This window comes from Porites lutea, chromosome 10 (genome assembly GCF_958299795.1).
Source record: "Porites lutea chromosome 10, jaPorLute2.1, whole genome shotgun sequence".
Lineage (NCBI taxonomy): Eukaryota > Metazoa > Cnidaria > Anthozoa > Scleractinia > Poritidae > Porites > Porites lutea.
Genome location: NC_133210.1, coordinates 30,237,189 through 30,306,348, shown reverse-complemented (window position 1 = coordinate 30,306,348; position 69,160 = coordinate 30,237,189). Strand labels below are relative to the sequence as shown.

At 40.0% G+C, this 69,160-nt stretch overlaps 8 protein-coding genes across 9 annotated transcripts in view; 4 read left to right on the top strand and 4 right to left on the bottom strand.

Moving 5' to 3' along the window:
* Positions 1-3,704, top strand: part of LOC140949939 (hypoxia up-regulated protein 1-like) — a 15,499-nt gene extending 11,795 nt beyond the window's left edge. Inside the window, exons 24-27 of the mRNA XM_073399091.1 lie at positions 1-211; positions 1,026-1,244; positions 1,602-1,770; positions 2,477-3,704. Of these exons, the coding sequence (XP_073255192.1) occupies positions 1-211; positions 1,026-1,244; positions 1,602-1,770; positions 2,477-2,853 (976 nt within the window). The 3' untranslated portion in view covers positions 2,854-3,704. The remainder of the gene's footprint in view (positions 212-1,025; positions 1,245-1,601; positions 1,771-2,476) is intronic.
* Positions 3,705-5,710: 2,006 nt separating this feature from the next.
* Positions 5,711-14,478, top strand: LOC140949940 (uncharacterized). Its single transcript, XM_073399092.1, has 7 exons — positions 5,711-5,756; positions 5,933-6,191; positions 8,196-8,343; positions 9,070-9,116; positions 9,792-9,874; positions 11,086-11,185; positions 11,812-14,478. The coding sequence occupies exons 2-7, from the start codon at positions 5,999-6,001 to the stop codon at positions 14,400-14,402; spliced, it is 3,162 nt and encodes a 1,053-aa protein (XP_073255193.1). The 5' UTR covers positions 5,711-5,756; positions 5,933-5,998; the 3' UTR covers positions 14,403-14,478.
* Positions 14,479-17,694: 3,216 nt separating this feature from the next.
* Positions 17,695-22,392, bottom strand: LOC140949957 (upstream stimulatory factor 1-like). Of its 2 annotated transcripts, none has more exons than XM_073399109.1 (5): positions 21,437-22,392; positions 21,251-21,341; positions 20,473-20,531; positions 19,833-19,927; positions 17,695-19,186 (listed from the first exon to the last, which is right to left on the bottom strand). In XM_073399109.1, exons 1-5 carry the CDS (start codon positions 22,107-22,109, stop codon positions 18,968-18,970), a joined length of 1,137 nt encoding a protein of 378 aa, XP_073255210.1. In that variant the 5' UTR covers positions 22,110-22,392; the 3' UTR covers positions 17,695-18,967. The 2 variants fall into 2 exon arrangements, with proteins under 2 accessions (XP_073255210.1, XP_073255209.1); XM_073399108.1 differs by having other exon boundaries at positions 19,812-19,927; positions 21,437-22,384.
* Positions 22,393-24,585: 2,193 nt separating this feature from the next.
* LOC140949958 (centrosomal AT-AC splicing factor-like) lies at positions 24,586-33,084 on the bottom strand. Its single transcript, XM_073399111.1, has 14 exons — positions 32,827-33,084; positions 32,142-32,305; positions 31,151-31,249; positions 30,564-30,630; positions 30,323-30,376; positions 29,324-29,406; positions 28,568-28,612; positions 27,618-27,679; positions 27,036-27,121; positions 26,891-26,924; positions 26,217-26,318; positions 25,637-25,721; positions 24,993-25,043; positions 24,586-24,675 (listed from the first exon to the last, which is right to left on the bottom strand). The coding sequence occupies exons 1-14, from the start codon at positions 32,995-32,997 to the stop codon at positions 24,630-24,632; spliced, it is 1,149 nt and encodes a 382-aa protein (XP_073255212.1). The 5' UTR covers positions 32,998-33,084; the 3' UTR covers positions 24,586-24,629.
* A 264-nt stretch (positions 33,085-33,348) lies between these two features.
* Positions 33,349-44,461, top strand: LOC140949945 (signal-induced proliferation-associated 1-like protein 1). Its single transcript, XM_073399096.1, has 11 exons — positions 33,349-34,326; positions 35,643-35,823; positions 37,074-37,358; positions 37,480-37,635; positions 38,328-38,399; positions 39,375-39,461; positions 40,232-40,430; positions 40,645-40,693; positions 41,506-41,809; positions 42,504-42,698; positions 43,167-44,461. Exons 1-10 carry the CDS (start codon positions 33,632-33,634, stop codon positions 42,675-42,677), a joined length of 2,202 nt encoding a protein of 733 aa, XP_073255197.1. The 5' UTR covers positions 33,349-33,631; the 3' UTR covers positions 42,678-42,698; positions 43,167-44,461.
* Positions 44,462-45,932: 1,471 nt separating this feature from the next.
* Positions 45,933-60,122, top strand: LOC140949949 (signal recognition particle receptor subunit alpha-like). Its single transcript, XM_073399101.1, has 13 exons — positions 45,933-46,088; positions 46,201-46,284; positions 47,422-47,758; positions 49,975-50,113; positions 50,337-50,487; positions 51,561-51,673; positions 52,075-52,196; positions 53,136-53,222; positions 54,639-54,811; positions 55,378-55,591; positions 56,397-56,482; positions 57,835-58,011; positions 59,369-60,122. The coding sequence occupies exons 1-13, from the start codon at positions 45,972-45,974 to the stop codon at positions 59,495-59,497; spliced, it is 1,929 nt and encodes a 642-aa protein (XP_073255202.1). The 5' UTR covers positions 45,933-45,971; the 3' UTR covers positions 59,498-60,122.
* Positions 60,123-60,567: 445 nt separating this feature from the next.
* LOC140949962 (uncharacterized) lies at positions 60,568-61,761 on the bottom strand. Its single transcript, XM_073399115.1, has one exon. It carries the CDS (start codon positions 61,721-61,723, stop codon positions 60,740-60,742), a length of 984 nt encoding a protein of 327 aa, XP_073255216.1. The 5' UTR covers positions 61,724-61,761; the 3' UTR covers positions 60,568-60,739.
* A 2,551-nt stretch (positions 61,762-64,312) lies between these two features.
* On the bottom strand, positions 64,313-66,250 carry LOC140949969 (ras-related protein Rab-38-like). The gene has a single exon (XM_073399122.1). The coding sequence runs from the start codon at positions 65,984-65,986 to the stop codon at positions 65,285-65,287; it is 702 nt and encodes a 233-aa protein (XP_073255223.1). The 5' UTR covers positions 65,987-66,250; the 3' UTR covers positions 64,313-65,284.
* Positions 66,251-69,160: the final 2,910 nt, after the last annotated feature.

Sequence of the window (69,160 nt, the reverse complement as noted above, 5' to 3'; positions counted from 1 at the left end):
ACTCAAGGACTTACAAGCACGTGACGATGCTAAATATGCAAACGAACACGCGAAGAATCTGTTGGAGTCGCACATCTTTAACATGCGCGATAAACTTTCGGGTGATGAAGGACAGTTACTTTCTACAGAGGAGGAGAGAGAAAAGATTGAACAAGCTCTTAGCGAAGCCTCAGAGTGGCTGGACGACGAGGGCTGGGACTCGACTGCTGACGTAAGCTTATAACCCTAAAAAATTGCCATGGTAACCGTAAATTTGCGAAATTGAGGACTTTCCTCTGCCATGATGGCAGCAGTAATGAAAACAGCACTTATTCTTTCTCCCTCTTTTCACTTGTTGTTTTGTCTTTGCCCTCGCCCTCGTGGTTTCTTAAAAATTCATTATTGTCTCATTTCTTTTTTTTTCCCGAGTATTTAAGGCTAAAACAAAAGCCTTTCAATCATACGCAGCCGATACCAGGCGGAGAAGCTGTGTAACTTGGTTCAAGCGCGGGAAAATCTGTAACCCTGTAGCCAGTACAAAGGGCGGGAAAATCTGTTACCATAGAGTTTTTGCTGCCTCTGACGTGCACCATGCGGGAAAACGAACCCGGCCACCTAAATTGTTGATTAAATAACTAAGCTTGGAAACTGTGTTTCCACAGGGGCCAATAAACCTGGTTTCCCTTTTGTGTGGCATGACTGGGAAGACGTTTGGTGGGTATCTTCTCCCTGGAAAGTTTAACTAAAGAAAATATTACACACGTATATCTTACTCGTCCTGTCGCACAAGTGCTTGTGGAGGTTTTGTACTCTAGTCGCATTTTTTTTACTCGCGGCTTCACAAGGGCCTGGACAGTTTGGAACCGAAAGCGCGGGAAATCGTTTTGTCATTTGTTCCCCCAAAAAGATTTCAAGTCAGTATTGACTGTCTAACCTATGTCTAGGCGCAATAAGCAGCTCGCCTTACCTTTTACCCTTGCCTTTTAGGTATTTTTTTTCATTTAGAATAGTCCGATAGAATGATAAATTCACTTTCGCATTTTCAGGTATACAATGACAAGCTTCAGACGCTAAAAAAACAGTCAGTGGACTTCAGATATCGTTTGAAGGAGAACAAGGCCAGGCCTAAAGCGATAGAATTACTAAGAAACAGTTTAAACTTGTCTAGAACCTTCTTTGTCCAGATTAACAACATTACCGACAAGGACGAGATTTACACAAGCAGAGACTTGGAAGAACTCCAAACAATTATCAACGAGACAACGGTAAATAAATTCCGAGGAAGTACGTCTCCACTGAAATTAACCCCTCCCCCCGCCTCCCCGCCAACCAAATGTTTAAAATCCCTTCCCTACCCGTCCAAAGTAATAGACGTTCCGTTAACTGAAAAGCCTCCCCCACCCCACCCTTACTTCCTCCCCCGCCCACACCACCCCGTCTCACATAAAATAGAAACTTTTATCACCGTCAAGGCCTCTCGTAAGAGAGAAAAACTTCTTCTGCTATCATTAAGAATTTTGCTAACAGACTTGAAAAGTAGATCACAGCCGGAACAATCATCTGGAACTTTGAAAAGGAAACAGAAGAGTCATGAAGTTTTTTTGTTGTTCCTTTGTTTGCAGGAATGGCTGGATGCGAACGTGAAAAAGCAGAGCGAAGCAAAATCTTCAGATAATCCCGTGTTGGTTGTCAAGGATATCGAAGCTAAACAAGGCAAATTGGATCGTGAACTGCTCTACCTGTTGAATAAGGCCAAGTATTACGTACCAAAGCCAAAGGTCAATGAAACAGGTACGAATCACGTGTTCTTTACGTCTACAGTCACGTGATTTGCATGTGCTGCTCGACCAATATAGGGCGTACCCAACCAGTCTGGTAAAAAGGAGATGTATCCACGCTGCCAATAGGGTATCAAGTGATTTTCAAAATTTCATAGTAGGTCGGTTGTTTCATTTAAATGGTGTAACTGTACTTTCATTAGTTTACAAACGCGAAAGTTAGAACCACCTTGTACATCATAATAAACAGTACCACAAGAAAGTACTGCTCAGTAGCTGTCATTTGAATGGTTACACTTCGGGATTTCTTCCACAGACTCATAAGTTAGAACCACCTTGTACTGTATAATAAACAGTGCCACAAAAAAGCACTGCTCAGTAGCTTTCTTTTGAACCGGGTCACACTTCAGGATTTCATCCAGAGACTTAAAAGAGTTAGATCTACTTTGTATACAGTATAATAAACATTTCCACAGGAAAATACAGCTCAGTAGCTTTCATTTGAATTTTCTTCCCTTCCTGCAATATACTGAGTGTGTGATTGAGAGACTAACAGACAGACAGACTGACTGTCTGCCAATCGAGCTTGACGAGTGTCCGAATGATGAGCTGACCAATTTTCTAATAGACTCACTTATTGAACGGCTTTTTACGTGTCCAGTTTGATGGTGCTTATTTAAGCGAATTAATTTGTTATTGTTGTTTTTGTTCCATTAAAGCCTCAAATACAACAAAACCAGGAGCTGATGCAAAGAAAGAAAGCAAAGAAAAGGAAAGCAAAAAAGAAGACAAAAGCGCTGATCAACAACAACAGACGAACGACAAAGAAGCGGAGAAACCTAACGATAAAACGAAGAAAGAAGACGAAAAGAAGACAAACGAAAAGGTGGAAAATCAGGAACAAACAACAGAAAAGAAAGAGAAAAGTGAAAGCAAAGACTCTGAGAAAGAAGAGCCATTACCTTTACCAAGTCCAGACGACTCCTCGTCTAGTGAGCCCGCGGGGAGAACTACTTCCTCAGAGGATAGCTCAAAAACACAAGAACAGTCTTCTCAAGATAGTAAAACGAAAAAGCAAGCCAATGATGAATTATGATAGGTTCTTTATTAACTCTGTCTAGTTTGTAAAATATTTTGCAAGTTTTAAAAATTTGATGAAATAACTTATTGAAAATTTCTTGCGATATCCACGTTTGCAGTTGATTTGTAATCATCAGTCAGCTGAGACTGCATGAATGCAGCTTATCAAGCGTTGTGTTGCGTTACGTAAGCTGACAGCTCCGATAGGTTTTTCACTGCCTCTACTACACTGTTGCTCAATGGACTGTCTTTTTTAAGGTTCGAGAAGGCTCTTCCCCTGATATCAGAGGGTTTTTGTGTTTGTATCCTAGAAGGAGGACGAAGAGAGGCCAAAGAATAATCGTATAAATAGTCAGAAAACGACTGCCTCCCTTGCCGTTAGCGTCCCGAGCCTTTTTGCTCGGTTTTCGGTTTCGGCATATTTCTCCGATTGACGGCCGATTCTGACACGATCAATCCCGACAACACGGCGAGCAACGATTCTTTGTGAATGAAATTGTTACGCAATTATGCCTACCCAGTAGCTACAAAGACCTTTACAGAACACGTACTGTTCGTGTTCTTTGGTAACGTAATAGGCGGACGTTATTGGCTTTTATGTTTTAAACATGGTTCTCTTAGAATAAAGAGTACATGATCGCCAAGCGCCATGGCAAAGCGTAAGCACTGGGAGGGTCGAGAATGGTGTGGAATTATGAATGAATCTAACCCCATAACTGACCCATTTGGTGTTAAGAAATATACAGGCAAATTAAGTCTAGTAAGAGTTTCTTCATTTAATACGAAATAAAAAACGTTCGTTATGAGCAAGTTTCTCCCCTTGTAAGGTAGAAAAAATATCCAAAAAATAAATTACTTATTTCAATATTTCTCTTTATTAGCTTGACCATATTCAGTGAGTTTGTTTAAGTAAACTTTACGATGCACCCGAAAATATTCTGTTCCGTTTAGCTGCGCTTGCCGGGACTCTGAGGAGAATTTCTTGTCCATCGCTGTTAGACGACGCGGGGAAGTATCTCTTTTTCACGTGAGGTGGAATTAAATTCGCATAAGTGGATCTTGAAAAGGTATGCAGAAACTAATATCCGATGTGAATGAAGTTAATGCCCGTGGCTCCAATAGCCTGCGCTGCAAGCGGAAAAGGGTAGGCAGAGACGAGCGAAAAAGAGTTCCCCTCTCCTGTTTTTGCTCCTGGGGGTTTTCGACACCCTCATCCTTTCCATTTACTCATGCGATAACTTCCATTATTGGGGACTTCCTTGGATCCACGAGTTAGTGTCTTTTATAGCAAGAGTCCGTAACAGCGGGAGTACTTTTCAGTCAATTCACAGTAATTTAATTTAAGTTCCGGGATTTAGCTGATTTCCGTATTACGACGAAGCAAGGGTGGCGCAGTGGTGAGAGCACTCTCCTCCCATCAATATAGCCATTGTCAAATCCCGGCGTGGACGCCATATGTGGGTTGAGTTTGTTGTTGGTTCTCTCGCTTGCTCCGAGAGGCTTTTCTCCGTGTACTCCATTTTTTTTACCTCTTCTTAAGAAGCAACATTTTCAAATTTCAATTCGACCAGGAATCAGCTAAAGAACCACTTCGTGGATGTGCTACATCTAAATCATTATTTATTTATCATAGGCGTATCTGATAATGCAAGGCAGAGGGTTAAGTTTACATCCTTTTTCTCTTCTAGTTTCTTTGTTCATTTATAATTCTCCTAACGAAATGACTCCGACAAGACTGTACTTACTGGTACTTTTAGAGATCTTTAGAGCGAAGAAATTTAGAAAAGGATTTCTGTGGCATGATCATCAATGAAACCTTTAATTTGGAAAACCGTCTTGCAATAATTTTGTTCCCAGTCCATACTCCTCTTGTTTAAAGTGATAACACCTGGGAATAGTATTTTAAAGTTTCTACAACAATGCGATGCGCTCTCATCAAATTTGTCCAAGAAGTGGCTGGGAATGAGGGAGGGTTTGTTAAGTCAGGGAATTTATATAGGGTTCGATAAGACAGTTAAAAAGCACAAAAACAGCCATTGAAGTGAACAAAATTATTAAATCATTTCTTAAAAACAACCGGAGAGACTGAAACGGAAGTCATCAGAAGTCATCAGAAGAACTCAGAAACCGCATAGATCTTCCCCCGTCTTCGATTATGTGCCATCATAGCTATATGGACTCGATAGTACGCTTTGCAAAATAAAAATCTGCCCTGAGTTTGGAGTCTTTATTCTAGTACTTATAGATTATTAAAACCACATTTTTTTGTGTTTGCCCTCCCAACGACTTTTCCGAAAACTAACTCCTTTATTCATTACAGATGTTACTGAATTTATGATAGGAATTACAATATTATACCATTTTGTGCAGAAAAAGTGCCCCTTTCGTATACGTTCAATTGAAAAATGGTTCCCCTTCCACACACCTAGTTTATAACTTTGCATGCATCCCTTTTCACTGCTGTAAATGCACTGTCCTTTTTAAAAATATGAATAAATCAAGGAGCCTATGGAAAAAAAAACCAGAACGTTTTCTCGACTTTTTCCTGTTTGCCTTTCTTGGCCTTTTTAACGACCGGAAATGACAGATTTCCCTCTCCCCGCTATACTTGGTACCCCGGGGCTCATGCACTGTTTTAGAATACTTTTTCCGCGAAAAATCTGCTTCTTCGAAGCTAATATGTATCATCTAAATAATCAATATAATCAATATGTATCATCCAAATAATCAATGAAGAACAAATATCTTAAACAAAGTACTCAATTTTTGAGCTCTCTGTTGCTGAGGTTGACTTGGATCTCTTCCAAGCGAGCTAGACCAATCAAATTGCAGAATCGAGGATTTCTTTGAGGCTTATAGAATTCATAGGAGAATTTATCTCTAGGAATCATTCGTCGTGCTCTTGTTCGGCTATTGTGGGTGAGTTTCCGGATATTTTACGTTTTTTGTAATCTCAGTAAATAAATATTTGAGATAATAGCTGTTGGTCTTATCAGAAAACATTAATTAAGACGTAGGAGTTTTATTCATGGTCTCGAGTGTTGATCACATTATCAACTCTCCAAACTGAAAATGTTTTATTTTCTTTCTCGTAGATTTCATGGCTGGCGAGAATTATTGGAAAGGATGGATATTGCAACAAGTTATTTAATTCTTTTAGTATGGCCACCGTCGATGGTTCATCGTCTGTAGAAAAACCATCTAATGTCTCAAAAGAATTGAACAACGGAGGTCGCGAAACTTCAGCGGACATCAACAATATCCAAGATGGCGGACATGTCTCTTCAGGACCCTCTTTGCTTCAGCAAAATGCTTTAGGAATCTTCGTTCCAGCGCCATCACTTCCTCCAGTAGGTAGGTTGAATACTTTTCCTTTTATTAATGTTGCAGAAGCTAAAGGAGTATAACTAGTCTTATAGCCTGCAATTTGTCGTTAATATGGGGAGCGAATGATGGAATAAGCTTATACTGTAGTCTTTACGTTGTCTCTACGTTCACCCAGTGCTCATCTGCCTCAGTGGTGGTTAATGGTTATTTCAATGCAGAAGCAGCTAATTTTATTGTGATATGTGATTATCAATACCTATATCTAGGTTTCTAGCTAGGTTTGTATATCTTTTTGATATGCAAGCTATGAAAACAAAACAAACAACTTCGAATTAGCTAGATTTGAATATACCTGAGATAAGTTTAACTCTAAATAATTCATCCGTTTCATCTAAAATGAAAACCTCTTACTTTCTAACGAGAAACTCGGTGGGCCATATATTGTGCGTGAAATGGATGTATAAGATTTAAGATGTGTCTTCACAGGGTAAAATCTTTCACCATTATTTACTTTAATAGAAGCTTCACGATCACGTTTTTAATAGACTGATTCACTTGTAGATAATTTATAATCGATTACTCAGATTATTCATATTTGTTTAGCCAGTGAATTAGAAGTGTGTCCTACTAGTCCTGCTAAGCAGTGCTGGATCTAGCACAGCTGTTCGGGGCACTAAACAGCTGTTTTCTGTAATTATACACCAGTCAGGGCTGTGTCTAAGATTTCACGTTACTGGGTGAATGCAGCAAGTAGGCGGAGAATCAAACAGCGATGGATTTCTCTTGGTTCTATAAATTTCTTCTATTTTCCTGATAATGAAAGGAGCCGGGGGTCACATTCATTGGAGCCTGCACTACAGACGGAACTTAACTTCTGGTTAAGTCTGTCTGCAAAACAGCGCTGAAATCCTTGTTCTGGTTCCCCACATGAGTACCAGGATTTGAGTATGCGCCATGATTAGCCTGTTAAAAATGCCATCGTTGATTTGCCAATCAGGTTGAAGGGAAATGTGAAACATATTTCCAGTAATTTCTTAAGTCCATTGGTGGCCCATAGCAAGAATATTGGGGCTGTTTCGCAGACTTCACTACGTGTTCATAGAAGCTGGAAGAAATCCCTGACCCCTGGTCCTTAATGACTCACACCCATGCCAATAATAGGCTGACTTAGCAACAGAACGGGAATGTCAGTTGACGACGGGAAAGTACACGGAAAAAAGCAAAACACGACTTCTGGTTAATTTGCTGCTCTGGTTAAGCCAGTTGTTTGATTTGAGCATGCCATCATCAACTGACATTCCCGTTCTGTTGCTACCGGTAAATCAGCCTAATGACAATATATGGCAACAGGATTAGATAGATAGACTTTCTGACAATTTATTTCTTGCATGTGATTAAGAAACCTCTCCTCGAATCAACATTAAAAACAGCCATTTTTCAGCGTAATAAAAGAACAAATAAACAGAAAGGCAACAACGTATTTCTCAATGTTAGATTCCATGTTGCTGTCCTTCTGTTCAGTAGTAGATAACAGATGACGTCAAAATGTGGTAAGGACGAAAAAGTGGCACTGATGTTCTTTCATTAAAAAGCAATGACTTCCTTACAGGTTTTCAAAACTTTTGTCACAGTGTCACTCTAATGCAGTTTTAGTTTCTTCACAATAACAACAAACTTGTTGTTAGTTCAAATCAAAATGATTTTAATTTAGTTTGATTCTCACGGTTATCTTTGTCTTCTAACCCTAATCATAAGTCAGAAACAAAAAAATTTAATTACTCTTTTTTTTAAAGCTTTTTTTCTGCATAATGATAAGGGACAGGAGACAAAGGGAAATGAGAATCAAACCTATGATAAATGAGGTGTGTGAGACAAGTCAAATACGAAATCACCTTCATCAAAATTAGTATATCACAAACCAAGTGATTTTGTTCAGCCTGATAATAACATACAAAGCATATTATTTAATTCACTTGTTTTTGATGTGATAAAAATTCCATACACATAATCCTTTCCTTTTGATAATTTTAGTGTCCACTACTAATGGTGTGGTCCAGAAAGAATTTCCTGCACTTCAAAATACCACCAAGCCAATCCCTCCAAGTGTGTTCTCCTACAGGTTTGCATCGCCTACAAGCAATCAAACTCCTTATTATGTCTCGTCAGATATAGTACTCAGGTAAGATAGTGTTAATGTTTTGTCTATGTTCGTGCTGCAAGATATGACATGCTGTAACCTAGACAAACTGTTGCTTTTGAAGTCAAGAGATGACATCCTGGCTTATCTTTTAGCAAGCTGAGAAAAAAAACATTGTACTTTGTGAAATTAACAGTTGGCTTTGATAAACTCCTTCCAACCGATGATACTTTTGACCCACCTTATGTTAAAAAAAAAATCAGTAACGCCCTACTCTACCATTGAAAAGCAGAAAGGTTTCTTTTTTAGTTCTCATACAAATCAAAAATCTTGTGCCTTTGAATTAAGGAAAGTTGGCAAGTATGTGCTATAAATTTCTATTAATTTACCAAATCTTTGGTCTGGATAGCAATTTTTGCACATTTTGATTGGCTCCCTTTGTAAGATAAACACAACAGTCAAGATGGCTAACAAGCTAAAAGCTCTATATTCTTTGTCTACATCACTCGATACATAATGACAAGGGTGGCCTCACCTCACCTAGCCTCACCAACAGACGTTTTTAGGGGAGCTTGTATTTCATCTCTCCCCACAACGGGAAGGCTACAATATTTTTATTGAACTGACCTGTTTGTGTTTTCTGTAAGGTAGAACATATTTTTTGTTAAAATCATGAAAATTCAGTCAAAAAATTCCCAAACCACTGCCAATTTAAATGTAAACAAAGCTCTTACTAAGTGACAACTTTTATTTTCAATTTTTGTATAGTGGGGGAATTGCACAGCAAACAAGAAGGAGGATTGTACATAATGAAGGTTGGGTAATTAAGACAACACACTAACTTGTATAAGTTAATTTAAAAAAATGTAAGAGAAAAGACAATACAGCCACAGAAAAGTGGAAAATTAGTTCAGTAATGAAAGAAAAAAAAGAACTTGTACATATAAAGCTTGTGTAAAAATGGTCGTGTTTTAAAAAGATTTAAGCTGCCACATACATATGTCGTAGATAACATACCATAACATCGGTGATACTTCATAAAAGCCGCCAAGAACATCAAGAACATTTTCCTGCTCAATTATTTATGGTTGTCCAAAATTTGTAAATTTTGAGTCAGCTTGTGAGTCTGTGGCTGAAATTCTAAAGTATGACATTAACCTATGATCAGTAACTCCACTGAGCAGTACTTTCCGGTGGTGCTGTTTATTATCCTGTACAAGGTGGTTGTAACTTTTGAGTCTGTGGAAGAAATCCTAAAGTATGACCATTCAAAGGAAAGCTACTGAGCAGTACTTTCCTGTGGTACTGTTTATTATACTGTATAAGGTGGTTCTGAGTATTTTTGTTGGTGTGGAAAAAATAGTGAATACTTTGTGATGATAAGTGTCAGTTCAAACAAATAACGGAAAAAATATTCCGATAAGAGGGAATGTTCAACAGAAAATAATGAACAAAAGTGCCTTATGCATACTGTAATTTATCTTTTGTAGTGGAAAGAAGGAGAAAGGACAAAATAAACAGCTGGATATTTAAGCTGGCCGATGTTGTCCCACAGTGCAAATGGGGAAAGCAGGTATAGTACTAGCCTGTGGGGAGCAGACGCATTTTTTGGCTCTTGTTTCACCCGCTGATAAAATTATTTTTCGGAGGGAGAGAAGCGACGACTGGAAATACGTCTGCTCTTTGCAGGCTAGTAGAGTGCTTCATATTATAGTCAACCCTCTCTAAGATGGAAACCTTTGGCACTGACACTTAGTGTCCATCTAGCAGTGATGTCTGTCTGATAAAGAGACAAATAAAGGAAGTAAAGAAAGGCAGTGACCAACTCTAAGTGTCCGTTTTTCTGAGGTGTCTGTGTTATAGATTACAGAGGTGTCCGTTGAGAGAGTCGACTGTATATATGTAATCCACAGTTATCAGTCACTCACTTTGAAGTCCAGTGGGTAGTCTTGTTTACAGCTAATACTATGTAATGAAGTGTCTTATTTTCCTTTTCTTTTTTTCCTTTTTTGTATAATAAAAATGAGCTGGTAAAGTAGGAGTCAGAAGGATGGGGTAGGGATTGTCATCAACTAGTGAGTGGTGTCCATGCCACCTAAAGAGGAAAGTTCTGCAGGATTGTCCAGATTCAAGAAATTCATTATAGTTTGTCTTAAGGGGCTTTAAAAATTTTAGAACCCTCATCACTGAGTTTGATTTTTAGCAGTGGCAAAGATGTTTGTGAAGTCATGCACCAGCTAGCCCTCTCTGATTTTTATTTGTCACTGCAAAAAGTTACTTTAAATAGACACCTCCACCTCTTTCTTCAGCAACCATTGTGTGATTTGTAGGATCTGTGTTTCACATATGCAAACTCTCCTGAATTATCTGGGAGTCTTCCGAATAGGGCACTGTTCTCCCACCCTCTCGTACAGGTCACCAAATCTTCCTGATAAAATCAACTTTTGAGCTTTTCTGATTTTAGTTTGAAATTTAGCTCACCAAAATTTGAATTTTTTCTATTCATAGTAAGGTTTCTGGGCATTTTTGGTCATATTTTGTCACTGAAAAGATTATTTTGTCATAATAGATTTTCATACTATTTACTTCATGTAAGACTTGATATATTGTCCTAATCCATTCCCATGTCATTATTTGAGGGCTGGGTCAATTTGTTGGGCGGGGGGGTGTCAACTGATATTCTGGGGTGGGGGGGGGGTGGGTAGAAGAGAGAGAGTCTCCAGATTTTAGATCTCCAGAGGTTGCCATCTCTGCTGATTGTTGAATTTTTGTTTTTGTGTTCAGAGTAAAAACATTGTTCTGGAAAAGACTGTAGAGTATGTAACACAAGTAAATGAGCAACTGAAGGCATTTGGGGATCTGCAGCAAAGAGAACAAAAACTGGGTAAGAAATTTACTGAAAAACCTGTATTAATTTGTTTGTTCCTATAAATGGCTACATCAAAACTCAAAGAGAACCACAAGTTCCAGCAGTACAGAACAGTACTCACAAGTTCACATTCAGATTCAAAAGATAGGACCACCTTGTAAATCACAGTAAACAGTGCCACAGGAAAGTACCGCTCAGTAGCTTTCATTTAAATGGTCACACCATAGGATTTCATCCACAGACTCAAAAGTTACAACCACCTTGTACATCATAACAAACAGTACCACAGGCAAGTACCGCTCAGTAGCTTTCATTTGAATGGTCACACTTTAGGATTTCATCCACAGACTCAAAAGTTAGAACCACCTTGTACAGCATAATAAACAGTACCACAGGAAAGTACGGCTCAGTAGCTTTCCTTTGAATGGTCACACTTTAGGATTTCATCCACAGACTCAAAAGTTAGAGCAACCTTGTACAGCATAATAAACAGTACTAAAGGAAAGTACTGCTCAGTAGCTTTCCTTTGAATGGCTACAATTTAGGATTTCATTGATAGTTAGAAACACCTTATATGCATGTAGCATAATAAAGAGTACTACAGGAAAGTAATGACAACTAAAACATGCATTATTTTACAGCCCAAGAGGTTCAGCAACTAAAGAATCAACTTGGGAATATCACAAAAGAAAACAAGCTCTTGAAAGATTTACTTAAAAAGCACAGTATAGCCATTCCAAGAAAAATCCTCACAGTGCAGGATTCTTCTTCATCTGCATCTAATAACTCTGGAACAACAAACAACTCTTTGACCATGGCCGGCCCTAAAATTGTGGCAGTATCAGCTCCAGTATCCATGACAATGCCTACAACTTTATGTGCACCTGTCCAAGTACCAGTCAATGCTCCTGTTGTCACTATGGTAACACAGGTGCCAATCACTTCTGCTTCTGTCACAAGTTCTACTAACGATATGTCAAAGAAAGATTCAATTGCTTACGTTACTCCATTTATCATTGGGACAAATCCAATCTCCATGACAACAAGCACCGTAGCTACAGCTTCTCCAGTGGTTCAGGTTGCTACCCCACTTGTTACACAGAATGTAGCTAACAACCCTGGACAACTGCAGCTTAACCAACTGAAACAAAATCCAAACAGTTCTTCAAACTTTTTATCCAATTCTCATCAGAGTGTTAATCCTCAGATTACAAGTGATTTAGCAAGCTCCTCAACCCCACAACCCTTACAAACTGTTAACATACCAATCAGCTCATCACAAGCTTTGCAACCTTCTCATGCAGGATTCTCTCAACACAGTGTTGCCGCAATAATGAAGGTTACACTGCAACCAGGAATGTCAAACTCTGGGGTAAATCTGGTGAACGCTGTTCCGCTGGCAAACCCTTCAATCGGAAATAACAGTACTGCTGTTTTAAATGTCCAACCCACAGTGATAAATACACCTAGTATTGTTCAAAACTCAAGCACCATGTTGCCCTTACCACCTTCCGTTTTGCCGGCATCAAGCAGCATTTTAACTCAACAAGCAAACTCTGCTCAAATTGCAGCTTCCCAAATTGGTAGCTTTCAAGTCACTAGTTCTCCCATTCAAAATGGCGTATCTCTTTTAAAAGAATCGCAAAGTGAAGGAGCGATTGAACAAGAGAAGTCCTCAAATGTAACCTCAAAAAACGTCGCAAGTGGTAAAGCAAAAAAAAGTACTCCTGCGAACAAAGCGTCTTCAAAAACTAGCTCTAAATCTCAAAACACAAGGAGCAACTCACAAAGCAGAGCTTCTTTTGAAGGAAAAACAAACTCATCTTCAAATAAACGCAGAGTGGAACACTTAATAGGTCCAAGTGACAATGGCTTGGTGAAGAGATCTAACGCGCTCAGCTCCCAGGAGTCACAAGGAAATATGAATGTGTGTCAGTCACAAGAGGAGATAATTACGGTACAGAATTTCAATGTCAGTGCTTTAATTTCTGGTATTTCACCTCAGGGGGCATCTGTTGCCAATATTGTTCCTACTGGGAATGATTATGGTAAACAAACATTGCCTGTTTCTACTGTGGCTTTGAGTCAGCCAGCGCATGGGCCACGCCTGTCACATAGTATTGCGTCATTAGCGGGATTACCTCAGAGTATAGGACAGCAACAAACTTCAACAGACCTTCATCAACATCAACAAGTGTCAACATCTGCTCCAGGGAATCTTAGTTTTTCAGCCGAGTCTTTGCTTGCTTCAAGCGAAGTCATTTTGCCTAACATTCCACTCATAACAACTACCTCAGTTTCCGAAAACAGCTCAAATCAGCCAAATAGTTTCACATTAGCCATTGTTCCCTCAGCCCAGAATACCAGAGGAGTACTTTCTCCCAGTACATCCAATGAACAGTCAGTGCACAATATACCCAATGAACAGTCTGCGCATAATACAGCTACTCAACACAGCCATACACAGAGCTTTTCAAACTATTCTGCCGAGGCGCTTATTGGAGGAAGTGAACTCATAGGGGATATTGCACAGGAATCCCAAATTCAATCAAGGCCATCGAGGACAACATACTCTGATTTTAGTGCAGAGTCTCTTATTGGTTCCAGTGATTTAAATTCAAGTTTATCGTACGCTATTGACAATTTGATCTCATCGCGGTCTGATGCAAACTTCAACAGCACCGCAATGGTGTCTGTGAATCCAAATTTACTCCACTCTGTTAAACCCAACATGGCACACGATGTAGGATCAAACTCTATACTCGCAACTGTTTCAGACCTAGCAGAACCGAAATCTGCAGCTACCAGTACTCAGCCAACAGGAACTTTTAATTCTAATATATCAAACAGTGCGTATGGAGTTTCTGTTGCAAATTCTGCGCCAGTACAGTTTACAATTACAAGTAGCAGCGATAGCAGACGAACAAGAGAAGGGTCTTCAAATCAGCAAGGAATAATCCCAGCTGTGAACAGCATTTCTGCTACATCTACCAGCTTTTTAAAACACTCCGTTGATAGTATCACCTCATCGTTTTATGCAGCCAGTAATGCAAGTTCTGGTTTCTCGCTGGGTCCCATTACTACTACGGTCAATTCTTTTCAGCCCCAATCTTCATTTGGCATGGACACACTACCAGCTAGCCAGCTGTCTTTTGGCACCATGGCAAATCCATTTTCACAAACGAGACCTTTTTTCACTCACACTTCATCAATGGGAAGTTTTCCGGTATGACCACCAAGATAGGCTTGGGTAGATAATTCATATATGATTCCTATAGTGTACCGATATATAGATTGCTACAGTACAGTTGTACCGACATTCCGACATATAGATTCTTATAATGGTCTTTCTTCCAGTGTACCAAGGTACTTGGCTTACAAGTAGGCCAAGACACTCAAGCAATCCAAGACACATAAGTAGGCCAAGACACTGAAGCAGGCCAAGTGCCTAAGTAAGCCAAGTACCTCGGTACACTAGAAGAAAGACTGCACTGTAAAAATCTATATATCAGTACATCATAGGAATCAAATATGAAGTACCTACCCAGGCTTGATTACCAACCGCTGTTTGAAAAATGAGCCCGCGCTCTTTCCGTGATCAGGTAGGACCGAGATAGCTGCGGAAATCGAGTCTACTACCAAAATCATTCTATTAATTGTGAAGAGCTTTTGATATATGTATTTCGTGAATAGCTGCCTACCCTTAAGTCTTCGCTAAAACCCTGTACTTCATTGCCTTGATGTTTCAAAAACGAGGTTGTCAAGGTTTTAAACTGACTTTACGGAATGTGGAAATTTGACCAAACATAGTTTCCAGTGGAACTCAAATTATTAATATTTTTGTAAAAATTCAAAGCTAAAGTTCGCAAAATTTTAGAGTATTTAAGATCATCCGATTTCCAAACCTTCTAGGTAGTGATTTCCTTCATATTCTCCGCGTGATGATTCATGAATTATTTAGGCGTATTTAACAGAGACAACGGAAAATCAAATGAGCAAGCAAAAACATCACAAAGTGCTGAACACAAGTTCCAGTGTTCAATTTCCCATTCTGCCATTAACCTCGTTCCCAGGGCTCTCTCCTACCTGTCCCTAGGGAGCGAGAGAGAGAGAGAGAGACCCTGGTTATGTCTGGTCACATGTCTCCAGAACAAAATTAATTCTGAGGGAGGAGTCCTTTTTCTTTTAATTTTTCGTCTGATCTAGAGAACCTGGGAACAAGATTATTCTTCCATTAATTCAGGGATATTTCGATTAAATCACGCCCTACAAGGCTGATCACGCGCTGGAGGATTGGTGTCTGATGACGTCACCTGAAGAAGAACGCCAGTTATATTGGTAGAAAAATGACCCCCAGGGGGTAGTCAACAATGTTTTCTACAGGGAGGCTCCGCCTTGTGTTCCAACCTCTTACCTTTTATATACCATTTTTGATAGAAAAGGCACCCCTTTCTTACACCTTCTAATGACATGTGTTACCTCTTTTGGATACCAAGTTTAGAACTTTGCAACCCTTCTACGTTATATAAATTCACTTTGATTAAATCACACTACCAGATTTTTTAAATGCATCTGTTAGCCATTTTGGGCCTTTTTACATACCAGAATGAGGAATTTCCCTTTTGTATACTTCATCAAGTGAAAATCCTACCTTTCATGAGGGAGATACCCCTTTCGGGCGGAGCCTCCCCTCACAGGCAATGATAGGGAGTATCCCCCTGAGCATTGACCTCGAGTCTGTGAACTTCTTTATTTGTAAACACGCGGAGACAAGTATCTGAAATAACACTTGCTGCAGCCAGAAGCTCTAAGAAACGTCTGTTTTCGATCGGGGGAGTGTCACAGTCTTTTGTTTCGTTAGCAAAGTAAACAACTAGCTGTGAGGACGTCGTGGTAACCCTAAATGTGACTATCCCTGAGGGGCGTGGCTTTTGTGGGAATCTTGAAGCTAATTTAAATAGAGGGGAGAAGTATGCCGTGATGTAACCATGGTAACAAAATGTCTGGATCTCAACAGTCTTCCTTGGCGGAAACAGCAACTTACATTGTCGAACGATGGAAGAGAGATATGGGCAATCATGCACAGGAAAGTTGCACGAGTCATATTTTTAATTTCCTGCCACATTTGCATGAACACGGTTCGTTGAGTTCCGAGACGTAACGACTTCTCCTCTCAGTAACTGGGAGATAAAAAATCCAAGCCGTACCAATGCAAAACCAAGGCTTTACGATCCACTTGCTATCACAATGATATCAGAATGTCATAAAAGATATTTAAATTTCTCGTATTTTTTAACTTATTGATTCTAATTATATTTCTGAACACACTTGACTGATTCTAGGAGGACCAAGAAGGATGTATAGAGCAAGTCAGATCATAATGTAGTTACTTCGTATGTTTAAAAATAAATGACTAAAAATAACACTTGAAAAATTCTGTTAATTTATCCCTTATCCAGTGAGTCTGACGAGACTGGATACGAAATTGAAGGGAAGTCAAAACCCAGAGTGAACAACTTCTAGGTAATCGTGTCACGTCAAACTCACCGTCCAGTCTATTTTTGGAACAATTTTGGCTTGAATTTACAATATCTTTTAAGTTGCGCAAACCAGTCAGCAAAACCAACAGCCCTGAAAATGGTATTTTTGACGTTTTAAGGATGGGAAATTTCTTTTTCATATCAACCATCGAATCTCCTCACAGACGTAGCAGAGCTTCAAATTGTGCAGGAAAAAGTTCTGTAAAGTGATGCGTAAAAATAAACCAGTCTATGAAACACTGTAACATAAATGTGAGTTGCTCATTCCGGGTTATAAGCTCCTGGGGTAGGGCAATCCAAACCCCAGTTTCCGGGGTTCCTCTCTGGAGATGAGAGGGCCCTGGGAAAGGGGTTGAGTTATCTTCTCTTCTGGTCTGAGGTCAATAGGCCCTTTGCAGCTAGCAAACAACATGGCACAAAGCTGCAATGCTGGAGAGCAAAAGTCCTACTGGGAAAAGACGAACAAACTTATGTATGCCTTTCGTTGTTCTTGTCGCAGTGCACCTTTTGCTCTCTAGCATAGCGGTTTTGTAGCATGTGAACTGGCTAGCTGCAACAAGTGTAGCCATTGTTTTAGGACCCAGAAACATTTGCTACGCTTGTTAAAGTTTTATCAACATGAACCCTGCAGAATCCAGTTGATTTAACCTACAGTGAATTCTGCACAAAGTGAACACCCATGGGAAAAATAGGAAGGGTGCAGACTTGTCTTGTCATACAGGGTCTTAGTTTATAGACACCTGCCAAATATTGGTGAATCAATCATTGATGAGGGAACTGTCGGAACTACTGTTGTAGCCTCCTATGAAGATATTTTCAGGGTTTCTTCATAAGGGTAAGAAGGTGTATTAAAACCCTGAGAAAGACTGTGTGTGACTAGAGGGAAACTTGCCAAACATTTAAGAAGAAAAGGTGCAACAAACACCGATGATATCTGGGTGGGAGATTAGAAAAAGGAAAGGATAAAATATGGGAATAAAAAAGTACCTTTAAATATCTTTTAATGGCATTTGCATCTGACAGAAGAGTAAAAAAGTAAAATTTATGGGCTGTTAATTCTATTCTGTTACGTCTACTTCAAATCTATACGTATGCAAAAGAACCTATCAACATGACTGATTAATCACCTTCAACCATGATTTAAGCTTATGCGTCAAAATAAATATTATAACAACATAACCATGAAAAGCAAGAAATCCTTATCAAGTAAAAGCTACTAAGCAGTACCTTCCTGTGGTGTCATTTGTCAGTACTGTTAAGCCCCAATCTTCAATATTATTGTAACACCTGCATTTTCATATCTGTTTGAACACTGTATGACTTTTAACAACCATCACCGATTAAACTAGAATATATCAAAGGCCAAAGATACAAATTTAAGATGACAAACATAACTAATTTATTTTGTATGAACTAAATAACATAACTCTCTGTACAACTTAATTTTCTGCTGAACAACAGAAACACAGTCTCGAGTTTGACCCACTGAGCCTTTATATCAACGTACATTTTCTTAAAACTGTTTTTCATGCAATGCTTATAGTCATGATACCAAGAATTTCTATCTCAATATCTGATTATTTCCCATATTCTCACGACCTCATATTCCATACATCAGTCATAATGAAAAACTTTTAATAAGGAGGAAGTTTAGTGCTCTCCACTATATAGGGCTCAAACGGTCTTGAATTATTAGTTTGAATATTCTTAAAAGGGTAACACTCTCACAATTTATTAAGTACAAAGAATGTATGTAAGTTTAATGTAGGGCATGCCAATGCGTATGAAAAAAAAAAGCTGAAAAAGGCATCTGTCCACACTGGTTATGCTTATATTAATGCAAAAGAGTCCATGTCCAATTCAATGTCAATAACTTCAGTCTACAGTTAACCACCTCGTAAGTGGCTAAACAACTTGCCAATGTTTGGTTTTCGGCCGTTTGCATATTTTTCAGTCAATTAATGTAAGGTATTGCTTTCATGTTTTCTTTAGCAGATTTTTGTATGTTACACAGGTGGTCACACAATGAGGTTGACTTAAGTTTGGACTCAAACACCACAACCAAATATATTATACCATAGTCCCTGTAAGGGATATTGCATATAACACCTACTGAATCTTTACATGACCAGCACGCTACTCCTAAGTTTTGTGCAACACTGGGGTATCAGGATTGCAGTAAATAAATACTGGCAACAGTGCTCTTAATGAATGTCCTTGTAAAGTGTAGCTAGACACTGCATAATAAGCTGTAACTTCAAGCACTGGGACCTCCCGTTGCCAACTCAACTCCATGCTGCTGCAGTTGAGCTCTCAGTAATGCATTTTCTTGTCGGAGGTCCTCTACTTGCTGGCGTAAAAGCTCTGTGTCTATTTGCAATCTTTCATTGTCCTTGATTGATTCTACCATTCGAGCGTTGTGTAGTTTTAACTCATTAATGTAATCCACTGTCTTTGATAAAATACCACCTTTGCTCTGTAAAAAATAATAATATATCACTGATTAGAAAGTCTGCCTTGGAAAACTGCCGCCAACTTTTTCCAACTTGTGAACCTCAATGGGTTCTTGGGAAAGAAACTTTTAACATTCTCTCCTTTCACCCAGGCTCAGGCTCTTCAAAAGCTTTTAAAAGGGTTATTCAGCAGTGCCATTTAAACAACTGGAGCAAGATTTATAAATGGTTGGAGGCAACACAGCCTAGCCTCATCATGGACTAGAATCCCAAGCATGGGGCAGGGATAGGAATTGTGTTACTCCAATGAACTTGTGGCCATGTTGGTTCTTTTTACATATCCAACAGAAACAATCTTTTCTATTCACATGAAACGCCGCCAAGTTCATCAAAAATACTTCACTGCATGTCATCTTTGTAACTCTCTTCTCAGTGTTTTATCCAGTGATGAAACACTACGTCTCATGGTTGGTATATTACTTCAGTAACCAAAATGGCCATTGCTTGAGGGAGCGAATAAAATGGGAGCACTGTGAATTTCGTTCCAAGAAAGGGCATATAGGGACATTGTGTCCCTAACCTATGTCTATCAACCATTTGCCAAGATGACACAAATTTAATTGAAAAACAGAATCAAAAAGTGCTTACTATATTTTGTGATCCACCGACCTGCCCTGCTTTTGACTGTTCTTGGCAACATTCTGGCACCACTTTGGCAAGTTTGTTAATCCATGTGTTTATCTTGTCCCTGCGACGGCGCTCCACTAAAGAAACATTGAAGTCGGAGTGAAAAACAAAAGCAACGCATCGAGGAAATACTCTCAAACTCAATTTGTAGTGGTCTTGACTGGTTTTTGGGTAAAACACAGCCCACTAACACTTTGATTTAATCTCTTATCTAAAATAATATACTTAACAGATGGATGATTAATTTCAAGTCAATGTTTCTACTAAAACAACGGCATTGTGTTAAAATGAGGTAAAAATACAAATTCATACATGTCTTTCTTTATTATTCTCAATGGGTCAGTAACCTAACTTCCAAAAATAAAGTTAACGTAGAAAGTGTAGGGATATTAGTGGAACAAAAAGACCTACCAACAACATCCTTGAGAATATATGTTGTGTGACAATGTCTTACTGTCATTTGACACTACGGGTTGAATAATTTTCTTCGTGATCAATGTAAGTGACTGCTGACAAGTTTGTTTTTTCAAGTAGATCGGCCAGTTTTGCGCTTAAAGGTAGAAATTTTAAATTCTATATTAGAGGTAGAGCGGAAACTTCAAAATAATCCTCTGAGCATTACCTTCGTTGTGGGTCGCCCTCCTTTTCTCATCTCGGGCTGTCCGAGGCGCGTCAATTTTCCTGTTAAGGGCAGCAGAATTACTTAAAATATACATAACTTCCATTACGTTTATCCTTTCCTGACAACACAAGATCGCTGAATACACATCCAAGCTTCATTCCAGCGATTTTGTTGTTGTGTTTTACATGACCATCACATGATTGAAGAAGAAATCATGTGACATGAGAACCGTCATGTGTTTCGAACACATGACTTTGAGCCGGTTAATTCAAAACAACTTCAAAACACATCGTGATTTTCTCTAGCCACAAAAGTTCTTTAATGCTATTTTTGGTCTACATGAAGCACGAATGCGACTACATTCAAGGAAAGGATTATTTCGTACGGCAAGGAATTCAATATGAGTGTCGCGAACGAATCAAGTTACATACATCGACTGACTACCTTGGGTGGTTTTTGTTCGAAGCTTGATTTTAAAAAATCCTTACAAATCGCTTACATAGCGATCGGCTATTTTCAAACGCTAGTTGTCTTAGAAAACTGCTCTGACCTTTACAAGAACAGCACACTATCCACGGAAATTAACATGATTTGATGTAGACATGACAAATTTTAACAGTCGTGTATCATCGCAGGAAAATAAGGGACATTTTCTCATTAATAAAAGATTATCGAAAAAAGACTGGTACAAAACTAAATAGCTTAGTATTCTTAAGTTAAAAGAAAAGAGTTACAGAGAAAAATAACTCTTGAACGAGTCTTCGTGATGAAAACTTACGTTGCTATTTTATGAGTGATCGCTGGAGCAATGCTTCTCTGACTTCCGCCAGGCATCACGTCTTGAGGAGACATCATCACGTAAAATCCACCTTTAAAAAATGCAAAACAGGACTTATTTTGCATTCAACGACAGTGAAATAAAAGTTAGAACGAAGCTGCTTGATTATGAACGACAAAAACCAACCTGCAGCTGTTCCTACGGTGGTGATGGTCTGAGCTTCGGCCATTGTGATGGGCATTTGCGACGGAGAGGAGGGCTGTTGAAGAGAAACAGGAATATTTCTCACTGTATAAGCGCTTGTTCCGTCTAAACCTTCAGTACCACTGGCTTGAACCACTGTAGCAGTGGTCGCCCCATCTGCCGGCTGAAAGTACGTAAATCTCGGCCCGTCCGCAGTCGTATCCGTTTCGACTGTGTGAGTAGGGGAGGAACCATTGCTGAAAGGGCTTTGAATAACAGTTTGAACTTGCGGTGCAAACGCCGCGTTAGTGGCGTCTACTCGTTCGCCACTCGCCTCGGGAGCTTGAACTTGGACGACTCGAATTTGCTGTGTACCACCATTGAATCCCGTCGCCTGTACGCCATTTCCGTCTGGCCTGTACTGGAACTGAAGGGTACCAGGATCTGCAAACGCTGCGTTCGCTTGTTGTCCGACGAGAGCAGCTGCTGTTTGTTCGTCAGAAACAGTCGAAACCGTCACTGTCACAGTTTCGGGCTCCGGTACCTGTGTAGGATCGGAAGCTTTGGGATCTTGTAGTGGTGAATTTTTCTCCGGGTCCAGCGACCCGTCGAGCATGTCCAGAGTTGGAGAACTGGAGTGCGGAGTGGTGGTCATGGGGTCAAACAAACTGGTCATGTGAACAAGAAGAGAGAAACGACGAAACTGACCACGAGGACAGCGAACATCACATGATAAGTACGTCACTTCGCTTCCCTTCCAGCGCCCTTCCTTGTCGCCATTGGAAACTGTCCATCAAACCCGCAAGGTCAGGTCAATCACGTGTGCCAACATGTGACAACACACGTGATTCACCATAGTTGATTCAAAGTTGTTTTCTAAACAACATACCCGCAAGCAAGGGTGGATGAAGAAATTTTTTAAGCCTAAATTACAAAATATTCGTCGTATGTAAAAACGGTGACAAGGTAGACATTGCGCCCTGCTTATTAACTGAATTGCATATTAAAAAGCTCCCCAGGAACTTTCTTTCCCAAGGGCACACCCAACATTTTTCAAACGCATTTTCTGCAGACAATAAAAAGCAACCTCTATCTTTTTTCCAATCCGAACATGAGGGATTTTAGTTTTTACAATAACACCTTAACACACTTCTTATATAATTACCCCTTGGCAGAATTTTATACCCTACACCGGCTAGTAAATAAGAATAACTTTTCAGCTGGGGTTTATAGACGCATTATGTTTTGTCTCTCTTCAGACAAAACAAACCAAAAAATTGCTCGGGACAAAATACCTCATGAATATTTGAAAAATGTGCGCTGTTACAGTCGAACCAATTTTTTCCCTCTATTGATCTCTCAAGGATTGACGCCGATGGGTGTCGATGACGGGTTACAATAAAAAGTGACAAAAAGTTCAGTCTTTCCAAAATAAAACAAAACCGCAGGAGAACATTTTGTAGCATTTTGATTTCAAATCACTCTTTAGAAAACAATGCCATACACCTTAAGATAAAGTAAGTACAAGGACCTGGTAATTCTACTTACCAGTTATCTCTTTGGATATGTCTGGCTGGTATGTGCTCTGAATAGCAACGAAGATTGTTTATTTGTTTTGATCCGAAGCAGTTTCACTTAATAGTTACAAGACATGACAAAACTCTCAGGTGACCCTCATGATAATTAACTCTTTTAATCAATTTTGAAGCCTTTGGAACTCTTTCGAACACATGACGATTCTTTGATTAATACGACGGTCTCATGACTACAGGAAATTCAAACAGGGAAACTATACAATCATGATCAAGGCTTCTATTTATTTTAAAAAGGGGAGGATTTGCTGAATTTTGATCTGTCTTATCCCACTGCGTTTAATTTTTCGCGTTCGTCTTCTAGATGAGCGAATTCAAAGCCGTGCTAAACGGCTGGGAACTTATTTTCAAAAGTGAAAGGCTTGCACGTGATCCTTTCTTCTAAACGGCAGATTGATGTGAGACAATACTGACAATTGAGGCGCAGGCTTGGGTGTCGGTGGTTAAAAAAGTGGATAACACCACCAGCTGGATGGTGAATTGTCCAATGGATAGCGCTATTCAACCAGCTTCTTAATAACCCTGATCTGAAGGAAAACTTTACGCTCCTTGTTAACCACTCCAGCGACAGTTCTCGCGATTGTTGCGCCTGTGGGTAGAAGAGCTCGATCAAGCTAACCTTGATCGAAACAAACCGGATGCAAATACGAATCGAAAAGGACTAGGGGAGGCCTCATGTCTACGCCCTTTTTGGCAAAACCAAAGAATCACCTCTGAGAATTATCTTTCATAGCTTTATAGAAAACCCAGAGAAAACCTATAGATCAGGAAATAAATAAGTTAAGCCTCCTGCGAAGACATACGTCCTGCTTGCTTGCTCTGTTTAAGCACGTGGGCTGAGCTCCCGATGTGACTGACGCCTCCAGATTTCTAGCCAGTCAGAATTAAACCAACTGTAACTTTTCGCTTGCGTGTTTCTATAGCTTTAGTCACGTACTTTTATTTGCATTCTCAACAGTCCACTTCAAAGCTCTAAGATGGTAGGGAAAAAGCGGATCGAAAAAAGTTGCGCGAAAACCACGTGAGGACTGGGGAAAGACGGAGAAGTGGGCCTGTAAGCATTGTTTTCAATGCCTCTTTCTGGTACCAAGCTGCTTGTATACCCTGTGATTGGACAATTTTGACAGTTAACGTCGATCATTCAGCTTCGCGTGCGCAGAGTTAAACAAGCAAGGCGAGCGGCGTGAAACCCACTTATGCCCATATTTAAAATTTTGAAAAGGAAATGGGCGGCTGTGGTATTTAAACTTTCCGTAAGCGAAAGAAGAGGAGAGGAGATAAAACGACATTTTGCTTACTGCGCATGCCCGAACTGCGGAAGCTAAGTCAAGTTTTAGTCAAGTTAAGCCTGATTCACACCAAAATTGATCCCTTTTCCGCTCCAACCATTTCACATGCCTGTTATACAAGTATCACTTTAGCTTACGGCAAATGCGGAGTGGAGGGATTCCTGTTCGACCTTTTTTCCATTGTTCCCAAGTCGCTCAAGATTTCACATTCTGGGTGTTCTCTCGTTTGCTGATATACTGAACTCTAGAAATGAATAACCACAACACCGTATTTCAGAGAAAACAATTTTAATATAAAACATTTCAACTAATCAATCACTTCTTTGATTTCTTCACTTTGTTCTCGCGTCTGTAATCGTGTCTAAAGGAGGAAAACAAAAGTTCATGGTTAGGCGTCAATCTTGTTTTCTGGACCTCTAGCGTTCAAGGAAACGCAACAAAAACACATTTGCTGTGAATGTTTTAGTCTTCTTTACAGCTACTCGGGCCAAGGTCACGCGATCGAAGCTGGGAGCACTGCGTGACGCCGGCCCGAGCAGTCGCTCAGGCAACGTCGTTCCGAGGGTTCTCTCCTAGAGAGAGGGCGGGTAGGAGAGAACCCTGGGAACGATGTTGCTGCTCAAGAGGCTGCGCAGTTTGCAGTAGATGACTGAATGAGCTGAAATGAATGATATGTACCTTGATTGCCAGCGAGGACCTTGATTCCAAACTCGGCCAAAAGAAGGAAGCCTGTGAAAAAGAAAGAAAAAAACCCTCTGAATTGAATAAAATTCCAAATGTCATTTTTATATAGACTGAAAAACAGCCACTTTTGTCCTCTTAAAATTTGAGTTGCCGCTTGTAAAGAAGCGTCAGAAGCGTAGAATTCGCGGGAAGCACATGCGCGGAACGTCCGAAGATCCGTGCACACCGAATACCGAACTTACATTTGTACAAAAGCTTAACACCAAAATATGCAGCAGCTGTTTTTACGGTCATATTTACTTCCAATTCAGGCACAAAAATTTAATGTAATACAAGACAATGTTTAAAAAGCTGTCTCTATTTCCCTAGTCGAAAGACAAAAGACACCAACAAGGGCCGGGAGAGACAAAAAAATCTACTTTTGGCTCCTAGTTCCAGGGCTTAAGTCGACTTTTCACTCTTGATGCCGGTCTAGCCTGTATCGCGCTTTTCAAATTTATTCTTAAAATATTGTTTCCTGGGAGCAAGAAGTCTGAGAAACTACTCGCAAAACGAATCAATCGTATTCCTTTTTCGTAGCCGGCGTGCTTTTTTCAAGGGCGATATAGTCAGACATTTGAGTTGCAACAAGAACTTACCAATCTTCACTTGTTTCTTTTTTCCTGTCAAAATTCGCGCCAACTCGGTGAGGATTTTTGTGGTTGATCTTTTTCATGCGTTCAGCTGAAAGAAAAACGCAACTACAGAAAATTCTATAGATCTTTTATACGTTTAACCCTAAATAACGTAAATTCCCTTATATACAAGAAACTGTTCTCCACCAATTCCTCATGGTACTACTGAGAAGCTGCTTATCAATCAATGTTTGGTGTTACGATCATTTTCTTAGCTCTCAAGACCTTAATGTTTGACTGAACAGTCATATTATAGAGAGAAAACTACGTGTTAGTCACCATTCGCCACTTTAGAAACGCGAAGAGGACTGGAGCCGAAATGTGTCCCGCAATTGTTTCTGGGATTGTTACTGGTGACCCGCCGGTCAGCTATTGGCCGGTTTGACCCTGTCCCCAATAACAGTCCCAGAAGTCTTTGCGAAGTTAACTCGGCTCAGTCTTTTCTCGCTTTTAAGAGACGAACTAAGGATTAAATGACACACTGGCCATAGGACCTGACTTTCCACCAGGGAGCAAAGTGACCATAGATAACGAGTGAATTTACCATGCTTTTTAAAGGCATCAAATGATGGACCAATGACATGGTTATCAGCTGAGGCGCCTTCCTCATCATCATCATCTTCTCTAAGCCAGGGCGGTGTAGCACCTGCAAAAACCCATCAAAAAGTAACTTCATCTTTATTGCATCACAGAAAAAAAAACTAAACCGCCCAAATACTTTTTTCGTATGTTATGCGCATCTCCATCCTCCCTGCCCCTCTTCCCGAGCTTTGCATTCACCAGTGCCCTGTTCACTCTACTTTCCCGCGCTTTACAGGCCCTTTGTACCTTTCGCCGAAACGCGTCTCGGTTTCTGTTTAAGGCAACACATAAGTTGCGGTTACATTAAGCCTTTCTCTGGCGAGGTAAGAATGTAACTGCGTGTGTAACCTCGCGTTCCCAAGATAAATTTAGCGTGTATTATACGGTGGAAACTTGAACAATAGTTTAAAGGAAGTGACCATACAAACCAATGAGCTGAGTGGCTACGAAATTTTGTGGTAAAAGGAAAAACTACACGTGGCGACTACGCGGGAAACAAACTTGAGTGCAATCGCTTTTAGTCTTCTTAATCTCAGTTCATAAAAGAACACAATAAATATGCTGAAAATGTATTAATGCGACTATTGTTTGCACAGTTTTAATCATTTGAGAATATCAGTCTTGTTAAGGACGAACCTGTGTGGACATTTCCTTCGCCTTTTTTTAGCTCCTGAAAAAAACATATTTTAATAAGATTCATTAATTTTCTTTACAAAAACCAAAAAACTATGACTAGGTTAACCAACCCAAGAAAACAGCATAATTATCAAAGAATACCAACCGGAATACCAATGCAAGTTAGATTTTCACCATAAGCTTCAGCAGTTTGAAATTTTGGCGCGCTAGCGCTATCTGCGGCAACAGAGCCTGTAAAAAGCAGATAAAATTGAAGATGATACCATTGGAACTGAAATAAATAGATCCTAAAAGCATGTGTCACAATCACATGTCCAACCTGGTTAACATTTTTGTGGACAAATCAGAAAAGTTGTCGGGCAAAGAATATACACTAATGGAATTGTCTTTCTAAAGGTTATTTGATTGCTATCGAAATTTCCCGCCTCAAAGTGATAGTCTTTGGTACCTGATCTGTTCGGACGTCATGTCTAAGCGTTTGAAGATTTGTCAGACATTGGTTATATCTTACTCTTACAAAAAGAGAACAGGAGCCATCAAAACCGTCAACTACAATACTGAATTTTCTTTGGCTATGTTTCAAGAGCTCTTTAAAATTTATCAGGATATATCTTAGTTGGACAATGTGACAGAAAAACTGTTTTCAATAGTTGCAACCCTGCTATAGCATGCACCTGCTTTCAGTTCTTACCTAAATCCCTATTCACACCAAATAAATAGCACTTACCAAACATAGTGGCACTGTCGACTGAATCCATTAACCAAGGAAACCACTGATTAGACCCCGATCTAAAGCAGAAATATTAGATTATATCATTTCATTAAACAAAGATTGGTTGACTACCCATGGATTTCCCTTTCTCTTCTTAGTAGCAGTAAAGAAACTGTCCACAAACCAAGGACCTGTTAAAGTTTTTTTGCTAAACCAAGCATTGGGAGCAAACAGATACAAAAACTCTAAGTAAATATTATTGTGCCGTTTTCCATAGAAATGAAAAGGTTATGATAAAAATGGACTGAAAGGTATAAACTGCCTAGAATGTACTCTGTCACAGTTAATTTGTTGGCAACTGCTAAAATTTGTCTTGGGGAGAAATCAGATGATAGTCTGCCTGCTAAGATGGACTGTGTTTAATAAGATGTTATGTTGTTTTTTGACCTTAGACTTTGGCTTGTAGACCTGGATCTCACAGTGCTGTCATTTTGACGAGCTGCCTGTACTCTTCTTAGAGTTGCAAGCTGCTTGCCTCGGAACACTTTAGTTCCAGAGCAAAGCCCTGGCCCAGAAGAAGTGTGGCCCTCTGGCAAGCTTATGACGAGAGTTAAGTCACCAGCACCCATCCAGTGCGACACACTGACTGCAGCCCACCCATCACAACCCACCCACCATAACCCAACCGCCATATTCCACCGATAGCAAAGCACCCACCGCAACCCACCCACCACAATCCACCCATTGCAAACCAACTATCGCAGCGTACCCACTGAAGTCAGAAGCTTGCTTCCAAGCTTGGAGAAGTGAGGCCTTAAAATGATGATGCAATGTCAACAAGTAGTTTCCCTTCAATGTTTTGTTAAAATTCATCAGTGCAGCACACTTCTCTAATCAGAGCAGTAACCTATATCTACTATATCCCTACTATATACTATCCCCTCTATATCCCCACAAAAAATTACCTGTATTTTACAATTCCTCCACCCCATACTCTCTGTCCTTCATGCCTGTCAACACAAAAGAAAGACTCCTCAAGTACTGAGACTGCATCAAGACAAAAACAGGACTCATGCTGTTGGGTCAAATTCCCTGATAAATGGAGCTGTATGTGGATGTATCGAGGAAGGGCAACCTGAGATCAGGCCATATTTTTGTAATCTGATTCTTGCATGGTCCAAGGATAGTCACTCAGACTTTCTCCTCGCAGGAATTTTGAGGGAGTGCCCCCAACCCTCTGAAAATCATGCTTGAGTTTTAGCAACCCTCATGCATTTCCTCTCTTGACTTAGAATGAGGCACATGTAATGAGACTCTCACGATCAGACAACAAAAATGTTATAACAATAAGCAATGAACAGTTCTAGTTTCCGTTCACCTGTAGACAAACTCATTGATCAGTTCATTTGAATGAAACCTCTTTTGCTGTACTTGCACATGACATACTGATAGGAGATTTTTGTGAAATTTTGGGATTTTTTTTTAAAGTAGCTCAAAGCAATACTCATTATGGTTTTCAGATTCCGTTCACTCACATTAAGAGGTCAGTAAGCTTCTTTGCAGTGTCTGTGTGTGTGTGTTTTTATGGAGAGGGAGAAGAGAGGATGAGGGTAAGGGTGACTCAGAAACACTGGAGTGAGACAGTTCTAGCCCCAACATAAAAAAATGAAAACATGATTAAAAAACTCCCTAGATATCCTCCCTTGCTTGACAATACAAACCATCCTGTTGGATTTTGCAGAACTCCTTGTTCATTCTGTACTGTCTTGTAAACAATTTCTGGTGTTACTTGTATCTGGGGTGGCTGCGGTATCAAATGTTCAGGATGTAATAACAAAAACCAAAACTGTCTAACTACATTAATAAATAAATTATTTTGGGATACCCTTAAGATTTTTGGTCACAGGGACTAGATATTGGCATCATTCCTTTTTTTCTTCTTTTGTGTTTTAACATTAAAAAATGGAACCATGGTCTCTTCACCTCACACTAATACATAGCTATAATGTACCTGAATAGTTAGCTACTAGTAATAACAAGTTTATGTAACAACTTTGTGGTCAATGATTTATGTAAATCCCCTGGGTGAAAAGAGAGCAATTGTATAGCAAACTTTTTCTGGGTAACAACAGATGCTGAGACCTAGAATCAAAGGGCGTAGGGGAGTTATTTGTGCCAGAAAATGAAGAAAAAAAATTTACTGCAGAATGAACAAGTCATTTCTGTTTACTGTAGAATCTATTATGAACTTGACCTTTCAAACAGTCATGTGAGCATGTTACTAACCTGGTAAAATATTATCACGATTGTATGACTATTTGGAAGGTCAAATTCATAATAGATTCTACAGTAAACAGAGGCAACTTGTTCGTTTGGCAGTAAAATTTTCACTTTGTTTGCCATCACAAAACACTCCTCTGTGCCCTGTGCTAGAATGGAGCTCCTGACTTTCTTGCTTTAATTGTTTTAGTGCAAACAGCAGTTTTAAAGGTAAGGGTGAAATCAGAAGCCATCCTATTGCTATGGTAACCAGTGACCAACAAGTGACATTAGAATTTGGATGATATGAATGGTATGCAAAGACTTTGCAAGCTGATTTCTAATAATAAACTTCTTTTTGACTCTTAAAGTCTCTCAGTTAAATACATGCATTTATTAATATCTCAAATATCTATTTCAGGATACTGTTACCCTGCTTGAAGTGCTTGAACAAGACAGACCTGCTGGCTTATAAAGGCTTGGGTAACTTCTTTCTGTTTAATCTGGGAAACTGCCTATTAACAATAATATTAAGATAAACTGTTAAAACGGAAAAACCTAACAGCACTGGCTAATGATTTTGTGCGTCATTCTCTCTTTATTTTTTATGAGTACATGTACATGAAGAGAAGTAAACAAAACCACTTTCTCTTCTTCTTTCTGACAAACTAGCCATATACGTTTAAGGAAGAGGTTTTCTACCTTTTGTCTTTTCTGTTCCATCTCAGCTTCAAAATCCTGTAGTTTCTTGTCAACACCATCTTTGTAGCTGAAACAAATTTTTGTACAAATTCAATGAGACCTTGATCACAATAAGAACAAAATTTGTTCTTAGAAAACAGGGGCATAGCGTGAGTTTTTTTAAGGAGTATGAACAGAGAGAGAGAGGTTAGACCTGGGAAGGTACTGTAAACTAAGGGGGTCTCGAGGCATGCTCCCCCAGAAAATTTTTCAAATTTAGGGGCTCAGAAATGCTATGTCCTGCATTTTTCACAAGATGTTTTCAGTAAATAAATACGAAAGAAAATGCAATAGTTAATTAATGTACACCTTTAGTGTTATCAGTAAGGTGCAATGTTTATGGAAAAAAAGACAAAACAGTGATGCCATCAAGGAGGTTATGAGCAAAGGGCAACATGAATACCCTTCAGATGGCCAAATACACCAATACAGTAAAAGGCGAAAGATTAATAACCAATATATTTTATGTTATATTTTCCAGATTTCAGCTGTAAGCACGGGCGTATGAGTGAGTATGGACACCATGCTCCTCAAAACAGACCACAAACCTGTTAAATGTATCCCTGTCAACAAGGAACTTGTCTTTAAGGTTTTTATCAGCTCCATTTTCCCACCAGTACTTGTGGACATTTTTTCTGTGGCCCTCACTTAAAAAATAAAAATTTCACCAGGTTTACTTTTACAATGAATAAGCTGGAATTGACTGATGCATTATCATAAGACACAATACCACAATATCTGTTATTATTCATTCAAAATATTTCCCCTATTCTGATTGGCTAAAAGCACACGTTTAATTCACCATAACCAGTCACTGATGACCAAATTTGGAAGAAATTTGACTTTAACGAGGAAATGACGTCAAAAGTGCAGCGTTTTCGCAGGTTAAGGCACCGTTAACCGAGAAGACCTGGGGACGAGGTTGAGTTGTTTTAGTTCTAAACTTGAAAAAATGGCGGACATTTCACTCGATTCAAGAGTAAGAACTAGGCGAAAAAATAGCTAAAAACATGGCAAGAACAGCATGAAGACAACTTAAAGGACGACATCTGCTATTTGGAGAATATTTGCGGAGCTGGACAAACCTAAACGTACACTATCGAAGATGAACAGAACATCGATGGATCGATAGAGGTAAGCATGTTTTAGCTATGTTTTTAAACTAGGAATTATTTTGAATGAATAATAAAACAGTTATTGAATTCGGCTTTCGTATCATATGAAGAATTATGGAGATCTCGGAGGGTGTTATCCGCCTCGGCCTACGGCCTCGACGGATAACACCCTCCTTGATCTCCATAATTCTTCATAAGATACTCCGCCTCATTCATTAACTGTTAATTAATTAATAAAGAAAAAAAGAAACAAAGTGTCTTTCAATCTTATTTTAAATTCTTCCCTTTTTTATGAGTAAACACAAGGTAATTAAAAAAGGAAAATTTGTAAGTTATAACAGTAAAGTGTTCAATTTTCTCTGACAACCCTTCATTTTAATTTAAAAACCCAAGTGCTATCAAAGATTTAGATATCTTTTTTTACCTCGCAAAATGCTCAAAAACTCCACCATACTTAATTGATACTTGTCGATCTGTCACATGTTTATCTACGTTCTCGCCACAAAAATGACACCAGAATCTTGATCCAGGCTCAAGTTCACCATCTTCAACAGAGGGTTTCTTTAAAAACTTCCTTGCTTCATCAACCTGATATGGGGCAATTGTATTTTATTTACAGTAATTATAAGTCATGCTCAATTGGTTTAAAGGTAATTTTCCAGCTGAGGATGGACCTATCATCCATGGAGATACGCGGGCATGGCACAAGAATAGCTGACATTTGCTGCAAATTTTTAGTCAGGGACAGGGGATTGGATCGCCTTTGCCCTTTTGTGGTAGGATCTCTAGGGAAAGACCCCCAGGATTTGGAATGCACGTAGGATCGACAAAGAAAAATGTAAACGTCGTTGTGCAAATGTCCGGGGATTCCCTGGTGTCGACCCCCCGCTGATAGAAATGCATATTTCTGTATCTCAAGCTCTCAAATGGCGATTCTATTGTTTCAAATGGAAGAAAGAAGAAATGTACAAACTCCAGGATAAGCAGGATATTTTGATCTGTCGGCGTAAATAAGTTTCGTTATATCTTAAAAATGTTGTTTGTTGTTGTTTCTCCTCGCTATTGTGGATACAAAAATCTTTTCTCTGTAAACGCTGTAAACTACCCACCTTCTTTCCAAATTTCAAAAGGATCTTGCCAAGTGATGTCTTATGCTTCCTCGTATATATGTGTTTCCTTCCTTGATCGTGATTTAAACGGCAGACAGGACAAAATAGAAACTGTCCCTTCACTTCGTCTGTTGATTCCGCCATCTTGAAAAGTAGCTCTACATCTCCCATCAAACCTGCGAACCGGCGATAATTATTGAAACTTGTCACCGGGACTTTCTCGATTTATTATCATGGCGGCTGTCTTTGAACAACATCTTTTCTTTAAAATTCTAACACCTGCCTCGATGTTTGCATTTTTGGCGACAGAAGACAAACGACGGTTGGACACAGTTGGATGGGTGTTGGGTTCTTGGCTTTCATTTAGGGGACAACATTGGCACGAGACCAAGTTTGTCCATGGTCATTTACAAAAACAATGGAAGCTGACATTGCTTTGTGATGGCCTGTCATCGCTCTTCAAGTGGAGCGCAAGCAACGACCCAGTCAGCTAAAACCCAAACAATACTTTCACATAATTATTTTATGAGCAGCGTTGCTAGCCTCAGGACACGCAATTAACTCATCATGAATTCGAGGACCACGTTTGCACGAACAGGTTTGCTACTGACCTGAAAACCGCATAGAGCTTAATTAGTTCGAAAGGAAAAGTTAATTGACTGAGCACCTGAAAAGGATTTTCCCTCGTGTTTTCAGCGTGCAAATGTTTCCTGTTATTCGCTTCTCATTAAGGATTCATTAATAACCCCGATCGGACCTCACGGCCGATTTGAATAATGTCGCTGTGAATTTAAACGTTCATATCATGGCGGGAAGTGTGACTTGTTTTGTGTGTAAATCCAAATTGGAGACTTTCGAAAATGTGGTGAGCTTATGGTCGGCTCAAAGCGTTAATCCTCCTTCAAATGCAAATGGCTTTGTCTCTGAACCGTGGCTGTGTCATCACAAGTGTTTTACTTGCTCGGTATGCGGCTCGACGCTTAGCGATGGAGAAAATTTACAAACGTACAACGTTTCTAGTGATAAAAGATTATTCTGCTCAAGACACTACTACTGTCAGAATTCTGACGATGAGAGACTAATTCACGCACTGAACAACTTTAAAGAGAGAAGTCTTGCTTTGAAAACAACGTGGGAGAAAGATGACGAAGGTCCGGAGAGCGGCCTTGAAAGCAACGAGGGGATTTCTCGCTTCAACTGCAGTTGTAGTCAGCCGAAATTCGTACAGCGCGTAGCGGGATACGAGGTGGAATGCCCCATAAAGGACTGTCCTAACAGAGATTCATTTATAAAGAATTACAAGCATCGCTTTAAAAGCTTTTGCGATCTTGGTTCTTCAAGACTTATTGGTCATGCGAGTTCAGTTTCTCCGGAGGGATTTTATCGAGACTATTTTTATGGAGTAAAACATTGGAATTACTGTGTAAAGGAAGAGCATATTGGCGCAATCCTCTTTACTTTGAAACCTGAATCTAATCCTCAGTCAAAAGGCTCTTTCAGGTATTTAAAATTTTAAATTTGTTACAATTATACCCGGGGTGCTAAAAACAATGACACGATGTCTATTAAAATATTCAAGTTCTTTGTGTCTGGAATTTACATTTATATTACAGTCCCTCTGATCTCTTTTTAATTATCAAAATCTCATTTCGTCGTCTATATTTGAATAAAACAAAACATGAAACTCACCATGTCAATTACTTTTTTTCTACCTGAAGAAATTAAATTTAGTTTCACAGGAAATTCAGTTTCCAAAAGGCGGGAGTTTTTTTTGGCTCCTTCAGTGCCTCACCGTGAAATTAATAAGGGCTCTTGACAAATTCAATAGGCTTGAAAGAACTGATTGTGTAGGAGGCCAATCTAGGAGTAAATTAGCCATTGTTTATTTTTTTCCATAAGATCTTTTCACTCCCAAGAATGTTCAAGAAAGACAAATTTCACATTTAGTTTAATTGGCCAAAATTATGCCAAAAAATATACAGAGTTCCAAAGAGGCTCCATTTGATTAAATTGTCACCCTGCTGTTTTTTCATCCATAGACTTAAAAAAGTTCAAATCACATCATACAGCAGAATAAACAGTACCACAGGAAAGAATCGCTCAGGAGCTTTCATTTAACTGGTCACACATTAGAATTATTTTTATCCAGTGAGTCACCTTGTTCCTCATGATACACAGTACCTCTAGAAAGTACTGCTCACTTGCTTTCATTTAAATTGCCTGACATTCTAAGATTAACATCCACATGTTTAAAGGTTACAAGAACTACTGTATATCTGAGGACAATGAGAGGATTAATCTGATTAGAGAACCTACTTCATTATTTTAAGAGACCACCTACTCATGAAAAGTTATATTGTTTGAAAAAGAAATGAGAAAAATTAATATGATAATAATCAGATATAGCTGCTTTAGCACAGATGTTCTCAGGGCTTTGTCAGGAAGGAACGCTCGACAAATCCCTAAGAATATCTGTGAGGGAGGCTAATAAAGATAATTATAAAGTATCACAATGTTTTCAGGGGGATTTAGGAATTTTACGGCCTAAAATTTGGCAATGGGAAAAAATAGCTTTGGTTTTTTTTTTTTTTGAAAAAAAAAAAAAGAAACAGGTAAAGAATCTAATATTGGCAATGACTAATGGATTTAATTTTCACATAGGGAATTCATGAATAAAATCTCTGGGGTAAGCCTATGACCTGGTGTGAGTATAAAAGCTTAAATCATTCAGCTCTTCCAATCACACATGCACAGATATTAAAAGCCAATATATTATCATTTTTATTTTGTCGTTGTTGTTTAATATTTTTTTCCAGGATCATGGTACGTTCGCCATACTACCTTGTCTTTGGACTTCTCTCACTATCAAATCACCATGGTGTTGTGTTGAGCCGAGAAGAAGTGGTTCAGTTCTTAAGCCAGCAAGTTGGTATCAGTTCGCCCATGAAGTTGATAACGGTTCCTTCAGCACCAGCAGATATTCTTAAAATGGACAATGTAAGTTTTCATTTGCTAATAAAATAATATTAGTACTCAATAAAATAGAGCTAATAATAATAATAAAAATAAATACTTAATTATCCTCTCTCCTTAAAGGGCTTTTCAGGGATAATGAAACAAATCAGTTTAAACGGAACATAACAAAGTTAAGAATCCCACCTGGTAGTAAACAAACAAATTGGCTATGTTACAGGCATGGCCAAGGATTTGAACTTGGGACTACCAAGAACAAATCCAGTTAGCGGTCACAGCAGGACATGAACTCATCGCCTCTGGATTACAAGTCCATTGCCCTGACTGCTGGGCCACAAAAAAATGAGTGGGAGAACCGTATGGGCCTCTCTGGGAAACTACCCACCCACCCCTCCCCTAACTCAAAGTTAACATTTGCATGTTAGGGGAGGGGTTAGGTGGGTAGTTTCCCAGAAACCTTAGTTGATCTATAGCATCTTCATCCAAGATGGCCCTAGCCTTAAATATGATTATAAACCAGGATGCAAAGAAAGCCAGTTTTATAGCTTGCCATTTGGGCAAGCTGTAGCTAGCACATACAAGCCCAAGAGTCTTTTTCACGTAGCCCGAAAAAAGTTTTGATGAGCAGGAGTGGATACAGTTCTTCTGTAATTTTTTATTTCAATTACCCAAAAATCCTCACTTGCCTGTCTGCCAAGTTAAGAATAGAATTTACTAGCCCAATTGCAAAATCCACTAGTCCTCAGGCTAATTGGACAGGACTTTCTTCGCCCGGGGGGAGAGGGGGGGGGGTACATGGGTTTATGTTTGCTTGGTATGTGCCGCTGGCCTCTCAGAGCCCCTACCCCATTATAGTCTATGTTTTGGCCAATTATAGACCCCATCTTAGTCACTTTTTGGAAAATGTAATTTCTACAATCCCAACTTAGTCAGTTTCTATTTATGCATCTACCTTATCAATGTGGTTTCAAGCAGCGGAATGTAATGCGATCAATGCGAGCTTATTGTTAAATTTAATAAACAACAACTTTCTGTTTTTTTAACCGAGAATCTTCCCATTTTGAATTCCTACTCATCCCAAAAACCCAAAAATGTGTGACCCCATTCTAGTAAATCTATCGAAAATGCGACCTCATTATAGTCACTCCAGTCGTGAAAATGTGACCCCATCCACGGGCACATCCCTATTAGCCTCTTGTAAGGGAGTAACCCCCCCCCCCCCCCCCTGGGTTTCTTTGCACAATTAAAACCAGCCGTCAAACAATTTCTTGCAGGCATTTATCAAGCAAGCTTATAAATTTGGTGTGATTTACATGAAGGAAAATCAGCAAACCGAGGAAGAACTGTTTGGAAATGAAAAACACAGTAGAGCTTTTGACGATTTTCTTGATCTCCTGGGACAAAGGGTCAGGCTGCGAGGCTTTGATAAATATCGTGCAGGACTGGATAGCAACAACGACTTAACAGGAACTCACTCTGTTTACACTAAGTTTGCAAACAATGAAATCATGTTCCATGTATCAACGCTTCTTCCATTTGAGGAATGTGATTCTCAAAAGGTGAGTATTGTCGCATTGAATACACAACCTTGATTATAGAGAGGAAGGCCCACTTCTATTGGAACATGTTTTATGCCAGCCATGTATTTTAAATCGTGTCAAAAATATATTCTCATTTCAGCTTCAAAGAAAGAGGCACATTGGTAATGACATTGTCTGCATCATCTTCATGGAAGCAACAAACACCAAGTTTGTGCCTGACTGCATAAAATCTAGCTTTCTTCACAGCTTTATTATTGTGCAAGTTGATGTGGAAAGCAATCCCAATCTTTATACAGTAAGTTGTTTAGTATTCTCTGGAATTCTACAAAATGTTACTGTTCCTTGCAGAATTATTGTGTGGCAGAAATAGTAAGGTTGTGACAGTGTTCTCCTTAAATTTTAGCTCAGCAGGTAAGGGACCATTCATGGCTAGTAAGGCAAAAAATATATGCCAGAGGCACACTTTCCTTGGAGGGGGAGGGAAGGGGGTAGTAGAGTGAGGGACACAGCCTGCCCTCGCTTGGACATTTAGGAGCTAAGTTCCCTAAAACATCATTCCCTCATTTTAAGACCTATTTTACACAAATTAGCCGTTGTTATCTGTAGACAACAATTTGAAATGTTTGATTCCAATAATTTTACTGTCTTCAATTTTCTCTTTCCGAGATGTGTGGCTTGTGAAGAGAAAAGCTGTGTATACTTTAGTACTTTTCCATATGCAGTGTATTCATTCATTTCCTTGTGGGAATCAGAATCAGAATCAAATTTTACCAGTTACCACCTGATAAGGAGGACACTGTTGTGAGCACAAATTACAAGTAGTTCATTTAAACTTGGTCTCTGGAAAATGGGAAATTGGAGATTTTTTTGTTCCAACCTCCTTCAAGACTCCAGCCAACCCTTCCTTCCATCTCTTGCCTTGTCCATCTGGCTAATTTTATCCAGTCTTCTAAATTTGCAAAAATTTTCACCTGGCTATTTTGACAGGCCTCAGTGGTTTCAAGAGATAGTGTGATGTTTTATGGTCCAGCTCTAAGTGAAAGGCATGTGTTTGAAAAGGTAAGTGTTTGATGACGTCACTGAAAGTCAAGACAAAGTTAGAAGTAATGAATATATGAAAATCATATATGTGAACTGCGGGATGAAGAATTATATGAAAGTAGATCATTGTATGAGCCTGAATTTTTTTCGGGCTTTCTTTTCGCAACTGCAAAAGTTGTGTCTATAACTGCGATGATCTACTTTCATATAACAAAGTTAGAACTTGCATATTATTGTAAAATTGGCAATCCAATCTCCACATCACATACAGTCAGCATCAGAAAAGTTTAAACACTTGTGCGTATTAGGGGAGATCGTGCTCCCTTTCCCTTAGCTGTGGTCAAATTAATAGGGACCTTAAGTTCCGAGGAAGGCGACGGCAGCGAAAACATCGCCTAAATAGTGAATTTGTGTTCATTCAATCTTTATCACGACAGTTCCAACTAATTTAGTTTGTCAAATCTTGGAGTTGAATTCCTAAAAACCATATCTAAGTTCAGAAAGAGAAAGAAGATTTTGTCGCGGCTTGTTTACGTCCTCCATAAAACGTGAAATTGGACATTTTCAGGTCGTGATGCACATGTAAAGTTGTTGTTTTGCTAATCTTAACCTATTGTTTTTTTGACATTCCCATTGCTGTCGCCTTTGTTGCATCTTAAGGTCCCTAATATCATACCAGGGAAGAGAAAAACATTGAAGATACTGAACACAGCAGTGCTGCAAAAGTTCATCAAAACGATCTTGTAATCTTGTTGGCTATGGGAATATCGGGTTGAGGTTCAAAATTGGTGAATCACTGAAACTACAAACAGTGCAAACTAAGAACCACCTGTAAAGGATAACAAAAACTAGCAAAACTGAGTCATGTCTAAAGTACTACTCAGAAGTATTTATTTGAATGTCAACATTTATCAGAGAGTTTATGTAGAGGCTAAAAGGGACATCAAGATTGGTCTGATTGTGCAACACTGCTTTTTCTGTGCTTGGTTTCAGGGCAAAGAATTCAGAGAGTGGATTCTTAAGAAGCTGATTCAAGGTGAACAGGCTTGTCACAGGGCAACCGGCTTTGCCAAATTGCATGTGAGTGTTTCCTCAAATGCTTTTGTGTGTGTAGTGAAAGGTGAAGTATGTAGTATTGGACTACTTTAGTGAGTGCATAGTAAGTAAAGGTGATAATCTCTACAGTCAGTGAAATGCTGAGTAAAAGCAAACTAAGCATTCCATGCATGTGGGAGCTGAGAATAAAACAATAGAGAGTTTAAGGTTCATGTATACGGCAGATGGTAAACGGCAGTTTTCAAGTGGAGAATTTCTCAAAATAGAAAATGAGCAGATAGAAACAGCTCGTAACAATTCTTAGGTTATAAAAAGTTGCGTGAAACTACTAATTTATGTGTAGAAATAATGAACAGTAAACAACAAGTAAACTTGGTCACATGGTACAAATTCGCATTTGCCGTGTGATGTAAATGTGAGATCAGTCACCTCTAACCAATGTGGCCTCGGTTTGAATCCTGGGCGACAACATATGGGTTGAGCTTCTTGATACTTCTTACCCTTACTCAAAAGCTTTTTAGCTTGTGTAGCAGTGCTGGTTAGCTTCCAGGCTGTACGTGCAGGCACAAGGGGAGAAAAGGGGAGGAGTTCTTCCTCTTTTTTTTCTCACGTGTTCTATAAAAATTAACAAAATAAAACCAGCGCCTGCATGGCAGGCTATGTTTTGTCTTTCAAATCTACAAAAACTGGGTAAGTATCTGCCACATGGGTGTGTCCTTACCTCAAAACACACTGTATTAACATTATCGGTTGCCTTACCAAGAGTGACGGCTGTAAAATATGATCTACTGCAGGCTCGCACCAGGTCGCTGATTATGGGGGGACTTCTGAAGTCTGTGGAGATGAATGTTACAGACGGAAGGAATGTTTCCGCAAGCTCTTCGATAAGCACATTTCAGGAACTCCACATGACAGTAGGCCAGGTATCCAGGGATTTTAGCACAGACAGCAGAGTGAGCCACAATAGGGCTGACACAGTTGCATTCCTTGTTGGTAAGTTATTTAAACTATTTATTCACGCCTTTCCTGATCTTTTATTGTTTTTGGTTTTTATTCTTTCAAATTTTATTATTACCTCAGTTTATCCTACCTTGTTGTAGACAGCTTACCTTTTACAACATCCATCTTACAATTTTCTTTGGTTAAGATAGCAATGCTGTGAGGTAAAGTGTGCTGATATACATGTATTTACTTTTTTGTGATACAGACAAGAAGTGCTTTATTGGGGTGAAGTCTTTGATGTCAGGAAAAAGCAAGTGAGTGAAGCATTATCTCCTAATTTATTTACACTCAACCACATTGTCTTCAACATTATAATGGGCTCTTTTTATGTCCACCCCTGTGATATAACAGATTTACAGCTAAGGTTAACATCGTACCCATATCTCTTGTGAACAAGGACAAAGCTTTGCCCACAAGAGTTCTGGGAGGGATTATACTAAGGTCTCCAACAACAGATTGTTGCAGGCCTAAGAGGCATAGTTATTAGAGGAGACTGGTTATGAAAAGCGGCAAACATCAATGATAAAAACAACAGTGCTGCAGTTAATGTTGGAAGCACCCTGAAAGTGCACAATCCTTTGTTTTCTGTTGGCAAATTGTTACGGAATAAATTGATGCAACGTTTTTATTGGTCAATACAATCAAAATGATAGGAATTCTTTTGAACGTTGTGCACTTTCAGGTCCACAAAAACATATAACAAAGGAGTCTGACGGGTTTCATAACCATTCCACTCAATTAACTATGTAAGAGGGGAGTTTTACTGACAAAGAAAATTCGAGGGAATAATTCGTGTCATCCAGGCGTGTACTTCCCTCTTTTTGCAGTAGCCGACCTTCGCTGTGAGTGTGAGATTTACAGCTACTTCAGATGGGGCTACCAGATGTCTGAAAAAACCTTGCATCCGGTAGCACCCAGGGGATTATTGTAGGATGGGCTGGAACTAGCCAATAGCCAACAGTCGCCCAAGGTAGTTTTCCACCCGGTTAAGAGCTAAGTTGCAGAGACACGAGAAATCACACCCTGTCCAACTTAAGCTAATCCATGTCAATTTTATCTTTAACAGAGTTTTTCACGAGATGTTTTCCCAAGAGCGTGACTCCACCAGCGCAGTCTTACCAGCGTCCAAGACCAGCCTATCGTTGGCACCCACCATATTAAAACGTACCGTTTCTTGGCGTCATAACCAAGTTGTGCAAACAGGCCTTCGCAGCGGGAAGGTTAACCTGGAGAAATTGCGTCGTAGCAAATCAATGAACGAGGTCGAAGATCATTACAGAAGAAGCGTCACCCTAGAATCCATCACTGATCTTGAGAACAAGACAATCGATGAGAATTCAAGAACATCATCGCAGCTGCTACCACAAGAGGTACCATGATCATAGCCTGTGTCAGGCTTTCAGTTTTAGACACCTTTAGACTCAGTTGGATTTGATTGATGCATTACCTGTGCAACCGGTTTACACAGAACCGTGCTAATTCTGTTGCAGATTGCAGTACTGCTTGTCGTTCAAGAAATTGCACGGTTCCGGATCCGTGCAAGTTTTTGTCCCGTCAAGAATTTGTCCGTACCCGTATAAACGGGACGTAACGGGGTCTTCTAAGACCAGGATGACTAGAAGAACAAAATGTAACTATTACACTAAGTAGTGTGCACGCGTGAACCAGCGTCATTTTGGCGGGAAAACGTGATAGCCGTCGTCATTCTTCTCAGGTTTTAGCGAGAAGGTCTGAGAAAGTCGTAGTGGCGGAAACAAGTTATCAAATTGTGAGATGGCTTAACACCTTAACTAAAATAAACTTGATAACTTTTCTGGTGAAAAAAAATTAAAGGAAGCTTTCCGGGTTTTGTCGTTTTTGAATACACGTTGGTTTTGTATGACTGCTAGTTAATGATTGGCTATAAAATCCCGCGCCACTTTTTTGACCAACCACCAAGAGAGCCAAAAGCTCTCTAGCCTCGTTTCCAGGCTTTTAACCCTTTGGCTGCCAATTGCTTTTTTCTCCACTCGTTCTTTGAAATGAAGACTGAGAATAACTCATAAGAAGTTTCCTTCCTGCCAGGTTATTATTGTGAATCAATTTGAAAGCGATGTATTTGAGACGCTACTGGAGTTTCTGCACTGTGGAACATGTGACCCAGAGTCAAGTCTCCTTCCCGTACTACTTTCCGCTGCTCAGTACTATGAGGTGGAGGACTTGTACCAAGTCTGCGTCGAGAACATAAAGAGAGATTGATGGCCAAAATTAATGCTATAGGTAATTCAGAATTCCCTACCGTATACTTAAACTACGGAAATTTCCATTCTTTCATATACCTGGAGCCAGAAAAAAGTACCCCTTTCGGGCGGAGCCTCCCTGTATAGGCAATTATAGGGAGAACTACATGTAGAACCACGCCCCTGGGTTTTCACGTCGTAGTCGTGCAACGGATGGCAATAAAATTTACCAAAAAGAGTGATTCAGGTGCAGAGTTGTTGTTTTACTCATTCAACCTAGTTTCAAGATGTTGCCTTAACCTTTGTCTACGTAGTTGGCCAAGTTCCCTGTCGTGTTGAATCGATTTGCAGGTAGCGAATATACAAGTATCTTTCCAAGCATATTCAATTGCAAGTGAAACGTAGACCCTTGAGGGAAGTTATTCTATCTACAACTCACTGTAAAACTCAGTTCAATATTTTTGGTTATAATCCGTCGTTCTTTGTTTGTTTTTGTTTACTTTTTCAGGAAGAATCGTCACATAACTGAGCAAATCCTCTTTAACAGCGAACTTTTCAACGGAATGCACTGTTAACATTGCGTTGATGGACGTTGCTGAAGTTCTAAACCAATCAAAGCCCCGGATTTGGTGCAGGTGACCAAAATGAGCCAATCAGGAGGATGGATGTACCTTTAAGCTGACTTGCTTGTCAACAGTTGCACGAGGAGTATTGTGATACATTAACAAAAGACGATGTGAACATCGAAAGGAGCGTACAGTAAAAATCTTACGTGTAAAATCTTGATTTCAAGGATATCCCCAAAATTCCTTATTTATTTTAGGAAAATGTAGAATTTCTCTTCTCTGAATTGTTGTCGTTTCTTATTCTGAAGGAAGCAAAATTTTTGAAGCTCTTGTCTCTTGATTTAAGGTTATCCTCAAAAGTTTCTTATTTATTTGATGTCAACGGAAAATAGAAACTTTCTCTTTCCTGAATTGTCGTCTTATTTTATTTTGAAAGAAGTGAGACTTTTGAAGCACTTGTTCCTCTGCATATTTATTAGAACCTTCGCCAACTTTGTCCCAATATTTGTTGACCATTTGAAGAGTGAAAAACAAATGCATATTAGTGGCAGTTCTGTTGTTCTTTCTACCTTGTAGTCTACGCCAACCTAATTTCTCCAGTTTCAAGTAACTAGTTGATTTCCTTATTCATGTTTAAATTCTTAGCGGCGTTTTGTGAATCTAACGTAACCTCTATCCAAAGGCTATATAGGTGCAAGGCTAACAATAACCTGCGAGGCACAGACAGCTTGCTTGCAGGCAAGGCTACCAAATACTTATCTTACAAAGTTCAAGGCACGTGAAATGAAAATAAAACATAAAAAACGAATTCGCCACTTTAGAAACGAGCAGGGAATTTAAGCCGAAATGTTTTTTTTTTCCTGTCACTCGTAACAGTCCCACTCTCTGCGAAAATTGACTCGTCCTATATTCCTTTGTGTTTCTGAAGTGGCAAATGTGTTTCCCTTGACTATTAGAAGTAAATTTAACAGAAGGGCTGGAAAATATTTTGATAAGTAATATAATGCTTATTCATTAAAGAATTATTATTATAATGTATATAGGAACGTACACTAAAATAAATAGCTGTTATATCTACATGGAAGTGTCTTGGTTGTTGATAAAATAAAAATGGTATAGACCACCCTTAAGTTTTTAATCTCGGCTAAGAAGAATAAAAAACAATTTCAGCCAAGAAGCGGGGTGTATTCTACGTAAAGCGCTTTATTAAAGAGTGCTTATTTTAAACTTTTTCCTCTAGCGAACTACTCCTTTTTCGCCTAAATCTTTATGTGTATTGAAACTCTGTCAGCGCATTAGAATCGTCTTGTACCCAAGTCAATTCGTACCCAAGTCGATTCGTGCCACGTTTTGCACATTTGTAGGCTGTAACATCTGTTTCGTGGCTTAAAGAACGATGTATTTTACATTCATGGTGCCCCTAGTGGCTTGCTAAGATCTCCTGCTCGATAACAAATACTATGTAATCTACAGGAAAGTGTATGAAATGGGCCAATAAAGAAGTAAAGCACCATTCGGGCCTTGTGGCTTAAAGAACGAGGTATATTACTTGTGAAGCGCGCTTTTAATATTATTAAGTTTTTTTACCCTGTTAAATTTGGTACGAATCGACTTGGCTGTTGGGTCCGTATGAATGTCAGCACATATGGGATAAAGATAAAAGTGGAGCTGCGGCTGTGTAGTCAACAATGGAAAAATTATAGCTTTGGAGCTGAAGTTCCCTGAACAGGAGCTACCCGAGTGAAGTAGTTCCCCGACCCACCCTTCTCTAGCTGTATTGCTACCTGAACTTTGTTGGCCCACATGTAGAATGTGCAGGGTCTTCCACTGGAGGCTGACCAGCCAGCCCCTTGGATCAAGTTCCTAATCTGATGGCTGTGTCCCCGCAACCCTTTGTTTGAGCATTCATCAACAAACAGCTCGTGGTTAGGGGTGGGGAACGGTCCCGGGGTGGGCACTTGGGTATTTTTTGGGCGGGTATGTGCCGCCCGGGACTCCAAATTGGCACCCCATTCTAGAAAAAATCTCCTCTAAACTTGATACTCCGTTCTAGAAATGGGCCAATTTTTTATACTCCGTTCTAGGGTGCAACAAGAGTACAACGGTTTGCTTGTTAACGCATTGAACCGTATTTTTAAAAGCAATCTGTCCTTGAATAATTTCAAATGGCTGCTTACAAAAGTGGAGCTTTGATGCGTTCGAAATATTATACCCCGTTCTAGAAAACGCCTCTGAAATGGATACCCCGTTCTAAATCAGGAACTTCAAAATCACGACCCCTTTGGGCGGCACATACCTGTATAGGTAATGTATGGGAGTACCCCCGGGCAGAGCCCCAGCACCACCAATTAATTCAAAACCTATTAAAGTAGACGTAGACAGTAGCCGTAATCGGCTCCTGACGTAAAACAGGACAAAAGCTTGTCCCAGAAGTTCAGGTGCAAGTGGGAACGTAGCTTGCGAGAGCATCTGGTTTTTTCGGCCCAAGTTTCTAGTTTCACCCCAGGTTTTTCTTGGCTGGTGAAACTAAAAACTTGAGCCGAAAAAACCGGATGCTCTCGCAGGTTAGTGGGAACGGCGAAAGTGAGAAGAAATCAAAAGCATTCTCACGCGAAAACAACGTGACTACACGCGAGTACCAGCGTACCCTCGTATTGCATTATGGGAGCTCATTACAGAACATGCGCAAATAAACTCAGAAATTTATGATTCACGATTCTTCACAGCTGGGACTTCTTCGCCAAGTTATGTTAGATCTTTTTACTATATTTTCTAAAGGAGGCATAGTTCTCTGGTGTTTTCAGGGAACATGCCAGTCCTTTACTCTTCCTGTTAATGAATTAATACGTAGTGTAATTTTACAGGTAGGTTTCCAAGGATATGATATGATATAATGAGTTTATTTGAGAGTCTCTTTCTTGAATCATCTTAAAGCTTTTAAAAGCTTATTAATTCCTCCTCTTTTTGTTATAACAGGAACGCGGAGGAAATAATTCCTTCACTCATGGATCGCTCACCTTGAAATATAAACTCGACAATGAGTTCGAATTGGTGTTTGTGGTAAGAAACTTAATTTTCTATTTATAGAAGTCTAGTTGTTACGGTACAAAATGGCTCCATTCAGTGTTAGGAAAACATCACAGATGAAAAGTGGTAAATAATTTAAGTTCTACAGACTGTTCAAAATGAAATTCAGCTGGAAGTGGTTTCAATTTTCTCTGTTTTTTATTATCTACAATTTTGTAAATGAGGTCATAAATTCCTTTTGTCTCCAATTTACCCCAATTATTCAGAATTATGAATAATTACGAGGCATAGAAAATTATTAATTCTAGACTCCAAGCAGTCGCTTTATTTCTTAATCCACTGAGCAGCCCGCACAAGACATATGTAAATGACCGTGGCTGAAGGTGCGAGACTGCCCTGTCACACTCATTTCTCTAGTCTCAATGATCGCACATGCAACCACTTCCCTCACTAAATACAAAGCAAAAGAGAGGCTGCTTGCAGTCTAGGGTGAAACCATTTCAACTTGAACTTTGTCTGAACAACAATCACTTCATGGTAAGACTAAAGGAGACATGTTGCCATGAAGTTTCACAGTGAGTGATGAGGCTTGTATAAAAGAAAGATCATTTTGCAATAACTACGCGATTTCTCATGTGCTAACTGGTCAAGAGCTGTGGTCAAAAAGAGAACATGTGCAGACTGTGGAAATGACATGGTGATGGCACAATATTTATCAGGGTTTGCAAATACGCCAAAATTGTTCATGTGACTCCACTGAGGTTACGGAGGGAGTCACTTTGACTCCAAAAATTTTTAGTAACAAACACAGTTTTGTCCTTACCTTTTTCGCAACAAATACAATTTACGTTAATTGTAAACATTGTAAACCTTAATTAAATCATCGAAATTAAAGAATTATACTGCACGACCAAACAGGAAGAGGGTAAATTACGATCTTTACTCAAATAAGCACCACAGCCTTCATATAGTCTTAATCAAAAGATGTTAATCCTGTTGGGTTAATACAGAAAATAATAATAACGCAGATGATTCAATTTTTTCTCACGTCCAACTTTCAAATAAACACTGCCCTCCAATAAGCGCTGCATTTGAGGCCTGAAAAATTTAAATACAGTACTCAAAAGTGGTCCCTGTGTTCTTAGGTCATTTTACATTTTGTTTTCTTAGGTTGCATTTCAAAAAACACTGCAACTGTCATATGTAGACAAACTCTTGAATGACATTCAGCTAGAGTTCCGAGACAAATACAAAGATGAGCTGGAGGCGGGTGTGATAAGAAACTATGAATTTAATGAAGATTTCAACCGGCTGCTAAGAGAAGCAGAATTGAGAAGTAAATTAGAGGCCCAAGCCCCTAAAAAGATGAAAACCTTTGAAGAATCTAGGAAGTCGCAGAAGACAGTGGCTTCACTCAAAATTGACAAGAATGAGAAAAACAAAGAGGGTGGCAAGAATGCAAAGAAAGGTGGAGGAAAGAACAAGGAGCAACAAGTTGTGGAAGAAGGTAATGGTTACTTTACATTATATTAGGTTAGCTCCTAATGTACCAATTATTGGGTCATTCCGCAGTAATTTGGACAGAAAATATCAAAAATCAAAATTGTTTGTTTCACTCAATTTCTTGACAAATTGAAAATATACTAGTTATAGTATGTGAAAATGGTAAACTTTGTTTGTTGTCAGTTGTCGTGTATGCATAAATTATCATCAATTACCATATACAGTGAAAATAGCTGTTGCGGAGGGGAAAGTTAAATGTGTTGCTGATAACAAATTATTAACAAAAATTTTGCTGAGCTGGTATGGGACAAAAACTACTTAATGCAAAGTTACTTTAGTATTGACCAACATTGATATTTTCACCATAATGACAGCAGCAGACAATGTCATGGATGCTGTTTTCCCCTCTGCAACATTTTGAGGCCTGATAGTTTTATTTTCAGGCTAACAAATAATTAATTCAACTTTCTGTTTTCATATCTTCTAATTTTTGACCAAGGCTTAATTTTATTATGTTCTAATGGATTTCACGTTTTTAGCTGAATTTGATAAAGAATGATTAGTTTCTGTTGCGGAGGGGAATTCTGTTGTGAGTTTGTACTCAAACAATACATTGTGGGATAGCTAAAACCATGTGTTCAAATTCAATATGGCTTTCTTGCTGAGTTGAGAAGTATTGAATTTTAAAAAATGCCTTCTAACACTGAAAGAAGTAGAAAGTTCAGAAAGAAAGTGAGAAGTGACCCTATTAAAAATAAAAGCAATTTTACTGTCACGCCAGTAAAATGTAGTTAATGGAACGTGATGCTAGTTATCAGTAACCCATTCATGGCGGTTCTTTTTCAACAAAGCAATTGTGTAGTCAGGTTGTCAAGGTCAGCGAGCTCTAAGATGCATTGTATTCTAGCATAGAACTTTACGGCCTTGTTGTCTTAAGCAGGCTAGTACGAGCCACAGCATTGGCCAATATTTTCAAAGCACTATTCATGGCTAAGAGTTTGCACATGCAACGCTGAGCTGTCTTGTAGTACAGCCTTTTCTACTGGCGATGCCAGCAGACATGCGTCTAGCTAGAAAAGCGTAGAACAACTGTTCAGGGGGTTCCAGTGTTCAGCAAGGTTTAAGCGCTCAGTATACTATTCTTGTAAAAATTTTCCCTCCCTAGCTCCCTCCCTTTGGAGACGAGGTTTGGGCTTTGTTTTGTGCTATGCCATCAAATAAACTAGGGACACTCCTCGCAGTGCGGTTAAGTCTGTGCAGGGACTTCCCCCAAGCTTGTTGGCTGCATTGCCGTTTAATATCGCCTGCAAACCGATACTCTTGTCTGATCCAGCACGTACTGTATTGCATTCAGCTCGTAGTGCTGGGGAGATAAGTGAGGTTCTTTTAAATTTGCTCACGCCATCGCCGGAAGTCGCATACGCTAACCTAGCGCACGGCAGTGCTCCCCCATTATCGCCAACTTGTCATTATTTGTTTTATAATTAAGTCACTTCGCGTTAGACATGCATCATAAAGGAGCAGAGACATTAATAAATATAAAGCCAATTTAAAGTTGTTGAAGTTCATATATTAAAATATGGTCGTTATAATTAGGTTTTCGTGGCTTGTTTTATGAATACTGAAATGTGGACACATTTTCCCCTCCGCAACTTCCCCTCCGCAACAGTGGATGGTGGTCTTGGATCCTGCCTCACTGAAAAAGAGCTGTACATTTAAGTTTCCTTTTATGATTCTTGTAATTAACATAAGTTGATAAAGTGGAAAAAACCAGTGAGCTTAGGATACCATTCCAGAATTCATAGAAAATTAAGAATGAAATAAAAAAACTTTGAACACGGTATTTTCTGTTCCCCTCCGCAACAGCCCTCTTTTGATGGTCTGCGAGCTAAATAATGCATTTAAGAGAAAAGCATGAGACTAGAAATGATAGCTCCCTAAAAGACATAAAAACTCCCTAAATATCCAGAAGTAAATGAAAAAAACTTATTACACTACAACATGATTAGTGTCTCTGAATTTCCCTTCCGCAACAGACGGAATACTGTGGAATGACCCTATTATGATTGACGCCATAGTTACTCCATGTGATTTCCAGATCCGTTTCAACTCCTGCTTCACTTCTTGGTACTTCTCAATTTTTTTTTCTCTTTCACTCAGATGTCAAATGGATTATTACTATCATTTTTTATTTATTAATATATTTTTTATATTAAATAGCTGAATTGAAGCCCTCCAGTGACAAAACTCCTTCTGTGGATGCACACGATGGCAGGTCCAAAGAAGATCTCATAAGGATGAACATTGAAAAAATGAAGAAAAGAGGAGCTCCTAAAGCTCAGAAAACTCAAACAAGCAGGTAACTTGTTAAACCACTTAATACTCAAATGCAGGACCTAAATGTTATGGTACATTGTAGTTCCAGTCACCAGAAATTACCACAATTTAGCAGTGATGTCAAAATCCCCATTTGGATGACCATAATTTGAACCAGTCTTCACTTTGGTCGGCCATCCCACAGATGTACCACTTTTTCTTAAGTGCTTGAGGTGTAATTATGCTATGTCAACCTTAATTTCCAGCAAAGGTTCCCCAGCAGCCAGGAAGAAAGGGAAGGAGGCAAGAACTTGGGACAATAGCGGCACTGCTAAAGATGGAAAAGTTCTGGATTACAGCAGCACCAACGGCAAACAGACAAATGAACATGATGAAGAAGAAGACATTGAGAACTTGGTACAGTGAAGCTGCAATTAATTATTCTAATAATAATTCTTAATTATTCAACAAAGTCGCTTATCAGTACAGTCGACTCTCTCTTAACGGACACCTCTATAAGACGGACACCTCTGTAAAATAGACACTAGAGTTGGTCCCTGCCTTTCTTTACTCCCTTAGTTTGACTCTCTATAAGACGGACACCTCTCTAAGACGGACACTTAGTGCCGGTCCCAAAGGTGTCCGTCTTAGAAAGAGTTGACTGTAGTATGATATTTTGCCTGCCTCCTACCCAGACGCTTTCAAGCGAATTTATAATCAAGAGCGACTGGAGCGATTTTGGGTCCATGCGAAGGATTAGTTTTCTTGCCCACCCATCCCAGTGTCCTTTGTGTCAACACTTAGTGTTCCCATCGTCCATTGAGCGATACTCCTTGATCACCAGCAGTTGTGTTTTCTACATGTACCAACCACTTGAGACACCTAGGAATGAGGCAGATATTTTGCACTGACGCTCAATATATCAAACTACTTTTTTCCATTTTTGTAGGTTTTGTGGCTAGTGTTAAAAATATAAATCATTAAATTAGTCAAGAACAGAGGCTTCTTATTACACTCTGTACACCACTGGAATCATTGTTGATTCTGTTTAGCATCCTGCCTGGTTTTAATACAGAAGTGTAAATTAATTTTAGTTTCACTTTAGACTTCCTGGGCGTGGTTGTTTAAATGTTGGGTAGTGTTATCCATTGGATAAAACACAGTCCAGTGGATAAGTATTAGGGAAACCAATTGCGTTGTCCTCTGAATAGAGATTTATCCAGTGGATAGTGTTATCCACCTTTAGAACAACTGGAGCTTGGTTGTGGGACAAGAAAATATTCGAAAGAAATAATAAAATTCAAAACTAGAAATGAAACAACCACATAGTTTTCAGCGAACGTCAGGATACAATTTTCTGAAAATTCAGTGTTTATGACATGCTCTCTAGCAGTGTGCCTGCTACGAAGCTGTCATCATAAGATGTCAGGCTCTGTGAGCTGGTAAAGAGAGCTGATATCATGTTACTTGGCATTTTTTCCCCCTCACAGCGCACCATGGTTGGCACAATGCAGGGTGAAATCAAGCCAATGGATTACGAATCTGAGTCAGAGCAGGAAGAAGAGGAAGAGGAAGAGAATACCGCTGGGTCAGCTGCCACTCAGTAAGGAGAAAATTAAGTAATATGTCGAGCAAAGTGTAGTTTATACTTTTCTTTAAAAGTCTCCCATGTAAGTTTCTTCAATTGCTTCATCCTTTCAATCCTGAATCTCACCCTCATTTTGCTTTAAAATCCCAAATCGCGGCCTTAAAGTCAAAGCAAATCGTTGGTCCGTAAAGCCTATTGGGGGCCCTCGTCTTTTTTCACTTCTTAGGTTTTGTTTCAAGTTTGTTAGATTATGTAGCTCAACAAGCAAAGGATAAGTTGACTATTTCCTTTGTAAAGGCTTTCTTAGAATGTTCTTGAAATGGTGATAATGCACACGCACACATCTGGCTTATGTAGTTTGGATTATTATAAGAATAATATCTACATGATGGTGAATTCTACTTCTCATTCTTTAGGAACAAGTCTTCAGGCCTTGGAGGGGGATTGTTCTCATTCTTTAAAGGATTAGCTGGACAGAAGACCCTTACTCTTGATGACATCACACCAGTCTTAGACAAGATGAAGGAACATCTCATCGGTAATACTAAATACATTATTTTATTATACAGTCCAATCTTCACTAACAGCCACCTCTCGACAATGGCCACCTCTCTACAATGACCAATTTTTTTTGGCAGATAGTTCATACATTGACTCTTGTTTAAACCTCTCTGCCACAGCCGCCTGTCTACAATGGCCACTTTCTTCTGTCCCAAAGGAGGCTATTATGGAGAGGTTCTGTATAACCACCATTATACTACTACATGAGAAATTTCTGCAATTTGATTGGCTTAGAGCAGTAGTATTTCAACTTAATTTGAAATACCTACATGTGAAAATTACAAACGTTTTGTGGGTAGTAGTATAACAAATAATATCATGATTTGTAGGTGATATTTGGCATAAATACCACTCGTGATATTTCAAAATTGTCTCAAATTTCATTCGCCTAATGGCTCGTGAAATTACATATAACAATTTCGAAATATCACTGGTGGTATTTATGCCAAATATCACTACAAATCATGCTATTACCTATACTTATTGATTAACATACCGGGTGAGATTTCACACAAAAACATGATTTCTTCACATGTAAAAAAAAACATGTTATCTTCACACGTGAAATGATCGCTGCTGCTATGGCTACATGATAAATTGTACCTTTTTCAACAGAAATAGTATTGAAGTGAAATGTTTTGGTATTTCATTGATGTTTATAATAATAAATGAAACGTTACATGGCTGCTTGGAGATATGAAATCTCTTCGCATGTTCAAAAATGTTGAAAGAGAAATTTCATGTCTCAGATTGTAATATCCTAGATATATTTTGTTTGTCTTTATGATATTTTATACGTATATTAGAAATGTTATGTTTATTGTTTCAGGGTTGTCAAAACTCTGACACCCTATTTTTGAGATATATATGTGCATATTTAATTTCTGCTTATTCCTCCTTGCCCCTTGCTTCACAGCCAAGAATGTTGCAGCAGACATTTCAGAGAAGTTGTGTGATTCAGTGGCTACCAAACTGGAAGGCAAAGTCCTGGGGACATTTAGTGGTAAGGCAATAATGATCAACATCTTATTTCTCCTGTCAAAACAGTGAAACATAAAGAGCACATGAACATGGAGTTTTACCACACTTCAAACAGTTTGTGTTTCCCAACCACTATATTAATTTTACTGGTGCTAGATTGAATATTGCCCTTTGACACCTTAGAAAGAATCAAGATTACCAATAAACGCTGCACCCAAATTCATCATTCAAATTCTTCTTTTTTCCTATGAATTGAAAGTATCTGGCGATCACATTCACAGTAGCTGGGGGATATGCCTGGTCCCTGTTCCTTATGCAAAGTGCAAGGCTTTTTGAGAGAAATCCCTTTTTCGGTATAAAACAACCAAATCGGTCTATTTAATGTAAAATCAGGTGAAAAAGTTGATAAAAGGCGATTTTAAGGTTTTTGATTAATGAGATTCCTGCACCATGGATGACTGAGGGCGATGGCTACAAAAACGTCACTAATAAAGTGAATACGTGCTGTTTCAAACTCTATCACGCTTATTCCATCTCGTTCAGTTCTAAAAATGTTGGCAAAATTTTCCAAAGTTGAATTTTCAAAGACTGTATCAAAGTTCAAGAAGAAAAAGAAAATTGTTACCTTGTGTTGACTTTCTTCACGAAACATGAAATTAGAAAGTTTCACGCTGTAGTCGTGCAGTGACGGCAAAGAAATGTCAAAAAGCGTGATGCACGTGCAAAGACTTTGTTGTTTTGCTAGTCAAACCCATTGTATGATAGATTTACCAACCCTACCCCTCACAGTTTTGTGACGTTGATCAGCACTACCAAATTAGGGCTAGGGCTACCAAATAAGGTAATGAGCACGTGCGTGCTGAGTAAGCTAAAACGGGACGAGACAAAAAAAAAGGAATAGTGAGCGCGAGTTTTCCTTCGAGGTTTTTTCATCGAGTTTCGTGAGAGTTTTGTGAGTTAGATTGAAGCGGAATAAACCAGGAAACCGTGTAATTGTGAGTTTTATGGGCTGTTTTATTGTTCAGCTCACCATTGCTTTTCGCCATTCTCATTGTCGTCGCCATTGACGTTGCTTACCAGTAAGCTCCTTGTTAGAGCGGTTTTCATTTGAGTGTCGAAAAGTAATTGGTTTTGCACTTTCTACACGATGCGATTGGCTTAAAAGTTTCGCGCCACCTTTTCATCCAATCAGAAGTAAAACCAAAGCCAATTGTGACGCGCTCGCATGCATTTTCCCGCGCTTTGCGTCAGCCACATGTAATTACTTCGAGTTTTGATTGGTTCAATGTATTGTCTGTGTCCTATGTGATTGGCCAGAGTAATTACTTTGGTTTTGGTTTTACGACACTCAAACGAAAACCACTCTATTGCAATGAAAAAGACACAGTGTATCTATATTTCTAATCAACTGTTATGGATTTGTACTTGCTTGCCAAAGGAATCACTTCAACAGTCAAAGCGAGCTTGGAGGAGTCCTTGGTGCAGATTCTATCACCACGTCGAAGGATTGATATTCTTCGTGATGTAATGGATGCTAAGAAGCGCGGTAAACCTTACTCCATCACCTTCTGTGGAGTCAATGGTGTTGGAAAATCAACTAATCTGGCCAAGGTAATGGATCAATTTATTGAGGTTTTTGCCCTACATTGTAAGTGAGAAGTAAGTATTAATGTTGACTTAAGGGAGGGGTAGGTGGGCAGTTACCAGAAACGTCAATTCCAATTCATTCAGGGAGTTGGTGGCAGGGAGGGGGTGGGGGAGGGGGTTCAAAAACGTCAGTTATGTCATTGTCTACCACAGAGCAAAATACGCAAACAAATAATCCGTTATGTTAAACAGTGCATCAGTTTTACTCAGGGAATTTTATATGAAACTAGCAGAAGGGCTAAGAGCAAAAACGTCAACAATTTACCATGGCATTTCTGTCATTGCGAATAAGCGCACATGGATATTTCAGTCCTGGCAGTATGCAGGATGTTTGTCACACGAAGCTACAGTAGGTTAATGGCCTTAGCTCCTACGAGTCTCTTGTTGCTCAGTGGTAGAGCATCTGGACTAGTAACCAGAAGGTCATTGGTTCGATTCCTGTTGGGAATACTCGGATGTTTTCTTCCAAACTGCCTGTGTCACTAAAAAAAAAGATCTTTCTCAAAAATAATTTTGTTGCTGTTGTTTAGATTTGTTTCTGGCTTCTTGACAATGGCTTCCGCGTGATGATCGCAGCCTGTGATACGTTTCGTGCAGGAGCTGTGGAACAGCTGAGGACTCACGTGCGTCACCTGAATGCACTGCATCCTCCTGCCAGTGGCAGCGGACCAGCATCTGTCTTGCTGTATGAGAAAGGATATGGTAAAGACGCCGCCGCTATTGCTATGGATGCTATTAATTTTGGTGAGTTATTGTTAAGTTATCCTGCAAAAATAGCCGTCTGTCCTCTCTCCCCGCCGCTAGGGACATTTCTCAGGAGGGACTCTACTGGTGAAACATCCCAAGTGGAGCGAGGAGACATGGCTGTTTTCGCAGGCTATGATTAAGTAGACTGTGAACAAACTCTCTGTTTGGGCGAGGGGGCTAAGAATCGCGAGGAAATAACGAAGGAAAAAATGGAAGTGTTGAAGTTAAGGTGCTAGCCCTCGCTCACCAATTTTCTTCCTCTCTCCCCGCTTAGGAGCCTGGTCTTAGGCCAGCTAGTCCTGATTAACTCATTTCACTGCCTTCACGTATGACGATTGGTGAGATTAATTGGTAGAGCGCTACACGGGTATCGCAAAAGTCAAGGGTTTGAATCCCTTACGAGCCTGAATTTTAACAGGCTTTCTTTTCTCAACTGCAAAAGTTGCCTTAGACTACGAGTAGTCCCCCATTTTTCCTCAGGGATAGTAGAGCGAGCGAAACGCGAGCGTGCGTGAAAATCAGCCCGCGAGAGCCGCGTGTCGCCTTTTCTCGCGTGGGGTGATTTTCACGCGCGCTCGCGTTTCGCTCGCTCTACTGTCCCTGAGGAAAAATGGGGGACTACTCGTAGTCTAAAGTTGCCTCTGTAACTACGATGATCTTCTTTCATTTAATTTTCCACTACGCAGTTTCTACACATGATTATCTGGTATTCATGATTTTAGTGATTAGAGTTTAGCTTATTAAGACAATTAATCAGGGATGACTACTGTTGATGATCTAACTGTTTTTGCTCTTTCTTCAGCAAGGGAGCAGCGCATTGATGTTGTTTTGGTCGACACTGCTGGACGAATGCAGGACAATGAACCACTCATGAGAGCCTTATCCAAGGTAAGTTAGTCCACCATTTCGATTTTTAACTTAACTTAACGTCAATAACTGCCTTCCATTAGTTACGTTAGGTCATTCACATACTGTCAGCCGTGCCCCCTGGTGAATTAGCCCCCTACAATTTCTCCCCCTACTTTCTTAGTTCACCATGGAATGGTATAACTCCAGACTCTATTAGGTAAAATCGAAATGGTTGATGGATTGTGGTGTTAACTTTTTACAAGGTTATTTCGCTATGTGCTAATATAAATTGAACTTGATTTCTTACGTGGCGAAACCACTGGCTTCTAGTCAGGGATAGTCAGCCCTTCTTGCACATTTATAACAAGTTCCTGACTTGTTTTCCGAACAGTTTTTTTTACATCGCAGTAAAGGAATATTCCTTCGCGTAGAAAGCCACGAAAACGAGGAGCAAAGTGACGAGAAAAGTGGAGTGAGATAGAAGTAGTCCTTATGGCTAAGAATCCGTTACCTAGCCTGAGAAAACAGCCGACATTGGCAACGCCACCACTGGTTTCCCCGAAAAATGACGTCTGAGAGACGAGCGCAGAAATTCCATACTGATGACGTGTCGCTACCAGGATCTGGGTCGTGCGTCTGATTGGTTAGGCAAATTTGACGCGTGGTACTTTCAATCAGAGGCTTTACTACCCAGATCTGGGTAGTGACGCGTCATCATTATGGAATCTCTGCGCTCGTTTCTCAGACGTCATTACCCGTGGAAACCAGTGGTGGCGTCGCCAAATGTCGGCTGTTTTGTCGGGCTATCCTCCACAGCGCTTAAAGAAGTCGCGCCCACCCCGCTCAAACAAACCACCCACTATGAAGCTGACAATTTACTAGCAAAACCGGGATGGTACCCCTAAGAGTTCTTAGTAGGGGAGTGCCGCCCGGTTCTCCAAATCCTGAGCCCATTCAAACCCAATAATGTCATTTTTCACACCCGTTTTCAGACTCTAAAATCCATACACGTTTTCAGACATGGTCTCTGAGAAATGGTGTCATTATTACTTACCGGTAGATTAAACCAGCAACAAAAATGATTTCTTAAAATCCATTTCGAATTCGCATATTTCTCTTTCTGTCTTACTCATTTGGAATTGAAACGATAAATACGTTCATACACTCCCTTAGTTCGCTCGAAAACCATACCCGATTCCAGATCAAAAAGTGTATACCCGTTTTTAGACCAAAACGGCCCAAAAATCCTACCCTTTGGGGCGGCACATACCTATATGGCTTATATAGGGGAGTACCCCCCGGGCTAGCAAAGGACCAGTCGCGTAGTCAGAAAAGATGACGGTGCTCTATTGGAGGAGAAATAATCGTTACCCTCCTTTTATTTGTTTTAGTTGATCAAGCTCAACAATCCAGACTTGGTTCTGTTTGTTGGAGAGGCTTTGGTTGGTAACGAGGCAGTGGATCAGCTGAAAAAGTTTAACCAAGCTTTGGCAGATTATTCTATGAGTGAAAACCCGCGTTTGATCGATGGCATCTTGCTCACCAAATTTGACACCATTGATGACAAGGTTAGTGGCTTAGCATGATTTCCTAAGGATCTTGTCCCTGTTGTTCAAACGTTGGATAGCGCTATCTACCGGATAAATCACCTCACATCTCCACCCCCTTAACCCGTGAGAGGCGGGGGTGGGGCTGAGAGTTTCTTCCCCCCCCCCCCCCGGTGGGTTAAGGGGTGAAGATGGTTGTCCAAGTGAATTGTGGGACTGTTTTGGGAGACGCATTTTCAACATCGCCGGAAATTCGTCCCCCAAAACAGTCCCACAATGCACTTGGACAACCATCTCGAACCGGTCTCCCACGCAACCTCAAAGTGGCGAATATCCAGTTGATAAGTATTAGGGAAACCACCTGCGTTATCCATTCGCTACACTACCTCTACCACTACCACAGGTCCATGTTTCCAGGTCGAGATTTCCCGCGTTGGTCCCGCAAGAAAAAAAGTTCTATTTTGGCCATATATTCTTGTCTTCGACTCTGTCGCCGTATTTGATAAAAACACTAAATAGAGCTTGGTGGGACCAATATCCAGCCATTTTGACGTCACGCCTGGTCAATGACGTATATTGATATATAGCTGAATCTGCGAACGGGCAAGATGAAGTGAATTCTGCGTTCCGATTGGCCACCCGAGCGGCAAGATGGGGCCGTCTTGCCCGCACGAGATTTCCCGCCTTGGTCCTGCAAAAAAGTTTTCTGTTTGGCGATATAATAAATCTTTTATTGACCAAGCTTGTTTGGCTAAGGTGGCTGTATAATGGCCTCGTTCTTTTTTCGCGTTTTTATGGTCATTAAAAACAAAAAAAAGAACTTGGCCAATGTCCAGCCATCTTGACCAAACAAGCTTGGTCAATAACGTATACTGTAAATCCTCTATTAAGCACCTACCTCTTATAATCCCCTCCCCTTTTTTCTTCAGAGGAAAAACGTTAATATGCCCACTCACTATTAAACCCTCCTCCCCTCCCCTCCCCTCCCCTCCCCTCCCCTTCCCTTCCCTAATTATTCTTCGCTAATAAAATAAGTTAATGATAGACTGTATTAATCAATCACGACTGTAAGACTTCGTGTGGACTGACCCGGGATGGTTTATTTACCAACTGGAAGTTCGGATTTGATTCTGATCCTCGGCTGCGTGACCTCCAATCGTCGGCTTGTACTTGAGCTTTTCCACATTGTATTCTAGTTCTTTATGGAGAACTGATACCATCTTCGTTTGTAAATCAAATAAGCCCCTCCATCTCTATTAAGCGCCCCCCCCTCCCCCCTCAAATGGGCTTGAAATAAATAAGCCCCCCAGGGGACTTAATAGAGGATTTACGGTATTATGCGATCAACGTGTGAGCGGGTTTTTTTTATGACTGCTAGGTTGGCGCTGCTATCTCCATGACATACACCACTGGCCAGCCAATTGTGTTTGTGGGCACAGGACAAACGTACAGCGACCTAAAAAGCCTTAATGTCAAGGCCGTGGTTAATGCTTTGTTGAGAGCCTGAACATTAATGGAACGTAACTGTCACTTGTTTATTTTGTAAGTGAAGCCTAAACAACTTTCCCTGTGGTTTTAATAACACTTCATTCATGTTTGTTGCTGTATACTCTAAATGCAACGTCCACCTAAAACTTCAAAAATATTCAGAAAGATAAACTTCACCTCTTTCTATAAACTATCGGGAGAATGAGTACAAGCTTTTAGCGCAATGATTTCTAGGGTTGTTTGGGTGGAGAAGTGTTAGTTTTAATTGGTTAATGGTATCCAGGGGCAACCACGAACCAATCAAACTAATGCTTCTTCACCCAAGCGATCCCAGAAGGCTTTTACCCATTGTACTGATAACTTATGGAGTTGCAAATAACACTGCTCGACACTGCTAAATAGCCATGTCTTTTCATTGGTCATGACTGCGCTAAATCGGTCTGGAGCGGGTGTGAAAACGGAAGGCGAGACACAAAGATTGAGCCTGACGCTGAGAGACGTTTTACACGCCCGACCGGCATGTGAAGGTCCCGCGCGAAGCAACACGTTCGGCGCACGAAAGAAAAAAATCGAGTGTTGGCAAAGCTTCAAGTGGTTAAACACTGAAAGAGAAATTTAAAACCAAGGGGAAACTTCTGCTCATCTTCTCTTATGCTTCAAAGGTGAAAATGAATTTAATATTTATGCAACAATAAAATATATATGAATAAGATTGACTTTAGTTGGTGTTTCTTTTTACTTTGCTTGATTATGGCGACAAGTAGTTGTTGGTTGGTGAAACAGACTGAAGAAATCTCTAAATATAATGGCATCAGTGCCTTCCTCAAGCGAAAAGAGGGACTTTTGGAAAATTTAAGGTCGCTCTGAAACACCTCAAGCCTTAATCTCTTTTTTGTGTTTTCTTAACAAACTGACTAGAATTCCATGATAAAAATGAAGGTCACTGAACTCGTTTTTGAGTCAGAAGAACTAAAAGACTGGGTATTTATTTAGAGGGTATTTTTTGATGAGGTTATACTGTTGCTATGGTTACTTGGTTCAAAAAGGTAGTTTAACTTTTCCGATCTCTCATAGTGTAGTTTGATCATTTCTTGGATACCAGTATTGTGGCGTCAATGCCGATAAAACCGTCTTAGGATTAATCCAACTTCGTAAGTAGTGTCGATGTGCGCCCCGGCGCCTTAAATGGAAGTTCTGTGTTGAACGACGCTGTTTTTCTGACACTGTATAAAGCATTAGGCTTTCTTCCGAAGTCGCCTTCTTACTTTGACTGTATCAATGTCAGCGGTGCAACGTCGATCTTTCTCTGTCGCTTTGCGGGATTCTCCGTTCCCATCGTGTACAACAACACAGACATTCCTAACTCCAAACAACGCAGTGACGTGTTGAAAGCGAACCACGGCCACACGGCAACGTGTTGGACGTCGGAAAAAACGCTGTAGACGCCTGTCATAGAGTAAACATGCATGACAGCAATGCTAAAACCCCCAACAAAGGCACTCACGCAGCGTTTTAAGATAGACAACGTTTGCTGCCCTCTTGTATGCGTATTTGAAAGGCCATTTCGCACAAGGCGTAATTTTTTCCAGATCAGAAGCGAAATGAAAACGTAGAAACAAGCCAAGCTTAGGTATAACAGCGTGTTGATCATCTGACAAGCAAAAATTAAGGCTTTGTAGGATGGCATCAAAGAAACGACCACCTCGGATGCAAAGACGAAAGTAAAGTAGGGAACAGTAACAAGAGCTATGTTTCGCGTCGTGTACCAAGTTTGAAACCTCGCCTTCATCATCAGAGCGTTCCTCAAGACCAGAAATATAAGCATAAACGCTGTTACCAACGACGGCTGGCCAAGTCCCCAGATTAAATTCAGCACCGTGATGTGAATGTGTTTCTTCGAGTGATAAGCATCGACGCACAAGAAAATACATCGTGAGAAACCGAATAAGATAATCTGGCTCAAGACCACGAGGGACACTTTCTTCTGTCGCGTTCCTTTGTTGGTTATTAGCATTCTCACGAATGATACGAGAGCTAACATACCCACCAACCCGAAACACGCCCCGATGCCGTATTGATGAAGATCCCAGGCGATACCCCATTGATTTACTGCCGTCGTCCACTCGGGCTGGGGTTCGGCTGCTGTTTCGGCTCTGCCCCCATATATCGATTCTTGCTCGGGACTAGCATATTCGGCTTCAATTCCCGTTGGCTCCGGGGAACTCTCCGAAGTCGGCTGAGTCATTTTGCAGAAGGCTTTCACGACAAATATTGACTGCACTTCGGTTGAAAACCTATTATTGACGTGAAATAAAGAAATGAAAAGTAAAACTCAGTTTCATTACAAACATGGCCCTGACACAAAATCACACACAAAACCATCTGTTCAGTTTTAAGCTTCCTCTCTTTATCTCCAAAAAGAAATATCTGTTTGATCCTTCGCATACAATGGGTTACATCCTTCAATAAAAGTAATGAAGTTCGCGTACAAACAAACGTCCTATTTCTTTTCCCGAATTCGCTCTTTTGGCCATTTACTGAAACTGTACGTTTGTGCGAATGGAAAGACGGGCCATTCAAGGCAAATTGTTAGTTCCTACTGCAGAAACAGCAATGCCGTCAAAGTTTTTTTGCAATCCCTTAAAGTGAGGCATTCGTTTAAAAATACTGATATTTTTTAAGAAATACAGTACTTACAATTCTGTTTTCAAAAACTAAAACTTCCTGCAGTGTGATAAATGTTGGTCAATCCGAGTTCCATCGTTGATCAGTGTTCCTTTGCGGACATCTTGGCTCACTGCCGTGTTGTTCTTGACTTCAATATTTTCCACTTTTTTTAACAATAAAGTATACACCCGATCGTTAGATTGGCAAAACACCTTTAACACTGAGTTTTGTATTTTCCTAGCCTCTATACAATATTCAATACACTTGCTGTGTTTAAAAAATAATGGGAAGTCGGTATTGAATTCAGGCTCGACCGAACTTAATTACGGTTTGTCGCACCGTAAATTAACCAAACTATGAGCAAAAGAAAATTTACACCTTATTTATCTCGGAGACTTTTAATCGCTTTCCGGGGGTACTCGCGTAACAGATAACAGTTCTTAAGTACTTTATTTCCGATATTTTCAGTGATATGCCTTGTTTGCCCATTTTGATATGAATTTGGACTTGTTTATCTGCACTGAGTTAGTTCAAAGCTCGTTTCGAGTCCGTGCGCGTTGAGGAGAATGTTCAATCGCTTACATGAGCACATTACAGGTATCCTCCGTCGAGCTATGATAATATTTGCCCTGGTTCACTTTTCCCAGCTGTCGCCCTCTTGCATTTTAATGGATTTCATACGTAGACAGGTTATGATTACAGTTTCCTATCGTCTAATCCATCTTTTTCTTATAGTTAAGAGACCTAATACCAGATGAGAATATTACAGAGTTAATACAATGCAAGGTGTTATCCAAATGTTAAATGAATTCGTATTCTGAATTCGAAGTTAAGTAGACAGTTCCTTAATTTATTGTTAATGCCGCAACGCTATTTTTTTTACATACAATTATAGTAATTGACGTGGGTTTGTAAGACAACCACACGGTGCTATATCTTGGCCGGGTGTTTATATGATTGTTGTAATTTTGTTTCTTTGTGGTTATTTTCTTTTTGTCTTCCTTGCAACAGTAACTCATACTTTAATTTACCAAGAATTTTAACGATTTGAAACAAAATTGTGTTTAAAAAGGAAGAAAAAAGAAAGATCTCAATACCCCGGAGCGAGAAACCTGCGATGATTAGTGTTAGAGAACTGAGGCGCAATTAGGGCCGGCAATAAAGTCGACACGGCCGAAACTTATCCCGGTGGCAGTGGCATGAAACCCGGGGAGGGGGGGGGGGTTACTTGGGTTAATTTTTGCTGGGTATGTGCCGCTGGCCTCTCAGAACCCCTACTCCATTATAGTCTATTCTGTTGCCAACTATAGACCACATCTTATTCACTTTTGGGAAAATGTAGTTTTAGTAACTTTCTGTTTGTGCATCAACTTTATAAAACCTTTTAACTAGTTCATCCTGGAATGACTTGACACATTGGTTAAACTTAATGAAGTAAAAATCTTCCCATTTTTAAGTCCCTACCTACCTGAATTTTCTTATCCCCCAAATCCCGAATTCTAGCGACTCTAATGAAAGCGCAACCCCATTATAGTCAATCCAGCCGTGAAAATGCGACCCCATCCAGCGGCAACCTCCCGGGAATGAAACACCCGAGAATACCGATACCCCTCCGGATGGGGATAAAGAACTAAAGCTGAGGTCCACACGGCCAAAACGTTTTCCGGTCGCGGTTGTATGAAACACCTGGGAGTAACAAGTAAACACGACGGCACGGACAACTAAGGGGGTGTTTACATGACACCGGGGCGACTTTCGCCCCGGAGCGAGTTAACTCCGGTTTCCTCTTATGGCTCTATATTTGTTTACATGATACCACCACAAAATGTCACGCCGGCGCGAGTCCCCCCGGCGTGAGTTCACCCCTGTTCTTGTACCGGGGCGAGAATCTCACCCCGGTACGGAATCTCGCAACGGTATCATGTAAACGCGAAACGACCACCCGTTTCGGTGTGAAATCGGTCTGCCAGTAGACTGGAACGGGTAGCGCATGCTTAATGTTTGCGATTTTGAATCACACGTGTTTTTAATCAACATGAAGTGTATCTTCAAATAACGAGATACGAAATGGCCCAGTCATCATGTAAACGCGATACGAAATGCAAAAGCCATCCTGGTATGAAACTCGCGTCGGTGCGAGTTTTCTCATGTAAACACCCCTTAAAAAGTCACTTGGAGAGCGAGATCGCACTGTTTCAAACGTTATTGCTCTGGTTCCATTTCATAAAATTTGTTTAATGTTGGAGGATTCTTGTGGAGTTGATCCTTTAGAACTGTACCTTAGGCCCGGGGGGGGGGGGGGGTACTGCCATATATGGGCTATATAGGTATGTGCCGCTGTGAAGGGTATGGTTTTCAAGCAGTTTACTCTAGGATAGGGTATATAAATCAGAGCGTTTGGGTCTAGAATAGGGTATCATTTCTCAGGAAACTGATCAGTTGGTTGAAGATGTTATCGAGACCAGGGAAACAGCTACTCTAGGATAGGCTGTATAGGGGGGATTTGGGGAGTTTACTCTAGTATAGGGTAGCAAAATTCAGCTAAACTAGCTCTGGTATAGGTTAAGGGTTCCAGGGTCGCAGCGGCACACCCCCACCCAGAAATTCCTAAAGTACCGTTCCGGGACCTTAGGCTAAGTTTAGAAAAAGAAAACTTGAGAAAATCGTTGTCTTGAGTTCACGTCCTCCATAAAAGGCGAAACTGGGAAGTTTCACGTCGTAGTCGTTCAACGACGGCAACGAAATGTACAAAAACGCATGATGCACGTGCAAAGTTGTTGTTTTGAAAACGGAGCGTATTCGAATCGTTTTCGCCCGTCCACACGAAAACGATGGAAATACGATAGCATACCTTACTGACTGAGCATGCGTCTTGCTATGATGTACTTAAATGATGTATTTTTGATGCATGAAATGATCGTCGTCCACACGTAAACGAAAAGCCGGCGTTTTCAAAAATCTCCACTTGTCGAAAGAACCGACGTAATGGCAAGGCTCCGACGTCGACATCTTAACCACCAGTAACACCAGGCCACCAGGTTTCCTTATGTACAAGAATAATTCCACTATTTCAGTTGTTATAAAGAGGTAAATTACATTCTGTATGGGTAATTCCACTTCATTCAAGTTTTTTCCTTTTTTAAGTTCGTTCAGTTAAAATCTTCTCAATAAGACAGTTGACAGCCTGTCCGAAAACGCTATTTTCACCAGATTCCCAGTCACGGGACTTGATCTCAAAATGACCGACAAACCCGTGATTTTTCCAGAACTGATCAAATGCCATCTCACTCTCGAATTTCTCGCCAGGACCGTACAGAGGCTTATTTGAAGTGTTGTCCGTGACAAGAACGCACGGAATTGATAGACAAGCTCTGTTCACGTCTTTCAACCATTTCGGAGCCCCATCCAGTGAGGATGAATTGCCCGGACCCCAGAATACTAATGTCCCATGACTGTCCCTATAATAAACATTTGTCATGCGTGTACAGTAGCGCTCTTGTTCTCCAATCTCCCAAAATTGTATTGTGATGGTAACTGGATCGTGATCTTCCCCTTTTTTCCATTTTGTTGTTTTTAAGTAAAAATCGCAACCGAGTACTGGATACTGATTGTTCGGTACCGGTGGTGTGACTTGCAGATAATCGTTGATAAACACCCCTTTTCTTCCCACTCCCCCGGTATAGTCCCCGAGGCAAAGAATTTTTATCTTCAGCACTTGATCTTTGTCACACTCTAACGTCGGGGGAACGTTTGTTTTAAAGGTCTTCATTTCAACTTCCTCTCCAAAATTGCTCAGTAGGTTGAAATCGGCTTCTTCGGGTAATTCATATTTTGTAATCATAGTGTATTAAAGCAGAAATTCTTTATATTTCGGTCGATTTCCGCATACGTTCATGTACTTCCGGCCTTGAGCGATGAATCTGTCCACGAGATAGCTCTGACAACTTCAGCCTTGTTGTTCACAAATTTATAACTTAATACTATACCACAGTGTCGAAATTGTCCTTTCGATGTCCTTTTTCGATTGACGACTTCCTCTGGTCCGCTAGACAGCTGCGCTAGACAAAGGTGAAGCGTCGACGCTTAAGTTTTAAACACTGGTGACCATTGCGTGACTCGTCTGAGGACCATTGGTTCGTTACAGATTAAGCCGAGTGGCTCTGGGGACGAGAATCGTGAAAGTCTCGACTCCAGAACTCTGCTGCGCATGACCACCAGGGACTTGTGTGCGGAGTCAGATGCTGGGGTCGAGAGGCAGGACGTGTGGGGTGGTTGGCTTTTTGCTGTGTCAATTAAAATGACTTTTTCCATGGATTTTACTAACAAAATACAATATATATTAAAAGTTAAGAAACTAACCCTTTAATTAGGGATGTGAGGACGAGCTCCTGGAAACAGAGGGCGGGGTAGACCATGGAGATGTTGGATAACAGACATCTGTGAATGGACACGGAGTACACCATCGCAGGCTATCAGGCTTGCCAAGAAGAGAGACTTAAGAATAATCCAGTATCAGAGTGCGTCTACGGATCCTGAGAGATCTTTGGCGTAAAAAGAAGAAGAGAGAAGAAGAACATTCCCTGTGTAAGCATGTACGTAGAAAACGAAGACTGTAGGGCCATTTATACGAGCAAAGAAGACGCGTCCTAAATAATACGTAAACTATCCAGTATAAACGTAACCTGAGATCAGGCGTTATTTATTTTTTTTGCTTCTCTGCTTCTTTGGCTCAAGAAAACATGATCGCAGGCTAGTATAAACGGCACATTAAGGGCGCGATCCATTCAACCAAAATTCAGACCGGTCCGACCGGGAAAAGAGGACCACCTCAAAAGGTGGACCATTTTTTTCGAAACTTTTCCGGTTGGACCGAACCGATCCATTGAGTTTTGGACCGGAATTTCCGGAAATTTTGGTTGAATGGATCGCGTCCTAAGACGCGACTAAGCAAAAGATGCGTCTTATCGAAGAACACGTCTTAGGGGCTGTCCTTAGATAAGACGCGTCTTAGCTAAATTTCACACGAAATGTGCCGTTTATACACGAGATAGCTTGAGTCTTAATTAGGACGCGTCTTATTTTTCCTCGTTTAAACGACCTTAAATGCCCCCTGAATTGCGGGTTGGGCTGGGGTTTGTTAATAATTAACCAAGAAAGACAACATAAAAAAATCATCATTAACTTTTCTCAGCGACATTATATGGTAAAATCACAAAACCGCATTACTTCGATTTAGGTGAGACAGTTTAGTTTGTGAAAGCTTCCATAATTGTGATAAGTGTGCACTTAAAAATATCAACCCTCTTTGTGGTCAGTCATTTTTTGATGACTAAGGTGTACCCTGAATTAAGCCCGGGTTTCGGAACCCTAAAAAAGTGTCCCTTTCCCTTCAATAGAGGTAATAGATGCAAAGATTATGTGGAAGTTTTTCCCAAGACCAAATTTAAATTGTGCCCCTTGAATAAAGGTGTCCGAAAGAAGAGGTTCCACTGCATACGAACTAACAAGACAAACATACTGAACGAAACAAAGTGAAAACACACAGCGGGAACCGATTGTTTCATAAATGTTAACCGCAATGGGCAAGGAGCCTTCTCGAGGAAAACTAAAAAGTTTACGCACTTATGCGTGATTCTTGATTTTGTAGCTTGTCAACAGCAACAACAAAATAGAATACTCTTTTGATAATCTTCTTATCTTTGATAAGATCCTGGCTTTCAGTTTTATTCAGACTGGTTGTAAATGTTTTCGCTGAGTAACACTTCCAGATGCTCCAAGGGAATGCGTGACCAGCGCTATCATGACGATAGAGAGGTTAAGGTGACTCGACCCAGTTTTTGGGGGGGGGGGGTACCATCCTACTTTAAAGCTGTCTGGTATCCCCACCTTTACTTTTATCGTAAGTCTAACACATAGAATGGATAACCTATAGATCAATCTACAATATAACATAAAATTTTGGGCGATCGGAGTAAATGTCACGTGGTTATAATGCCACGCCCCTTTGAGGTCTGAGTCGAAAATCTGCTGTTGCCGGCATTTTTTCGTGAAAATCTCTCGGTTACACATAGTGCGCATTAGTGCCTTGCGCTGAACAGAGTTTCACCAAAATCGCAAAGACCCAATTCGAGAAATTCAGCGGTTTTCAAATTTAGGTCATAATTTATGCGAAAATGATAAGCAAACCGTTTACACGGATTATATCTAATAAACTATGAGATTCATCTCTGTATTTTGGGCATCCTTATAACAGATGGGTCCTTGCAAGTCCGCAAAACAATTTAGGGCTTTGTAAATGCGCGCGATTTCGAGCAAAGCAAACATATAGAAATTATAGTTTTCGCAATTTGTTGACGTTTGTCAGCGTTTAAGAGTCAATCTCACGAAAAAAGCATTTTCTTAAAAATTCGTAGTTTTTTTTCCTTCAAATTTTTTCAGGGCCACAATTGATTAACTAACTACCCGGACTCTGAATTTCATGGTCATTGAAAAACTGTGACATTATCTTCTATAAGCCCAAACTTGAGTAAACATTGAAGATTTTTAGCGTTTTGGGTGAGTTTGTGCTTTGGGAGTTGTCTATTGTTTCTAGTCTGTCATGATACAGCATTCTTGTTCAGCACGCGTGCAATGACCGCGCTTGGCTGACTTCCGAATGCTCACCGAGATATTATAATTTTGGTTCAGTGAGACAATAACTAGCACAGCGACATACCTTTCGTGCTAAATCTGATGCGGTATTTATACGCTATTAAGTTAGGTTTGTTTTGAGCCATATATACTGGGTCGTTTGGTACAAAGACAAAGTCACCGAGCACATTCGCTGAGCGGTTCATTTTGCTAGTCACAGATCGTCTCAACAACCCGCAGTTTGCCATCACTTTGGCTTCATACAAGATTTTCGTCGTTTCTCGATTTTCACATAATTATATGAGGAAAAAAAGTGAAAAAACATCTTCTGGTATCCAAGACTCAAAACTATTGTTACACCGCAGCATGAATAGAGCCTCCCCAA

What these genes read in the sequence shown, in the direction of transcription:
- LOC140949940 (XM_073399092.1), top strand. Translation starts at nt 5,999, where the DNA reads ATGGCCACCGTCGATGGTTCATCGTCTGTAGAAAAACCATCTAATGTC. An exon ending in GAGGATTGTACATAATGAAG is followed by an intron (nt 9,117 to 9,791) that starts GTTGGGTAATTA and finishes TATCTTTTGTAG; the next exon opens with TGGAAAGAAGGAGAAAGGAC. An exon ending in GCAAAGAGAACAAAAACTGG is followed by an intron (nt 11,186 to 11,811) that starts GTAAGAAATTTA and finishes ATTATTTTACAG; the next exon opens with CCCAAGAGGTTCAGCAACTA.
- LOC140949957 (XM_073399108.1), bottom strand. Translation starts at nt 22,109, where the DNA reads ATGACCAGTTTGTTTGACCCCATGACCACCACTCCGCACTCCAGTTCT. An exon ending in CACCGTAGGAACAGCTGCAG is followed by an intron (nt 21,342 to 21,436) that starts GTTGGTTTTTGT and finishes CATTTTTTAAAG; the next exon opens with GTGGATTTTACGTGATGATG. An exon ending in GAGGGCGACCCACAACGAAG is followed by an intron (nt 19,928 to 20,472) that starts GTAATGCTCAGA and finishes ATGTTTCTTTAG; the next exon opens with TGGAGCGCCGTCGCAGGGAC.
- LOC140949958 (XM_073399111.1), bottom strand. Translation starts at nt 32,997, where the DNA reads ATGGGAGATGTAGAGCTACTTTTCAAGATGGCGGAATCAACAGACGAA. An exon ending in CTGCAAAATCCAACAGGATG is followed by an intron (nt 28,613 to 29,323) that starts GTTTGTATTGTC and finishes TTGTGTTGACAG; the next exon opens with GCATGAAGGACAGAGAGTAT. An exon ending in TAACTTGCATTGGTATTCCG is followed by an intron (nt 26,925 to 27,035) that starts GTTGGTATTCTT and finishes TGTTTTTTTCAG; the next exon opens with GAGCTAAAAAAAGGCGAAGG.
- LOC140949945 (XM_073399096.1), top strand. Translation starts at nt 33,632, where the DNA reads ATGGCGGGAAGTGTGACTTGTTTTGTGTGTAAATCCAAATTGGAGACT. An exon ending in GCAATCCCAATCTTTATACA is followed by an intron (nt 37,636 to 38,327) that starts GTAAGTTGTTTA and finishes CTATTTTGACAG; the next exon opens with GCCTCAGTGGTTTCAAGAGA. An exon ending in AAAGGCATGTGTTTGAAAAG is followed by an intron (nt 38,400 to 39,374) that starts GTAAGTGTTTGA and finishes GCTTGGTTTCAG; the next exon opens with GGCAAAGAATTCAGAGAGTG.
- LOC140949949 (XM_073399101.1), top strand. Translation starts at nt 45,972, where the DNA reads ATGTTAGATCTTTTTACTATATTTTCTAAAGGAGGCATAGTTCTCTGG. An exon ending in GCAACAAGTTGTGGAAGAAG is followed by an intron (nt 47,759 to 49,974) that starts GTAATGGTTACT and finishes TATATTAAATAG; the next exon opens with CTGAATTGAAGCCCTCCAGT. An exon ending in AATCAACTAATCTGGCCAAG is followed by an intron (nt 54,812 to 55,377) that starts GTAATGGATCAA and finishes GCTGTTGTTTAG; the next exon opens with ATTTGTTTCTGGCTTCTTGA.
- LOC140949962 (XM_073399115.1), bottom strand. Translation starts at nt 61,723, where the DNA reads ATGACTCAGCCGACTTCGGAGAGTTCCCCGGAGCCAACGGGAATTGAA.
- LOC140949969 (XM_073399122.1), bottom strand. Translation starts at nt 65,986, where the DNA reads ATGATTACAAAATATGAATTACCCGAAGAAGCCGATTTCAACCTACTG.